The sequence below is a fragment of the Theobroma cacao genome, chromosome 2 (assembly GCF_053813885.1).
Source record: "Theobroma cacao isolate CCN51 chromosome 2, ASM5381388v1, whole genome shotgun sequence".
Taxonomy (NCBI): domain Eukaryota; kingdom Viridiplantae; phylum Streptophyta; class Magnoliopsida; order Malvales; family Malvaceae; genus Theobroma; species Theobroma cacao.
Genome location: NC_142640.1, coordinates 42,789,271 through 42,861,359, shown reverse-complemented (window position 1 = coordinate 42,861,359; position 72,089 = coordinate 42,789,271). Strand labels below are relative to the sequence as shown.

At 33.1% G+C, this 72,089-nt stretch overlaps 3 protein-coding genes across 3 annotated transcripts; all 3 read right to left on the bottom strand.

The window, feature by feature from the left end:
- Window positions 1-27,654: 27,654 nt before the first annotated feature.
- LOC18609567 (non-functional NADPH-dependent codeinone reductase 2-like) lies at window positions 27,655-30,067 on the bottom strand. The gene is made up of 4 exons (XM_007044746.3): window positions 29,619-30,067; window positions 28,620-28,863; window positions 28,331-28,510; window positions 27,655-28,157 (listed from the first exon to the last, which is right to left on the bottom strand). The coding sequence occupies exons 1-4, from the start codon at window positions 29,957-29,959 to the stop codon at window positions 27,933-27,935; spliced, it is 990 nt and encodes a 329-aa protein (XP_007044808.3). The 5' UTR covers window positions 29,960-30,067; the 3' UTR covers window positions 27,655-27,932.
- Window positions 30,068-36,146: 6,079 nt separating this feature from the next.
- LOC18609565 (uncharacterized) lies at window positions 36,147-38,294 on the bottom strand. The gene has a single exon (XM_018114975.2). The coding sequence runs from the start codon at window positions 38,292-38,294 to the stop codon at window positions 36,147-36,149; it is 2,148 nt and encodes a 715-aa protein (XP_017970464.2).
- Window positions 38,295-40,985: 2,691 nt separating this feature from the next.
- Window positions 40,986-43,207, bottom strand: LOC18609564 (flavanone 3-dioxygenase 2-like). The gene is made up of 3 exons (XM_007044743.3): window positions 42,578-43,207; window positions 42,137-42,464; window positions 40,986-41,569 (listed from the first exon to the last, which is right to left on the bottom strand). The coding sequence occupies exons 1-3, from the start codon at window positions 43,030-43,032 to the stop codon at window positions 41,321-41,323; spliced, it is 1,032 nt and encodes a 343-aa protein (XP_007044805.2). The 5' UTR covers window positions 43,033-43,207; the 3' UTR covers window positions 40,986-41,320.
- Window positions 43,208-72,089: the final 28,882 nt, after the last annotated feature.

Below are 72,089 nucleotides of genomic sequence, written 5' to 3'. Positions count from 1 at the left end.
TTTCTCTTATTTTCATTCAATTAACAGTAATATATATTTAATGATCTCCAACAATTATTTTTTTCTTACCTATTTCTTTTATTTCCAAACAACTAACGGTAAGATGTATTTAATAATTTTCAACAGTTATTTTATTTCCTATATATAAAACCAATTATCTTTGTTTTTTCAATTTATAATATTTACTTTTAAATTCTTCTTCACTCATTTGCTCTTTCTTCGTTTAACTTTAATTTTCTTTCAAAATATATGCAGAAAATCTGTTATGCTATTATCTTCATAAATTATGAACTTCATTTATAATTTGCAATAAGCATTTAACAATTAAGTACTATTTTTTTAATCTTTGCAAATTTTTTTCTCTAATTTAGAGTTTATAATATATTGTTATATTATTTTTATTTTATGTGATAAGTAATTTATTTGAATTAAAAATTTTTATTGTTGATTTTATATTAGCTATTTAAAAAATATAAAATAATTATAATGGCTAAATATTTTTGGCACTTCATAATAAATATTTGAAATTTTCAAATAAAAAATATGATATTTTTTAAAAATAAAAATATGAATTTATTATTCAAAACTTAAAAAACTTTCTTAATTTCAATAAAAAGTTTTGATTTGAATATTTTGCTTTAAATCTTTGAGATTATTGAGCCGTTTTTGTCATACACATTTATATTGATTAATGTTGAGATATCAATTTCTTTGATATCATATTAATTTTAAAATATTTAATATGGACTGATTAAATTATAACGTAACAAATAAAAGCATGGACTTGTTCACCAAATAATGAGAACCTGTAGATAAAAAACATTCCGACACAACTTCAAAGATTAAACCCTAACCCTAACCAAAGAAGTCAAGAACAAACTGTGTTCCTCTTTCCCTTCACACACTCCTTTTCGAGATCCGAAAATGCCCAGGCAACGCTATAGGTCTAGCAAAAGCCTAGCCATGTACCACGATACTTAGAAAAACTCAATATATAGGGCATATAACATTGCGAAATCCACTCCTCTGGTCCTCTGGATCATGTGCAACGCGTGGCAATTATCACTGCAAAAATAACCTTTAATTCTCTTATCGCAAAATCTGACAATTAGTATGTAGTGAAAGCGCCCGATCACAGCCAAGCCAAGGGTCTTTTTGAAAACATATCAAAAGCTTTTGATTAAGTGCATTAAATTGCTGCTACGCTCGGCCAGTACCTCCACTTGTCTCTTGCACTGTTTGGCGAGCTAGCAAATCTTTCGATGAGACCAGTATCAAATATGCCTGTCGGGTCCCAGTGCTTTTATTTTTTTTTTCTTTTCTTCTTTCTCCTTTTTGAAACCATAACCAAATTGCCTAGCTATCTAGTGCAGCACACACGCGCACATATACATACCTTATCCCTCTCTCTAACTTTCTCTCTCTCATGGAATTCAGAAAAGAGTATCGAGCTTGGTACCTAGCCCTGTGATTCTGTGGCAATGTGGAAATTCAAAAAAGGGGGATTCTCCTTTTACTTCTTCCTTACATGCTTCGTTCTTTCTTTCACGGTTATTTTGAAACATCTAATCTCTGAAATCCCAACCTTTTCAGAATGTCAAAAACGGGCTAACTCAGATGTGAGTTGTGTCCTTGTCTCTGGCTCTGCGGCTGGGTGTGCATGTGTAGATTTGTGAGTGAGACAGAGAGATGGATAGAGAATGCCATTAGATGGTTGAAGGGTGAGTTCGGATAGAGACTAGAGAGGCATGAGAGGACATGCATGGACAGAAATTGCATTACCACTCACCATCACTGAGACTACTGGAATAATATCGGCTTAGCCTTTAAGGGCTGGTTGTCTTTTTGTTACCATTATATACTACAGTCTACACGTATACTGCTTATCTTATATGTTTTGCTGCGATAACAAGGATCAAAATATCAACTCTTAGTCTCCGAGGAACTCTAGGCCAAAGACCTCAATCATCTTCATGTATCGTACCATAACCAGCTTCATGCCTCTAACTAAAGTTCATCCAACCTAGCTATCCCTACAAGTCATCCCCTCATTTGTACAAGTTTTCCAACGCCATGGTTCTAGTATGACCAACTTTTTCTTTTCTTTTGTCTTCAGTGGCTAAATTCAAAAGGATTAAGAGTGGCAGAGTGAAGAAAATTTTGTGATCTTTTTAAGTAATGATTGTATTACCTAATACTTTTTTTAAAACGATTAGGATTTGATTTAACAATTGTAATTTCTTTTTTAGAGAGTGACAAGAAATGTTCAGTGAAATCTCAATTTTCATATTGTTGAAATTAAGTGAAAACGTGAATTTTGATGAATTATACATTGGTGACGATTATCTGTGAGAATTTCTTATCATTTGATGTAAATCTTTCTATATTATTGTGTTATATTTATGGATGAATGATAGTTGAAGGGATGGTTGAAAAAGGAAGCCAAATGAATAAAAGTTTTGTAAACTTGAATTTGGAGGGTCAACTCTTAATGGTTAAAACTTGACCCTAGTGACTTGGGGCTCAAAAATATTTAACATTTTGACTTAAGGTCTACTATACAAGGCTAATACTCGACCCTATGTAGAAAAATGAAGTTGTAGTTGATATAGCGCAACTTGACTAAAAAATAAAAGGGCAGCTCGAACCTTAGTCCCCACTTTTCATTTTCTTAGCCTTTAACTTGTCCTCAATAGCCACCAAGCCCTCTCCTAACATCTCAAAACCCTATTTACCAAGGATACCTTCCAAATTGAATCTAAGGTAAGATTTGGCATTTTTGGATTTTAATCACAATATTTCAACCTAACTCATGGATTTTGTAAATTTCAGCTCATCAAATTCGAATTTGAGTTAGGGATTTAGGGTTTTTTGTTCTTTAACAAGGTTTTGAAGGTAAGGATGTTTAAGGATTCATTATTTAAACTTCAGGTTTGGAGTTTTGTAAATTATTGGCTTAAAACAAAGAATATGAGTTTACTAATTAGTTTCGAATAAATGGGTTTGTCGAAAAAATAGGGATTTATGTTAAAAATTGTTCTGATAGGTTGTGTTGAGCTTGAATATCATTGACGAGCAAGATTTTGGTGACTTTAAGCTTAGGAAAAGGATGCACTTCTTGTCAATGTGAGTGGGTACACTTTTTTAAGTATATTATACGGTCAAGTTGTGCATGAATTATTGATTTGGATGACTTGCATGTTTTGAATGCCATTATGGTTTTGATAAATCATATTGTACGGGAATAATTGTTTTCAATGAGGTTTTCAATCTACTGTGCAGTAAATACTTGTACTATGTATTAGTTTTTAATAAAGGGGGACAACGCCTTTCAAATGATTTTATTTAAACACTCCTTGATTGGATGTATGTTGCTTGATTAGTGCATGGCTAGGCAATAGCCTACGCGGATGAATAAATACTCACCTAATTATATGTGAATGTGACTGATAGACAAACCACCTTGATCTAAGTGCTAACGTGGGTAAAATGAGATGTTTCAATAAGGAGGTGAATATGGATGGTAAAATACCCATAAATATAAGTTATGAAAGTGAATGAGTAAGTCTCCACCACTTGATTGTTATATGTGGATGTAATAATGCCCAATGATGAAATTGCGTTATGGATGGAAAAGATAGAATGTGGATAAAATAAATTTTAATTGTCAAATGTTATGAAATGATAATGTTTTAAGCATGAATGAAATTGACTCGAGTGCATAAAGGCCAGATGTGGGGTATCATACCACACGTGTATAAAGGCCAAATGTGGGATGTTATACCACATGTGACAAGGGCCAGATGTGGGACGTTACACCATACGAATACTCGAGCCAGATGTGGGGCTTCATACCATACGTGATAAAAGGCTAGATGTGGGGTGTCATATGATACACTTTATCATTGTGATATTGAGGTAAACATGCCAATTTCGTTGTGGTGATATTCATGCGTATATTAAGTTGTTTAAGATACTTAGTTAATACTAACGATGTATTGAGGTGATATGCATTAAAAGGTTAATATAGAACTATCAAGTAGTAAACTCATATAGTGCTTTCTAAATCCCCGAGTGGGAGGTGAACCCAAGGTATGGGTTGTATAAGGATTGATTCCACTAGCAATGGTAAAAGTACCGATATCATTGACATGAATTTTCTCGTTTTTCTCCTTGTAAATCTTTTTGTAAGTAGAGGTACAAATGCTTATTAATTTTTTTATGCATAATGAATTTTAAATGCATTTATGGAAAAACGTTGCAATGACTTATTGATGTTTGAAAGGATTTATATGGATATTTGTGAATATCATGTTGATTTTGCAAAGTATGGTTTACTGCAAAAACCTTTCCCTTAGCTAGTCCCCTTCCTCATATCCACTCATAGAGTCTTTGTAACTCATATACTATTTTCTATTATTTTTGTTTTACAGATCAGTAGTTCGCTTAGCTAAGCACATTATGTAAGAGTAACTTATCTCATACTTGGCAAGTGTGATAGTGCCTTCTTTCCAGCCCTCTAAGGTCACTAAACTCCGTAGTGTGTCAAGTCAAGTATTTTAAATGTTAATACTTGAATGGTACTTGGTTATGTAATAAGTATTGATATACTCTTGTTGTTATTCATTGTCAATATTATGTTGAGCCTCGAAAATGGCCACAAACTAATGTTGATATTATGGTGCATGAACCATAAGAGATATAGGCAAGGAATACATGCCAAACCATAGATGATATGTATAAATGTGAATATTGTTATGATAAGAAATAGAAATCACACATCATGTTGAGAAGTTCCATGGTTCTGTGATGGCATATATGTGATAAATGTATGTATAACGATCCACATATTATGTTGAGAAGTTCCATAATGGTGTGAAGATGTTTATATAATTTTGTTGATGTATGAGTGCGATGGATGACAAGCACACGCATGATATATATAAGGCTTGCTTGGACCTATTGGGCCATACCCACGTAGGTCCATGCGTTAGTCATGTCCCAAAAATGGGTTGTGACATGTTATAAATTTCCATTTTAGACTTCCTTATATGAATTAAAGAACAAAAATTAATTTAGTAGTATAACTATTGCATTAATTGGGTAGAAAGAGGGTGAATGAAAGATTCATTATGTTAACTGGAACAATATTTGCAACTATTTGGAGAATGGTGGTTTAGGCTTTGTTGACATTCACCTAAAAAACAGGATTTTACTTAACAAATGGATCTAGAGATGTGAGAATGAGTGCGATAATTTATGGAGGAAACTGATTATGGAAAAAAGTGGTTTGGAAGGAACAGAGTTGCTCTCGAAAAATAGGGCCACGAAGAGATCTCTTTTTCGTTGTAGGGGTCCAAGGTCTCATTAGTATTAATGCATGTAGATGGATCGATGAAATGGTTCTTGTGTTTTCTTTTGGCAAGTTAATTGTCTACTACCAGAGTCCCTACTAAGTGATATATATCCTTGACCTTTTCTTACTAAGTGGATAAGGATGCGAAGGTGTTTGACTTATGGAATGGAGGTGAGTGGAGTATCCATTTTCGAAGATCCTTGCACTCATGGGAGCTTAATATTGGCTACCATAGTTTGTATTCTGAGTAAAGAAGATAGATTTATCTAAAAGCACAATCCAGGAGGAAAATTTTTGGTTAAATCCCTCACTTCGTTCTTAAGACTTAGTCACAATGAGTAGTAGGTATGTTACTCATCTTTATGGAAACTTTCCATCCCTTCGAAGGTATAATATTTCATTTGGTTGGCTATTATTCATTTTATCTCGATTAGAAAATTCCTAAAATCATGCGGTGTCCATTTATTGATGACCAACTTCTATGCTTTTGGTATGGCATTGAGGTTGAGTCATGCTTGCACATTATATTATCTTGCCACTTTAGTTGACTAGTTTGGGCTATGATTTTCAATTAGTGGGGCATCTTATGGGTGGCTTTCAGTTCCATCTCTTCCCACATTCAGTCTTGGTTGGATTGTTTATATTGTGGTACTTTGAAAAAGCGATGGATGATGGTTTGTGGCTCTACCCTATAGTCACTATAGTTGGCTCGCACTGAATCCATTTTCAATGGTAAGCATTGAGATAATATGGAGGTTTTTCTCCTCATTACTATGCATTCAGTATTTTGGATTCACGCTTGTGACAAAATGGACATAATTAATGAAATAAAATGGTGGAAAGAGCTTTGGAATTCCAATATAAGGTGTGTTCCTCTTTATATTAGACTTAACTCTTCATGGTAGTCGCCTCTTGACAAAGAGCTCAAATTTAAAGTTGATGGTTAAGCCACAGGTAAACCGAAACTTTTCAATCATGAGGGTGTCTCTAGGGACTTGAAAGAATATGTTATTGGAATTTTCTTTAGGCCTTTTGGCATCCAAGAATCTAATTTTGAGGAAATAATGATGATAAAACACACCTTTTAACTTTTTGCATCATCTCTCTTTATTGGTATTAAAATGCTTATAATAGAGTTTAACTCTGCAATAGCAATTTCACGAGTCCATAATGATGGAAAAAGATCTTGGGATAAATGGACAATTTTCAATGAGATTGATGTGTTGATGTTACTATAATAGAGTCTGACTCTACAATAGTAATCAATTAAAGATGTTACTATTACGCATACTCTACGAGAAGGAAATTCTTTTACAGATGCTCTCGCTAAATACGACGTGGACAAGGAGCCCATGTTCTTAGCTTGGTGGTGACTCTATTCGATTTTGTATCACCACTTGTGCAATTCCTATGCTAATATTGTAATGTTTTCCATTTGTTTTGCTATATATGTCTACATTTTTTAGTTTTATTTATTGTAGGTAATAGTATGTAATTTATTTTTTATGTCGGTATGATGTTTACATGCCATAAGATGCTTTAGGCATTGTTTGCTTGTATCAAAACCTTTTAAGGGTCGCTATGTTGCCACCACACTGTTTTATCAATGATATATAAAAGTCCCAATTTTGGTTGAGCAAAAAAATAAAAGGTATTATAAGCCTTATGGTAGCAAATAGCAATTTTCATACCCACATAACAATAGGCATTGGGTTTGGAATTGGTGATGGCAGTAAAATTGCCTTTTAAAGTGAAGTATAGATTGAATGTGTAGTTTTAAAAAAGTTAACCTTTGGAATTTTTATGTTGGCTTTGAATAAGACATGAGGGGGAGTCAATGAATTTGATAATTGGATAAATGATTTTTCTTTTTGCCAAATGACAAGTTTCATTTATTAAATTCAAAGGCACCATTTAAAATTTTTTGAAAGAGTTTGCTGCTCTAATAACCTATTAAAGGCTCATGACAACATAATCACTTTGCCCCAACATCCCGCAACAAGACCTAAGATGCCCAAAGAGAAAACAAGTGCATAAGTATGCTTTACCTAAGAAAACAACTCTAAAACATCCTCAACAACACAACCAAAATGAATCCCATATGCATGAGCCTCCTTTCCAAATAGATCTAGGTCTTCGTAAGCATTATGTCAAGCATAAGTTCCCCAAGAAAACATGACCTTACAAAATTCAGCTAAGAGAAACCATAATGGACAGTTGGCTGAAACCCCATTATAGCACATCAAATTCAACATAAAAAAGACAAACCCACAGGGAACACAAAGGCATTGCAAAAGTGGCAATGTTAGCAATAAACCATAACACTAACTACCTACTCGTTACCTTAGACATTAGCAGTAATGTGGAGCAACTGACACCATTAACATCGATTCAAAATCTTGGAACTCACCATAAAGTAAAGACTTGTCTCACTTCCTTGAGAGCTTAGTCCACCAAGAGCCATTTGTTTGAACACTAAGAACAACAACTATAGAACTTCAAAAAACAAGTTAAATTGCCCACAATCGTATAAAGGTTAGAGCATCAAGGAAAAAAAGTAGACTCACCACTATGACATAAAGAGATCATAGTCACAACTGTCAATAGCATACAAGAAGATTAGAGGCTAAGAATCAATATGTCTCTAGGGAAATTTTTATTATTATTTCTTGTGTTCATTGTTTCCTTTCTTTCTTTTTTCCTTTATTTTTCTTATTCTTTTTTATTTTATTTTGTCTTTTTTTAAATATAAGATAAGTACTACTTAATATACACACCTATATATGTAAATATGTATATTTTTATTAATTTATGTCACTCATTTTCCCTTTTTTTTTTTCTTAACCAATAGATTAAACTCATCCCCCCCCCCCCCCCTTTCCCTCAAATTTTTGTCAATGTTTAACAAAACATTCCCCTCCCTCTTCCTTTTACACTCTTTCTATGGACATTGCCACCCACTACTTTGCCACAACATTTCCTATCTTTTCTACTCCATCCACTATCCCTTTATTCCATTTTCCATTTTATTTTTACTCAATCAAGCGGAAATTTCATAAAGTATCATAAGTTTGAAACAAAACTTGGCAAAGCCAAGGAAAATGGAAGCATAAAACCCAACAAAGGTATGCCTTTTTACATGCGCACTATATTACAAGATAACTATAAGAACCCAAAACAAAAGGCTAAAATGGAACACAACTAATCCAACCTCTAAATTCTATGAATAGCCCATTCAATCACACCAACCCTATATAAGCACCTCATCAGGATCCTAGCATAAAAAGTGAGGCTTAAAGACAAATTTATCCAACGATGGTTACTAGTAATCCATCATTCTAAAAACAACCTTTTGATGTTCATCCTTTTGACGTCTTAGAAACCTCAATATTATACCACATGATCAAATAACTACTAGCAAAAAACCCCCCAAATATAGAGCCTAATAAACTCATTAGAACAATTTATGAAAATCAAAATCGTGCCTACACAACCCAAAATCAAAGCAAAGAGCATGACCTCTTTATCAACTCACAAATTGATTTGTTAGTCATGACAAGTGATGTCATTCAACCTATTTGCTTCCCTTCATGGATATACATGGCTCCTGAAATGTATAAAATCATTTAAAGAAAACAATATTCACAATTAGCATCGATTTTGCTTAGGAGCCTTCTTCTCTCACATCATTACTACTAACATCCCCTTATTCGTAAAACCTATCTTTGTTGAATGACTTGCACTCATTGGCTTCCCGCAATAAATTTCGAACCTTCACTTATCCAAATTATCTCTCTCATCTATTCCAATATCAGAATCATCATTCCACTTCAATGTTCAACCCTTTAATCATGTACCTTTTAACTTGAATATTATTTTACAAAACCATTACCCATCCCATGTGAACAGTAAAAAAGAACCACTGTATTAAGCTCTACTTATATCCCTCCAAAGAATATATTCCACCATTGAGGCACACCTTAACCATATTTCTTATCAGCAATCAACATAAAAACTCATCAAAACATGCAAAAATCTCACAATTATCACATACTAAATATCTCGCATCAAATCCATCCAATAGCTCCTTTGATCCTTAAATATAAGCGCCCTACCTATTTGACCACTTTTTCTTAAACCAGCTAGCAACATCATGATATAACCACCAATAAATTATGAAACCACCAGTAAACTGTACCCATCAATGTTTTTAGGTTATTCTTACATAGGGTACATAACGGTTTAATTAGTTGCAAGTGCTTTGCAGAGAATCAAATTCTCTTGCTTGTTGTTGCATGTTGTACTCATTCTAACGTATTAATCTTTCCACTATTTTTGCATCGTTGCTTGTACTTGCTAGTCCTAAGAGTTTTGCAACTTGCCAGCATGCCTCTACCTTAGTACGAATTACCTCATTTTGTGCTTGACATCGTTATTAGCCAGCGATCCATTCACTGTTCTCCCATCTTCTTTTTCTTTCCTGTTTTTAGCTTTGAATTTCTTTCCCTTTTTCTTTCCCCCTAACCTTACTTCCAACTTATTTATCCACCCTAATTTCCTATTTCTAACCTTCCTTGGCCATTGTGATCCTACCCATCGATTCTCTTCCATTCCATTTTTTTTCCAATCCCTTTTCTCCTGTTTCATTTTCATCTTTCTCCCTCTTCTCTATATTTTTATTTCTGTATCATTTTTCCTTAATTTCTTCTCTTTTTTATTTTTCTTGTGGTCTTCCTCCTTTTCATTTTTCTCATTAATTTCCTTTATTATTTTTAACTTTCTTGCTTTTTCTTTTTGGATTTCATTTGACCCATTAGCCTCTATTTGTTATCTCTCAACCCATTCTTTCTTCGGGTTCTAGCACTTTTCTTTTCCATTGGACTCATTTGGCTCGATTACTTTTTCCTCCTAGTTTCCTACCCATTTTTCTGTTAGGCTCAATTCCGCCCATTGACTTTGGGCCTAACCAAGAGTTGGCCACTAAGACCCTGTGTCGTTTTTCCATTCTTTTCTCTAACTCAACTTGTCTTTCTTTTAACCCACCTATTTTAACTTGATCTAGCTCCATTATTTCTTGTCCATCGTTCACCCATTTTGCCACTATCTCTTTTAGTTCTCCGTTCCCTTTTTTCCTTCTAAAAGATTCCTTTACTTGTGCTACAGTAACCTTTTCCTTTTTACTTGTGTTTTTACCTATTTTGAGTTGACGTTTCCTTGTAATCTCTATCTCATCTTTTCTTGTTTTTCTACCATCCCCATACTTGTGTTGTTTTGCCATTTGAAGCTTTTTGCAGCTGCTCCTAAAATTGAAATTCAAATCTTTATAACTTCCCTTTCTCATTTTGCTTTATTCTTCAATGCCTTTGTTAGCTTGAAAATGAGTATAGTTTTGATTATGTAAAATTATTGAAATTTGCATTTGCTTTACTAGAGTAATCTTTGACAAGTTTTTGAAATGATTAACTTTCATACATTTGTTTTTGCATGGTTACAAGCTTGATTATTTTAGTTGTACGAATTCTTGAAGTTATTAAACTTTCACACACTCACTTCATAAATGTCTGCACGCTTGAATGACTTAGTTGTATGAGTACTATGATTCCTCTAACATTTATCTTTGAGATGTCAAAGTTGCACGATAACTTCACAAGTGATTGAGATTATTTGAAAGCATTCAAAGATTATCAATCTACACAGTAACCAAGGTGTTTCAAGTCAATAAGCAAATTCTCAACTCAACATTTGATTACAAGAAAGATATAGCTGAAGTCAAGTGCCAAAATGATAAGGAATTTTGAGGAAACAAAGCTCTAGTCAATCCTAGAAAAGCTCTAATCGATCTAGTAGCAGAAGCATTGGGAAAACTCATGATGAGAAACCCTAATCGATCCTCCTCGAGTGCCAGTCGACCTTAGCACAATAGATATGTGGAAATTTCAATTTCAAGGAGTCTTAGTCAATCTCCAAGGTTTGGTAGTCGATCCTCAAGCCCAGAATTTCAAAGTTACTCACTCTCAAGAGGTTGATCAAGTAGAGAATATTCATACTCGACTATAGAAGCCGTAATTTGAAAATTTGAAGAACCATAGTCAATCCTCAAGCTTTAACAATGGCTAAATTTATTTCAAACTTGTGTCTAATGGCTAGATTATTGTTTAATTCATCTCTAACGACTTCAAGACTTCTTCAACTATAAAAAAGATCCTTGAGAAGTATTTCAAAGTGAGAAAGAAGAGAGAAAAGGGCCAACTCTTGAGAATCAAAGTCTTGAAATGAAATAAGAGAAATACCAAGTAAACCAAGCATTAACTACACGAGTTGAAATTTTTTTGTGCTTTCATTCCAATCTTTATATCCTATTTTTATATCCATCGTTAGCCATTCTTCCTACCTTGTACTCACTTAGCAAAATTTACCTTTTAAGAGGCATTCTTGTTGTTCTTTGTAAAGGTACTTACGTAGCCTTGAAAAGTTAATATACGGATTGTGCTTGCTCCCGATAAAAGGTATTGTATGGTTTGTACTTGTTTCTGGTAAAAGGTATTGCACGGGTTGTGCTTGCTTTCGGTAAAAGGCATTGTATGGGTTGTGTTTACTCTTAGTAAAAGGCATTATAAGAGTTGTTGCTTGATCTTGTGAAAAGTTGTTATAAGGTGATCGCCTAATCCCATCAAAAAGCTAGTGTAAGAATTATCACTTGATCCCGTGAAATGCCATTGTGAGGGTTTCACTTGATCTTGTTAAAAAACATATTCTTTTAGTGGATTTGAAACTCCTAAGTGACCTAGAAAAGAGGATGTAGGCATTTCAAAAAGCCAAACCTCTGTAAAAATACTTGTGTCCTTGCTTTTCATTGTTACTTTGATTTTCATATTTGCTTGGTGGTTTATTGTTGGAAATTTGTCTGAGAAAATCACTAGCCCTGTTTTTCAACACAAGTAGAAAAATTTATCTTTGAAAAGGATTTAGTTTTCAACTTGAAATGTTTTTTTTTTTTTTTTGAGTTGTTATTGTTTAAGTTATACTTGAAAAATGTTTTAAGAATTTTAAAAGTGATCATTTACTAATGCTTGATTGAGTTAAGTTTCTTAAGACTTACTTATTCATTAAATTCTTATTGGAACCTCTTCTTAAGGTTTGAAAACATGTTTTCTAGTTTAGTATCAACTATAGGATCACTATAGTCAATTATAGCTCTTTGTTATTCAATTTTTAAGATTTTTTTATAGTCCAATTCCCCCTCATCTTGGACATTCTTGCCATTTATTCTTTAGGCTAACATTACTAACAACCCTCTTACACGTCGTTTCTCCCTATGTCACATTTTGCTTCCACATAAGCCATCTTCACATCACCATTCACATCCATATTAGGTTTTGTAACTTCCATAGCATATTTTCTCCCATTTTCCTTTCTGCTACACACCAAGCTTTCTGATGAGTCTTTTTCCCATCATAACTCTTTTGCTTCACTATTTTCATCATCTTCCTCTCAATTTGGTCCCTTCTCTACTCTTTGAAATTCCATCACTCTCAATATGAAACTCTTTCCCTCAATTTTCATCTCTATATTCTCTTCGATATTACCTTTGTCAATTATGGAGATAGCCATTACACATTAACTATAGTCTCTCTCTTCCACTATGTCCTCTTCTACTAATAGTAGTTCATCTTAATGTTTTACAATGCTTTGGAAAGTTTCAAAACACCATGTGTGTGTATGAATTCCGTTTATAACTAACCACTTCTGGTATACTTATGTCTTGAAGTCATCTAACCGTTCGTTTAAAGTCAAAAACCACTACTTTAGCCACCCTATCGTTTCCTTTCAAATCTTCAAACAATTTCCTATCTTCTAATGTGATTAAGTAGTGGTAAGTTGTCAAGTTTCTAACTCTAATTTTCTTTTCCCCTACGCCATAGAGATGTTTTTGCAGTTGGTTTGCTAACATCTAATATTTAGCTTGTGCAATTACATTTTTTTCCCAACACTTCAATGTTTTGTCATTTATCTTCACTTCAGAAGTTTTTAATTTTCTTACAGTTTCTGCTACCATGTAGCTTTGATCCTTTTTTTCAACTTTATGAACTTTGTTTGAGTCTTTATCCTCTTCCATCTGCTTCTTTCTTTGAACCAATATCTCTATATCCATTCTGTTAATTTTTTCATTTCTCTTTCTTGTGATAGCTTTTGTTTTTCTATCCTACTTGAAATTGCCATATTTCGCCTAGTTCACTTCTAACCTAAAATTTAGTAACCATACTCCGCTGAGGTTGTTAATGGCTAAGTGTGACTTCTGATTGAAGATGCTCTAGAGTTTAATGAATCAAGATGAAAACCAGAGAGGAAGAAAATTGTGTATATTCCCTTATCAATGCTCAATTATTACAACAATAATTATACAAGCAGTTGACCAATAGGAAACGAACTAGACTAACTAATTTACCAACAATATTAACCTAGGTAAAATAAACATTGTAAACTACAAAGGAGTAAAAGTAAATCTGTACAATTAATATAAATAAAACACATCATTCTTCTTTTTTTAATCTTTAGTCTTATTCAAACTTAAGCTGCAATCTTCATCAACAATAATAACTTTAACTTATCTTCTTTTCCTTTATGGCTTAATATTCCCCTTCAAGATGAATTGTGAACATCATGCACATTCATCTTGCTGAGAAGATTAAGGAATAAATGAGGTTGCAGAGCCTTGATAAACAAATCTGTAAGCTAAACATTGGTAGGAACATGAATAGGCTCAATTAAACCAGAGTTGAACTTTTCCTTTATGAAATGGTAGTCTATTTCGATAAGTTTGGTCCGTTCACGAAGGAAAGGAGTTTTACAAATGTGTACAACAGACTGACTATCACTAAAAAGTTTAACAAAATCAGTATGATGAATGCCAAAATCAATCATCAAAGATTGTAACCACAAAATCTCATAACAAGTTGAAGCCATAGCAAAACTCCTAGCAACCACAAGTTATTTCTCTGACTTCTAATTAATTAAAGAACCACAAAAAAAAGCAAAAGCCTATTACAAACCTCCTAATGTCAGGGCAACCTGTTCACTATTTGAGTAGGCAAATAGTTTAAGTTTGATTTAGACTACACTAAAATGCCCTAACAAAGTGAACTCTTCAAATATTTCAAAACATAGTAAGTTACCATAAGATGAACATGACCATAAACTGAGCAAGTGTTTGGACAACATAACATATGTTTGGCCTAGTGAAAGTTAGATATAAAAGTTTACCAATAAGCTGTTTGTATGTAGTAACATTAAGAAGTTGTTCTTCATCAGATACTTTGCTAAGCTTATGATTATAATCAATGGGAGTTGTAATTGGTTTGGCACCAACCAAACCATGTTCTTGAAGAAGATCAAGTGTGTACTTTCGTTGACAAATAAAGATACTTTAAGAAGACGGAGCGACTTCAAAGCCTAAAAAATACTTAACAACCCCAAGGTCTTTCAACTTAAAGTGAGAACTTAGATAATTTCCCACATCAATAGCTAATTGATTTGAACTAGCAGAAACTATGATGTCATCTACATAAACAAGCAAAGTAATAAAACCTCCATCTCTCTTGTTGAATGTAAACAAAAGTAATCTAAAGGTGATTATGTAAAACCATATTAAAGTAAAACAACAGTAAATTTGGCATTCCATTGCCTAGAAGCTTGCTTCAAACCATATAAAGATTTATGCAGTTTACAAACAAGCTTTGTATCAGATGAATGCTCCTCCTTAACCTCATAAGTAGGAAGTAAACTCATATAAACTTCCTCATCAAAATCACCATTGAGAGCTACATTATTGATGTCCAGTTGAGACAAACACCAACCTTTTGCTGCTGCCAAGGCTAACAAAACTCTCACTATGGTGTGTTTAGTGACAAGACTAAACGTTTCTTGATAATCAAACCCTTCAACCTGATTATAACCCTTGGCAACTAAACAAGCTTTATATCTCTCAACATTGCCATTAGCTTGCATTTTAACTCTGTATACCCATTTACAACCTATTATATGAGAATTGGATTCCAAATCAATAGCCATTGCCGCTTTCCAACGAGCATATTTCATAGCTTGATGATAGGTATTAGGTTCATAAACATTTGATAAAGAGGTTGTGAAAGTTTTATGTGTCTGGGACAAATGATGAGATAATAAAAATTTGGTAATAGGGTGAAAAGTGATAGAATTGGAATGTGTTGGTAAATCAACTTGATATGCATCTAAATATTTGGGTTAATGTTTAGTTTTGTCACTTTTTCTAGGTGGCATAGAGATATCAACAGGTGTGAGATTTAAAGAATCATTATCAAGAGAAGGTTTAGCTAAAATTGGATGAAGATGTGTCTAAATGTAAATAAGTTATATCATTCGATGATGTATGTGAATGATTTGATGATGTTGGCAAAATATTAGAATCAAAATAGTGATTAACAACATGTGTAATTGTATCAACAGAAGAAGTAATAGGTACATTAGCAAAAAGAACAACAACAAGAACATTAAAATGAGAGTCATGAACAAGAGGAGTTTGACAAAATACAGGTACTTGTGAATTCTGCTACGAGGAGTGAAAGGGAAAGATATTTTCATGAAAGATCACATTTATGGAAAAAAAAACTTTGTTTGCTTCAAAACAAACCCTCTGACTCCATTAAGATATCTTAAGAAAATACATTTATGAGCTCTATAATCAAATTTCTTTTTATGTTGATTTAATGTAGCAGAAAAACATAAACTACTAAAGACTCGAAAATTATCATAAGAAGGCATTTTATTATACAAAAGCTAAAAATGAGTCTTGTTATCAAGAATCTTACTTGGCATTTTGTTGATTATATCAATTGCAATGAGCACTGCATGGCCCTAGAAATGAAGTGGGACTTTGGCTTGGTGTAGCAAAGCTCTAACCATAACAAGAATGTGTTGATGTTTTCTTTCAACAACATCATTCCGTTGTGGTGTCTCCACACAAGAAAGTTGATGTATAATTCATGTCTTAGAGAAAAATTATCAAGATTGAACTCTATCCCATTATCGGACCTGATTACCTAATAAAAGTATTAAATTGAGTCTTAACATAGTTATGAAAACCAGTAAACACATCAGATTTACATTTCATAAGCAAAATCCATGCAAATCGACTCAAATCATCCTCTATTGTCTAGAAACATCTGTGATTAGAAAGTGTAGCCTTATTGGGCCCCTAAATGTCAACATGGACAATTTCAAAGAGAGAAACAGTAGATTGTACATGGACCAGAAAAAGTAACTTTCTCTATTTTGCTATGGGACAAAGTTCACAAAGCAAGTTACTGGTACATTGAACATCTGAACTAGTCCTATATATCACATTCATTCTGTCTAGAGGGGCATGTCCTAACCTAAAGTGCTAGAGATCAAAATTTTGTGGTGCGAAAAAACAACTAAAACTAGTAGACTAATTGACAGACTTATCAAAACCAACAGACTTATTTACAAACTCAACAAATTGATCTAAAATATAATTTGACAGATCTTGTTTATCTTGACTTCCTTGTAGAATATAATCCAAATAAAACTTTAGCTATCTTAATCATTTTCCATGAAGGTAGGTCTTGGAGTACACAAACTTGATCAGTGAACCATAGACATTTTGTTTTGAATTAGTAAATTGACTAACAAAAAACAAATTGAATTTGAAGGTTGGAACATATAAAACGTTTATTAAAGTAAGCAAAAGATTTAGTTTTATAGTTCTTATATGAGTAACTACAACCTTAGCTTTATTTAGTAATTGTACATAGCAATTAGAGACTAGTTTAGTATAAATGAAGTTGTCAAGAGTATAAGATATGTGATCCGTAGCTCCTGTATCTACAATCCAAGGATTGTGATCAATCATAAGGTTTTTCAAATGTCTAAGCTTGTAAGAAGAATGGAAACAACAATGGCTAGATACAATACCTGCAAAAGCAGAATTCACTAAAGAATGTTTGCTGTGCTGACTGGTACTAGGAATGTCTTTACCTTCATCAGTGCCAATTCCATTCTCATTCAAAAGAGTCACCAATTTACTAATTTATTGCTTGATAAGTGAAATTTGAGACATGGTGTTAGGTCCGGTCACTTTTTTTTCATGCACATGTTGCATATCCTCCATAGTAGTAATGTAGTTAACTGATTTTCCTCTCTTATAGGCATTTTTTCCTTTATTGACTTTAAAGTCATTAAGAAAACCTAATAGCCTATAACATTTCTCCTTAAGGTGTCTCTTTTTGTTACAATGAGAACAAACCATAGCCTTTTTAAACTTTTTCTTATCATTAAGTACCGCATTCATAACAGATGCATTCAATTGTGGTTAAGATTGCATTAATAGATTCCTTTGTGTCTCCTCTCTCAATACTAAATTGTAAACTTTATCCAAGGAAAGAATAAGTTCCAACAATATAATTTGTGACCTTATTGCAGAATAAGATTCATTCAAAAATAGAAATACCATATCCTTTTGGTATTGGTTTTGTGTGTTGTACCTTTTAAAGCATTCAGGATTGCACTTACTGCATTCACATTGTGGTAAAGGTCGACAATTCCTCATCTTTTCCCATATTGCCTTTAACTCTATGAAATATGAATCCACTGATTTAGCACCCTAAATGACATTACCTACACAGTTTTGTAAGTTGTAGACTCTTATATCATCAAGCTAAGAAAAATTTTATTTTAAAGCATTCCATATTTCAGCTACAAATTCCATGTAAAAAATAGTATATGCCATCAATGGTGTAACGGATTTCATTACCATGTAACAATCAAATTGTTTCATCTTGTCCACGATTCAAATAGAGAATCTATTGAGGCTAGTTTAGAAATGGTTCCATTGAGGAACCCTATCTTATTTCTGATTGAAATAGCTAGAAGAAATGGACCTGCTCCAAGGTACATAATTTGTTGTACTGAGCTTAGGAGTAATCACTACTGATCTTGGGTGATTAGAGTGATGAAGAAAATAAGGAGGCTTGGGGTTTTCAATAGGTGACAGGGTTGACTCAGTAACTGTTGATTTCATCATTGATGCAACAAATTTCACACAATTACAAAGTAACTTTCTACTACAAACACGTTTAAAAACAACAAGAGACAAAATTTGTAGCAAATTTCAAGATCAGATGGGAGGTTCAATAACACTAACCTGTAGTTGCTTTGATACCATGATCGAAGATGCTCTGGAGTTTAATGAATCTAGAGGAAAAAGAAAAAAGAAGAAACTATTTATATTCCCTTATCAATGCTCAGTTATTACAACAGTATTTAACAAGCAATTGACCAATAAGAAACCAACTAAACTAACTAATTTACCAACAATATTAACCTAGGTAAAATAACCATGGTAAACTACAAAACAGTAAAAGTAAAAATGTACAATTAATATAAATAAAACACGTCATTCTTTTTTCCTTAGTCTTCAGTCTTCTTTAGACTTAAGCTGCAATCTTCATCAATAACAATAGCTTTAACTTATCTTCTACTCCTTTATGGCTTAATACCTCCCTTAAAATATTGTTTCTGATAAAGCCTAACTTATTTCCACTATAGCTCTTTTTTTGTGCCATAAAAACCTCTCTAACTTCTCTAAAGTCTTTAAAGAGTTTCTGTAGCGGCATACTATCAACTCCGTCAAGGATCTTATTGACAAAAACAAAGAACATTTTCATTTTCCTTTGATTCTCATATTGTATTCTTCTTTCATGCCACCACTATACTCCTCTCCGACCACCATGGTTCCATCCTATTCGTTCACACCAACCTCTTCAGTATCCTCTCTCCATCACTATTCCTTTAGTTTATACCTTGAAACAGATTTATCCACTTCCATTTGCTTTGCTCCTAGCATGGTTCACCTCATTCTTCAGATTCTAGGGGTTGAAGAATGTGGATCCTACTATTTCAAAGATAGTTATGTTTCACCATTATTTGCCTTAACTCATCTCTTTGTTGTAGCTGAATTACAGTATTCTTTCTTTAGAGAAGTGAGGGAAAGATAAAATTAAATTTAAAATGATCCAAATTGAAATAATAGAATCCAAATTCATCCATTTGTTACCTTTAATAATAATCACGAGAGTATGATAGAATATATCATAAACAACCTTTCTATCCGTACCTTGTCTTTTAATTGAAAAAAGATAAACCAAGAAAAAATAATTAAAAGAAAAAACAGCAGAGTAAATTAATCAAAACTTAATATGTAATTGTTGGTATAAACTAGACAGCTTTCCAAGAATACATCATTATAATTTAACAAATGCTAGTATAAATAATTTCACAACTTAATAATAACAATAAGTATATATGTTGACTGTAAAAAGAGTATTTTGTTTATAAATTTTTATACATGTGATGAATTGAGTTACATGTCAGAATAATCTTTCTTCCATCTTATAAATTTCAATCCCTCTTCTCAAGAGTCAAATTGAAAGCTAAAAATGAAAACTCAAAACAACAAATTCTCTTTTTTTTTTTTTTTGAAAAGTGACTTTGTATTAATAATGAGAAAAACATGTACAAACTATTTAAAGTAAGAACAGAAAAGCTTCAAATAATAAAAAGCCATTAGCTTCATCAACCCATACTTAACTTGCCATAAAACAGCTATACCAAAACCATTCCAACAAAAAATGATGATAAAACCCTTCTGTACACAATATCTAACCTAACTCCAATGATATCCATAAAAGGTATATACATGTAACTAGCATAACAGACTAGTGGCATTAAGCATAGGGATTTGTACACTTGAAAAACCTACCTCAAGAGCAGCATCCATGGAAAACAGTAGAGTAGAAAAAAGTGTGTATACACAAAACGAATCAATGTTAGCCATCAATGGTTTGATTTCCCTCAGTCTGAGTGTCATTGATTATCCATAGCAAGTCATGAGGATACGACACACCTGCTTTAGCTACAGAATCAACAACACCATTAGCAGATCTTGGGATGTGTTGAATGTTCCATTGCGTGATCCTGCCAAGTAGACTAAGGATTTGTATAATCAATGGTCTAAGTCTCCAAGGCACATCCTTAGGCTTTTTAATCCACTTTGCAACATTACTAGCATCACATTCAATGGGGAGAGTATGGGAGGAGTTCTATCTCGATGCAGCAAAAATAAGGGTAGTTTCTCTCACAGCAAGGAGTTTAGTTCTACTCGAGTCCGATATACCAATAGCTTTTGAAAATAGGGCAAGTGTAAAGCCATGTTCATTCCTTAAATTAACTCTAATTCCTTACATACCTGAATAGCCTTTAGAAGCATCATCAGTATTAAATTTAAGGCTTCCACTATGAGGTTTAATCCAAGCCTTAACTTTCTTGGTCCTTTTGTAGCAGTGGAGGTTGACGTCCTTGTTGGGAAAACGGACAAGTTTCCTAATAGAAAGATTAAGATTAGATCACTTAACATTAGCCATCATGCGACACGAACTTTAATAAGTTCAAAAGTTTGACAACAATCTTAATCCTTAACATTGAAAATCACATCACTTCTAGTAGTCTAAATTTCCTAAATAATGGCACATCAAGCCATTTTCTAAATCAACTCATTTTTCAAAAAGGTAGCAAATTCAAATCAAGTAATGAAACATACCTTGAGGGTGTGATGGGACACTTAATCCAAACTCCACATTGCTCCCCATTGCTGCCATAGAGGCCAAGTTTTTTCACAAGTGAATAAGAGGTGATCAACCGTTTCGATTGCACCTTTACATAATAAGCAGGTGATTGCATTGATGTTGACGATTCCTCGTTTTAGAAGAGTGTTAGCTAGCCTACCTTGAATAAGCTGCCAGCAAAAGATCTCAATTTTATGAGGTGCAAGATCGAACCGAATCCACTTCCAATGTCTTGAAGATGCGGTAGTAGAGGTGAGGACATGCCTACAAAATCAAATTAACAAATTCTAATAAGTAAAATATCCAATTAGGGGAGTAATCAGAGTTATGAAGCATGATTTATTTGGTTTATGAGTAATGTGAGATATAAAAAGGTGTTTGTGTAATAATTTCTGACTAGAGAAAATATAAATAAAAAGTTTTAATTAAGTGTGACATTGTTGCACTCCTTTTGTGAATAGTCATGCATATAGGTAACGTTATCATTGGCTTCCCAATTCCCATATTGCAACCTGATCATGGATCCACTTTGACTTTGAGAGTTCAATTAACAAAGCCACCATAATTTCCGGGTAATAAGAGCATATTCAATGTAGTAGAAGAAAAACCTTTGGCAACAAGGGCAATTGTAGCGCTCCGATTTTTGATAGACATAAATTTACCCGATTAGGATGCAGGGTAGGTAGCTAGACTAAGCTAATTAATTAATTATTAATCAAGTCAAGGGGACCTTTTGCTGCAGCTGAAAGGGTCCCGTCCAGGTCTCTCAGGCACGTCCTGCTAGCTAGCAAGTTGCCGAGTTACTTTACCAACATGCAGTATGTAGCATGATACATATTATTAAAAAGCTAACTAGGTTGTGTTAAGTATATGGAAATTAAGTTGATTAGGGATATGTGAACGACTGATCACAATGTGCGTTGAGTTTAGGTCAACTTTAAACTGAATGAAGGATCAGAATTCAAGTGTTTCGTTACATGCATCCTACGACAAGCTTCAGGCTTTATTTTGGGCATTATTAATTAACCTCTTTTCATTGGCATCAGGTTGGCATATCAGAACTTGCTATTCACCGGGTGCCTTTTCCAGGTACAATATGTAGGATAATATTAAATTCATATATCAAATTTAACTTATATTAATTTAATTTCTTTTCATATAATTATTGCTTTGCAAGTGATTGATAAAAGTATGATAATTCAATAATCTAAGTAAAAGTATAAAACACATAAATCTTTTATTTTTAAGTTTGTATTATTTTTGTTATTTTCTTTAAGACAATCTTTTTTATGCATAATGCTCAACTAAACTTTTAAATTATTCAAAAATATTCAAATAAATTTTTATTCTTTTACTGCATTTAATTAAGTCTCTATATTTTATTTTGGATCAAATAAGTCTTTATAATTAATGATTAATTATCATTAATAAAAATGTCATTTGTCATTTGTCATTTGTATTTAGATGGCATTGACATGAAATTGATATAGAGAGTAAAAAATGTCACATGATTATATTTTCATGTTATATTAGCATGTTATGTCATCGTCATCAATTATGATATGTCAACATATCATATTATCATCAATTATTATATTTTAATATATCATATTAATGTCACGTGATATAAAATAACAAATAACATTTTAATTAAATCAAATTATTAATTAAAAGAACTTATTTGACTCAAAATAAAAATTTAAATATTTATTTAATTTAAAATAAAAATATAAAAAATTAATTAATCATAGTAAAAGTATGAAAATTTATTTAAAATAATTTAAAATTTTTTTCATATATTATACCGCTTTTATTTATTAAAGTATGCTTGTAAAAATTTAATAGCATTACTATTGTCAACTAAAAGGTTCTGAAATATTTATTGTTAATTAAATGGAGAGAGAGAGAGAGAGAGAGAGAGAGAGAGGTGTTTAACGCCCTGTCTTAGCTACCAAGGATTACAAGGTACATGAGGCACTGCTAACTCAGAGTTGTCTCAGACGTCCTGACCAAGCTGTCCCCTGAACTAATCCATGTCCAATCCAATATATGCCCATTTGATATAGTGTCTCCATCCTCCATACCATCTGCAACCCCTCCTTCACCAAAAAGCCTGCTCCTTTAACCCTACCCAGCTTTTTTCTCCTTGTGGCAAAATCCCACCCACACCCCTAACAAAAACCTGATCCAAAGCCCCAACCTCCTAAAATCCTAGACATCTAAACCTGATCGTGCTGCATGCTCACAATATGACCCATCATTCCTCATCTCTGCACCTTGTACGCCTGCACTCCTCTCACCTCCATATGCCTTTACAATATTAATTAATGGGATAATGTCATATATTAACCTCTATGCTTTTAAAAATGTCTATTATATATTGTCTTTATATTTAAAAGAGATCTCTTATGTGGTATTTGAATTTTAATTTCGTGTACTAATCTATCCCAATCCATATCATTTTTTTTAATTACTATATTAGATATTTTCTTAAAATATATAGGTGAAATGTGGCAATATCCTTAAATTAATCCCTCTTCATCTATTGAAGATTCTTATTTGTTTTTTCTGTTTCTTTTTTGCTTATTTACTGAATAATAGAGAGGCTAAAGTTCCTCAAAACCCATAAAAAAGAAGTAATCTTTAAATACTTGGCATGGTGAGGATACCATAATCTCTAATTGAATGATTTGAAAACATATTTGATTTCTCATGACAATTCTTTTATTGGGGGTTTGGGAGTTGGGGAACTGAGAACTTATCATATATAGTTACCTCTCAGGGGTTGGAAATTAAGGACCATATAACTGCTGCACCTCTAATAAATTACCAATTAAATTTGGCCATTAAAGATGGTAGTTCTTTGCTTTCAGCATTAACGGTGCTGCAGTTTCTGCCCCAGATTTTTTTTCTTTTTCAAGCTTACATAACAACAATGCATCATGCTAAATGGCTATCGCAAGCAATACATCGTAAGGGAACTCCCATAACTAGGAAGGAGCTAGATAGACTGCTCCAAAGAATTTAACAAGTATAATAAAAAGGGCCCCAAATCCGAAACAAATGGGTCTCCGACATATTTAAAACTGATGCCTGATTTTATTCTGCATCCCAGCAAACACATTTGTCAGTCTTTTTAATGCAGATTAAATTGAAGAATATATATCACACGCAATGGGCTTCAAAGAAATATATACTTGATTTAAGTAGGCATGCGCAGACAGATGGAGACTAACTTGCACGCATGTGTGATGGAATCAAACTGTGCTTGCTTGGTTTTTCACTTGCACACTGGCAGTGTAGTAGTAGCAGGAACTACTGGTGGTATTGAAGAAGATGTAGAAAGATTCATGGAGCACGTTATGCAGAGACGAGACGATGATAACACATCAAACAAGCATTTGTTTATAGAAAATCCAAAACGACATGAAATAAATCAAAATAACAAGCAGAGATTAACTTGTTGGCAAAAGGAACTTAGAGGGAAACTAGACAACTAATAGCCAAGCGTCTTAACGACAGTTAGAACTCGAATTTATGCCCTGTCGGATTTACCCAGGAAAAGGGTGAGAGACGTCGCTTTCAGGAAGATACATTCTCAGGATACTGCCTCCAATAATCCACCACCAATCATGTGCCACGTGTGTAACGCTATCTTCCACTCTGCGAAATTCCTCTTTTTTGTCATATTCTTACAGAAGCTAACGCAAATTTAATCCTACATGTTTTTAGTGTTTTTAGCCTGTTCCATGAGTATGTAGGCGTAGGGCACTCGTGCCTTCCGTGTTGCGGCTGCCCCTGCTCTCCTTGACTTTGTGCGCATTCATGAGTCTCCAGCTGTTCCAATAATTTGTCAGTCTCATTATCATCCCTTAATAATTAATTTTATTAACAAAATGTCAATCAATTTAAACAAAAAAACATTACAAACCTAAAGAGAGACAACAAAACTCCATATATTTGGTTTGAATGTATCTATATCTATATATAATTGTTGTTTTTCAACTTAAATCGTACTAGTACTCAAAAGATTATTACCCTATTCTTCACGTTATCGAAAGAAATGGACGGTAAGAAATTAATAAGTGGAAGTCGATTTTAGTACTAGCTATAATTCTTCAAATTTATGACGGTTAATTAAATTAAGGTAAGGCCTGACTATACGTTGAATATAGATAGTGAGTAATGGTTAATTAAATGCACAATTTATTTCTTTAAATGAGAAAAAAAAATACATATTTCATCTATATACGGAGCCAATGCTACTTTTTTAGAAGTTCTATGATTACGAGGACGACGGTCTCACCTGGTCCCCTCTCCCCACTTGCAAATTAGGGGTGGCCTCAGTACTTTTGTGTCCATCCAATTTAGAAATTAATTATAACTAGGATGTCAATGAATTTTTGTGTAAATAGTAAAAAAGGAGGATAGTTTAGAATTATTTTAGATTTCAGTTTTCTTAGCATATTTCCTTCAATTTTATATTGATTTGTTGTTTTAATTAATTTATTAATTTTTAAATGTAATATAATTAAGTTGGAGAAAAACTCAAAAAAAAATCAATACTTTATATAGTTCGCACAGTAAAGATGGATTATGTTTGCCATTGCAAGACTTTGAAGGCAAAGATATTTAATTAATTAGTAATATTATCTTCTCGAGATAATCAATTGGAACTCATTAAGTGAAGTAAAATTGAAGACATACATTTATTAAGTGAACAACTACCTCATTGTTGGGCAATATTGGAAAATTAAAAATAATCAATGGTCCAGAAAGTATGAAAAGATGGTTAATTTTTAATTTTACCTATGAAAATTAGTTCATATTGTCTGATGTCCATAACTTATTTTTCTTTTAATTTCCAAAGTATTATTTTCTTTTAGCCACGGTCTCACAATTAAACAACATTTGTATTAATACTTGGAAAGGAAATTTTCTTCCAACGTGCAGTGCTTGTCTTATCTCATCATTTAGTTAGATAAATGAAGTACCTTAATTTCCCTAGGCTTTGTTAGGATTAAGCTTAATTACTAACGTAATGGGACCAAACTGTTTAGTCATGAGATTTGTGGGAAAAAGTCAAATATGGTGAGATTTACCTTAATTACTTATGTTTTTTTCGTGGGTAAAGAAACAAATTTTACTTTAGAAAAGGTCAGGTACATGTGCTACTCCTTTTGGTAAAAAAAGGTACATGTAGGTTTGGTTTTGCATATTTTTAAATACATTTTTAACTCTTTTTAATATTTTTTAATTGTTATATACATACATGTATATATATATATATATATATATATATATATATATATATATGAATTTCACAATTTATTTATTACAATTCTTATAGACGTTCATAATGAGATGTATATATATATATAATGATAAAAAAATAATAAAAAAAGTGTGTAATTTTTTTAAAGTGGTTAAATTATTTATTTATTTAGTTAGTTATTTTAGTTGCATAAAATATAATTTGATATCGAAGAAATATTTAATAAAAAATATTTTTTAAAAAAATATGAAAAAAATCCTACAATGAAACTTTTTCAAAAAAATAAGTGATTTTTTTAATACGGTTGAGGTGAGAAGACTTTAGTTTTTATCAAAATTGTTGTGAAGCTTAGGAAATTTTTTATATTTAAATAATAGATAAAATAATAAAAGAAAAAGAAAAAAATAATTAGGGGATATAAAATGAAATTAAATATGAAGTCCTTTTTGTCAAAAATAATATAAAATAATATAAAAAGATAAATAATTAATATCGCCTTTTGAACGGATATGGTGGGATGTTAATAGCATTTCCACACATAACTGTATTTTAGAAGTTAAATTTCTTTTGTAGATCAAAATTATATTTTTTGAAATGAATCTAAATTAAGTATAAAATCCTATTAGAAAAAAGATTGATCCAATTAATTATTTATCACATTTAAATATAAAAGATCAGTGATAACTCCAGAAATTTTGAACTTGTACATTGTGACATTCATGTACTCGAAATTAATTTAAATGCTATGTTAATTTGTTTAATTAGTTCATTTATTTATTAATTTTTATATAATAGGTGATATGTCTATATATATTTATATATATATGAAATTATTAATGCATGATATATGTTATATAAATATTATTTATAATATAATTTAAAAAATGTTTTTTAATTTTTTAATCTTAGGATCGTTATGAAGTTAGAAAACACATATCTTGCAAAAGTAAACATAGACGAGATACGCCGCCATATCAGATGATATGCTGGACCATAAATAGACGGCTGCGATTTTGGATCGCAGAGATTTGTCTTTTGAAACTGACGGCACCTCCAGCCACCCAATTATTGACACGTGTTTGATCTACGGATTCTCTGGGCCTTCCACCATATTATATGGAGACAGAAAATCAGAGGTGGTCTTTTCAAGTGTTTGGTTCTCAAAGTGGAAAAACGGAGCATCAAAGAGGATGAATCGGACGGCCAGGAAAGTGACATGCTGATTTGAAAGCTTGACTTTCTGTTGGTTGGGATTATTATTATTTTTTGGTATCATTGGTGATATCCCAGAAGTTTTGATTGTTGTCTAGTTTTTTCCCTTTCAAATTTATCTAAAGATTAAAGAATAATCGAAGTGGTCCTAAGGCCCAGTCTCCTATATATTCACTGAGAGGGAAAACTTAATCCTGAACAGGCCATGACCATAAGTCTGGATGGCTTAGAGACAGGCCACCAAACACAAGTATTTGGATGTTGGAAGTCCAACTCCCAATAGACAAAGATCAAACTTAAAGAGGAAGGTTTGGGCTGGCTCAACTGAAGACAAGTATAACAGCAGTGCACTACTACAAATGATAAATTTAGCAGCAAAAATCACTGCAACCATAGCAAGGATAGCTAAAGCTTAAATCTCCCCATCCCACAGTTCTTCCAGGGACTTGAAAGGTCCATGAGGTGAGACCATTTCCAGTTTAGGCATTAATCTGTGCTGCCGAATTTCATTGAGTTTCTTATAATCGTCCTTTGATAATGCCCAGTCAAAGATCTGCAGGTTCTCCTTCATCCTTTCTTTGTTGAAGCTCTTAACCACAAAAGTTACCCCTTGCTCAAATGCCCACCTTAGACAAATCTGCCAAGGTTCCAAATCGTTGTAATGTTTTAGTCCGTTAATATAACTCAGAAGAACAAAGAACACAGAAATATTTACACATACAACTGGTATATGTTTCTTTTTTTGATTCATAAAATTAACGTATCAAAGTAAAGGCATTGCAGAAGCTACTCGAAAACAAGCAGTAGAACCTGAGCAACGGTCTTCTCATGAGCTTTAGCGATCTCCTTCAGTGTTTCATTTTCCATAACTTCAGCAGTGCCCCAGCGGGTCCCTTTTGCTCCCAGAGGAGAGTAAGCAGTTACAATAACATCTTTGGCCTTGCACAACTCTCTGAGCCTCTGCTGTTGCCAGAGAGGGCTAATCTCAACCTGAACAAAACAAATTTATCATCTTCATTACCTAATCATTGCTTGTTTACAGCAATCAAAAGCATGAAAACAAAAAATAAAGTACTAAAAAGGAACGAGAAAGACTCACTTGATTCACTGACGGGGGGATGGTAGCAAAGGAGAGTATGTTTCCAAGCTTCTTGCAGGAGAAGTTACTGAGTCCAATAGATTTTGTGAGGCCAAACCTCTGGCACTCTTCCATGGCTGCCCAGACTGACTTGAAATTCATTGCTAGTTGTTCCTCTTTTGGTACCGGGAATCCAATTTTTCCAGGTTTAGCGCTCAGAGGCCAGTGAATGAGGTAAAGGTCCAGGTATTCCAACTGAAGCATCCTGCATATAGCCTTTCTAATTACCAAAAAATCCTGTTCAACTATTCTCTGAACCGATTAAGTACTCCATAACAGCAAAATGATGTTGACTGCTAAACGATGCAATCTTTTGTACAGTTTTATCAATAAATATGATCCGCCCCAACTCTAGTTTTCTACTAAAAAGGTTCATTTCAGCCATAAACTACATTTCAGAGGCCAGGGACGAGATTCTTAAGGCCACAAAATAAAAGTAATTCGATTAAAAGTTAGAGGATGCATTTGATAGACATTAGCAATATTCATGAACATAAAATATGTAACTGTGAAATTCACATTTACCATCTATATATAGATTTTTCTTTAACACAAACATTGTATCCTCCTAAATGTATGATAATGGGCATAAAAAAGCTTTGATGATTATAATAAACCATTTCAAATAGTAATAGTAACAGGCATTAACATGTTCAAATTTCCATTGTGATCTCTTTCAATTCTCCTTATGCCAGCCTTGGAGTTAGCCTGAAACAGCAGTGGATCTATCCAATTGCAAATTATTGAAGGAATTAACCATGACACCTCATGACTAATGTTGCAGTGTAATAATTCCTGTGCAAGAATCTCGTTCAGTTGCTCTGTTCTCTCTCCTTTTTGGTCTTTTCTTATTTCTAACTTCTATTTTATCTATGAGACACAAAAGCCAAATTCATGGCGGTCAAGCTAGGATCAGATTCTTTAGTCTTTGATTAAGGGACTTAAAGGTAAAGATTTTACCTCAAAGAATTCTTGAGAGCAGGAACAACAAGATCAGCATGAGCATCAGTGCACCACAGCTTGGAAGTGATGAATAGTTCTTCCCGAGATGCGATAAGGCCAAGTTTAAGTGCTTCTGCTAAAGCTTCTCCCAAGGGCTTCTCGGACCTGTACAGCGAGGCAGTGTCAAAGTGCCTGTAACCAACCCTGATAGCCTCCAGGACTGCCTCTTTCAAAGCTGTTTCATCAAAGGGGTCTGCCATCGTGCCCATTCCAATCACGGGCATGTTTCGGTGGCCGGAGGAGGAGCTCAATTTCACCTCCGGGATGTTGAATACGGGCGCTTCTGGAACATCAGCCATTTGCTATGTTACACCTGGAGCTGGAATAATGTCGCTTATTGATTCCATCTCGGGCTGTTAGTTTATATATAACTGAACCCCATCTTTTACAGCCTTTACTTTTCTCCTTGGAGTTGTTTTGTGGGGCTTAATAGTTTCAAGCTGAGGAAATCTAAGGTTCTGATTCAATCATAATCTTATATCTTGCTGGTTGGTAGCGTTGATCATTGTTGGAAGTCAGAAGACTGTTTATACTTTACACTCAAGATTAATAGATCGCTTAATCAAATCATGAAATACTAGTAAGTTAGCATACAATTTAATTAGAATATTTTCTTTGTTGCTACTGAAAAGGGCAGTTGATCTTCCCTGACACGAAAAAGTTTTTCTTTAATCGTTACAAAAATTACGACTTAGATAATTTATACTAGTGGGATTAATGCTAATAGATCCCATTATTTCTAACAAAGAAGCCTGGATGATACCAATGATAGTTTCTGAGGACATGTTCATATAAGAATGAATAGTTTTTGTTAGTTTTTTTTTTTTTTTTTGGAAAGAAGAACAATTTTATAACGGTAATAAGCCTTTCATATATGAAGGTTGTTTACAAGAAGAAAAAACGATGCCTATTATATTAGACTCTATACTTGAAAATATAAAAAATAACACAAAAAAATAATGAAGACTCAATAGTTGACTACAAAAGATATGAAAAAGAGTTTAAATGTGAAAACTAGTTTCGAGGCACTTTATAAAAGGCACTAATTTCAAAGTAGATTTTTGTGGCTACTTCAGTACAAATAGCAATTGATAACGTTCTATTCCTAAGATACAACAAATCACTCAAACATCTTCTAATATTCACTCAAATAGAAAATTCAGTAAATTAAAAAATCTCTCAATTGCTTTTGAAGGAATTTTAGAATGAAGAAAAATAGAGTTTTTGGAAGCATAAAATGCTTAGAATGATTTTCTAAGAAAGAAGGGATTAGGAGAATTTTGAAGTTAGGATACAAAAGATAAAAAGTGCTTTTCGACGATGAGGGGATAAGTATTTATAGATAATAAAACATCAACAATGTGTCTTTTCATTATACAAACACATCTATTCATAAAGTGAACAAACGTATTATTCTAATTATCAAAGAGGCATACCTTTCTACAATTAAGAGTCACATCTCATCATAGATATATTAAATTTTGAATCACCAATTAAAATAAAAAGCCAACATATTATACAACTATTTTTATAATAAAATGTAAAAAGAAATGAATCCATTCACAGTCCCCTATGCTCAACCTAAGGTTTTAGTAGCACTTGGAATTTGCAATCCCAAGGCATAACAAACAACAGATAATAAAAGAAAGAAAAAGAAAAAAACCTCAACACTCGATAAGCATGGTTGATAACTAACAAAAAAAAAATCACGTGACAGGCACAAGCCTTGTCAATTACCAATTAAGCTTGAATTTTTTGCCTCAAATGAAGGAAGCAAACTTCCATCTTCAACACACCTCTTGAATGTTTGATCTGCACATTCCTAGCTTAGCTTTCAAAGTCTCGAACTTCTCTTTACTGAGTCCTTTGGTGCAAATATTTGTTAGCTGATCATCTGTGTTACAGTACTTGACAGATCTCTCTCCATTCTTCACTGCTTCCCTAATTGCGTAATGCTTGATTTATGCTTAGTCCTACCATGATATATTAGATTTTGAGCCATTGCTATGGCAAATTTGTTATCCATCCAAGAGTAGTTGATTTATCACAATTAAACTTTAGATCTTGGAGAATCTTTCTTAGCCATATTGCCTGGTTTATAGCTAATGCAGCTACAACATATTCTACTTTTGCAAATGACTAAGCAATTATTTCTTGTTTTTTTGAGTTCCAAGCAAAGATAGCTTTCCCAAGAGAAAAGTAATAACCACTGGTACTCTTCAAATCATCCACACTTCCACCTTAATCACTGTCATAGTAGCTTTGAAGCTCTTGTTTCTCAACTTTACAGAACTTCAAGCCATAACTCAAGGTCCCTTTAATGTACCTGAGTACTCTTTTAGTAGTAATTAGATGAGTCTTAGAAGGCTTGTGCATAAACCTTGAGACTAAACTAGTGGCATACATAACGTTAGGTCTTGAAGCAGAAAGATATAGAAGACTTCCAATTAACCTTCTATAGTATGTTTCATCTAAATCAGCACTTCTATCATCCTTGCTAAATTTGCTACCACAAGCTAGAGGTGCTACAACTACTTTACAATTCTCCATTCTGAATTTTTTCAACAATTCATAAGCATATTTCTTCTAATGTAACAGAATATGACATGAACTTTGTTGAATTTACAGACCAAGGAAAAAAGACATTTTTCCTAGATCACTCATCTCAAATTCAGTCTGCATCTTAGTTTTAAAGTCATCCACAAATTTGCCATCTAGTCTTGTAATAAGTAAGTCATCAACATAAAGTGATATAATCAACTAAATATTGTTACTTGACACTGGCACTTCTAATCAAGCCTTAGCTCTGCAAGTAACTGCCCATTTTTTCATACCATGTTCTTAGGGCTTGTTTAAGCTTATAAAGGGCTTTGATTAACTTGTAGAATTTGTTCTTTGTGCCTAGTGCAACATAGCCTTCAAGTTGCTCAAAATAGATATCTTCTTTAATGATCCCATTCAAGAATACAGATTTGATATCTAGGTGCCAAATTTGTCAATCTTTTTTAGCTGCAAGTGCCACTAGTAGCCTAATTATATCATGTATAGCTATTGGGGCAAAAGTTTCAAAAAAATCAACTCCATGTACTTGAGAAAACCTTTAACCACCAATCTGGCTTCATGCTTATTTATTGAACCATCAGAGTTAAGCTTTGTCCTGTACACCCACTTAACTCCAATAAACTTCTACTTATCTAGTTTATCTGTAAAGATCCAAGTCTGATTCTTTCTTATCATTGACATTTCAGCTTCCATGGCTTGTCTCCATTTACCATCTGCAACAACTTCAACATAGGAACTAGGTTCTGTAATTGCAACATAGTATCTAGAATAAATGTCTTGCAAAGACCTTGTTTCTCTTACATGAGCCTTATCAACATTCTCATCTAAATCTTCATTTGTTTCTGACCTTGACAAGGAATATGCAAAATTTCTTAACTCTGGGAATTTTCAACAGCATTTGTATCCCAATTCCATTTCATGTTCTCATAAAAAACTACGTCCCTACTAACAAAGAATTTCATTGTTTTAACATCTAGCAACTTGTAACCCTTTGAAACTTCACTATACCCAAGGTGTATAGGAACGAGTGACTTTTCACCCAACTTAGTTCTTGTTGCATCAGGTATTTAGCATAAATGATGTAGCCGAAAGGTTTAGGGCAATTAGAACTCAACAATTAGGGCTAGAATAGGGTTGATTGTGTTGGAACAATAAAAAGATAATTGGGTTTTCAAAGAAACCTCTTGAATAAATATTCAAATAACAAAAGATGATAATGATAATCTTCTACCTAAGATACTTATTTATAATAGTTAAGATAAATCCTAATCAAATAGTAATTCTAATCCTAAATAAAGACTTAAAGTACTAAAATTCTAATAAAGATAGGAAAAAGAATTTCAAACTAAATAAATAAAATAAAATCCTAAACTAACTAAAATACTAAATAAATTTCCATATGCGCCTGCATCAGTCCTTTCGAGTCAGAAAAGACTCGACTCCGATGAGTAGGCCTTGACATACTCCTCATAGATGTCGGGATCCACTCGTTTCAATTCTTCTTCTGCAATCCAAGTGCTTTCATTAGCAGGTTTAACAAGCCATTTCACTAAAAATCGTCTATACGGGTTCCCTCGTCTAGATCGAACCTCTTTTACATCTAGCACATCCTCAATAACTTCAACCTTAGCAATTGGAAGGTGCTGAATTTGAGCATCTATGGTAGATGCAGTTCCATCACATCCATCAAATGGATACAAGTCCAAAACATTGAAAATAGGACTGATTTGTAACTCAGGTGGTAACTCAATTAAATAGGCATTTGAACTGATTTTCTTTAGCACCTTACAAGGTCCAAACTTTCTAGACTTGAGTTTGTGATAAGTACCCTTAGGAAATCTTTCTTACCTCAAGTGCACAAGTACTTGATCACCTTCCTCAAATTCCTGCTTGCGACGATGTTGATTTGCTGTAAAAGAATATTCTGCATTGCTGGCCTTTAAAGCAGCCTTTACCTCTTCATGAAATTTTCGAATATGATTAGCAAATAACTCTCCTTCATTACTCACTCTAGCTTCTTGTGGTAGGGGTACTAAATCTAGCGCATGTTGAGGTTTTAACCCATATGCAGCCTCAAATGGTGTCTTCTTTATGCTTCGATTGACAGAATTGTTGTAAGCAAATTGAGCTTGGGGTATGACTAAATCCCAAGTCTTTGGGTTATTTTGAATAAGACATCTTAACATATTACCCAAACTTCGATTCACAACTTCTGTTTGACCATCTGTTTGTGGATGGCAAGTACTAGAATACTTCAACTCTGTCCCAAATTTCCTCCACAAAGTTCTCCAAAAATGTCCCATAAACTTCACATCTCTATCAGAAACAATGGAAGTTGGAATTCCATGTAATCTTACAATCTCACGAAAGAATAATTCAGCAATATGAGTTGCATCAGAAGTCCTAAAATACAGAATAAAATGTGCCATTTTTGAAAACCGATCCACCACCACAAAGATAGAATCAAATCCTTTTGCTGTCTTTGGAAGTCCCAAAACAAAATCCATACTCAAATGAATCCAAGGTGCATCTGGCTCAGGTAAAGGAACATATAAACCAGTGTTTTGAGCACTGCCTTTACTAAATAAACAAGCTGGACATCTTTTCACCAACCTCTCCACATCTCGGCGCATTTTTGGCCAATAATAACGATAAGCCACCATTGCCAAAGTCTTGTCTCTGCCAAAATGTCCTCCTAAACCATTCCCATGAAGTTCTCTAATGATTTGCTCCCTTAAAGATCCTTCTGGAATGCACAACTGGTTACCTTTGAATAAATAATCTTCGTGCAACCTATAAGGTAAATTTTCGGCTTGTAATGAACCCTGCAAATCAGCTATTATCTTGCTAAAATAAGAATAAGAACTATACTGATTTTTAAGTTCTTCAAATCCTGTGACTTGAGTGCTCATAACTGATAACATTTTACATCGCTTACTCAAAGCATCAGCCACAGTATTAGACTGCCCAAATTTATATTTTAAAGAGAAATTAAATTCATTGAGAAAAGAACTCCACTTAGCATGTTGATTACTAAGCTTTTTCTGCGAATGCAAATACCTTAAAGCTTGATGGTCAGAATAAACAGCAAACTCACGATAAGCCAAGTAGTGCTGCCAATGACGAATGGCCCTTACCAAAGCATAAAACTCTAAGTCATAAGTTGAATAACGTCGTCTAGAGTCTGTCAACTTTTCACTAAAAAACTCTATAGGCCTTCCATCTTGACTAAGAACTGCTCCAATTCCTACATGTGAAGCATCACACTCAACAACAAATAACTTCTCAAAATCTGATAGTGCGAGAACTGGGGCTTCAGTCATCAAAGCTTTCACTCTTTCAAAGGCTTTTTTGTGCAGAATATGACCATTCAAATCCATCTTTCTTCAAAGATTCAGTTATAGGACTCATAATAGAACTAAAATTTCGAATGAATCTCCTATAAAAAGATGCCAAACCATGAAAACTCCTTACTTCTTTGATAGATGTAGGTGCTGGCCACTCTGAAATTGCACGAATCTTCTCTGGATCTGGTTTCAAACCCTCTGCAGACACAATGAAACCAAGAAATACCACTTCTGGTTGCATAAAACTGCACTTTTTCAAGTTTATATAAAACTGCTCCTTTTGAAGAACTTCTAAAACTTGTTGTAAATGTTTTAAGTGCTTTTCCTTAGTGTGGCTATAGATCAAAATATCATCAAAGTAAACCATCACAAATGAATTCAAGAAGGGCTTGAGTACCTCTGCCATGACTCTCATGAATGTGCTTGGTGCATTTGAAAGGCCAAATGGCATCACCAACCATTCAAATAATCCATCCGGAGTTTTGAAAGTTGTTTTCCATTCATCTCCATCCCTCATTCTAATTTGATGGTATCCGCTCTTCAAATCGATCTTTGAAAACACTCTTGAACCAACTAATTAATCAAGCATCTCATCTAATCGAGGAATGGGAAAACGATACTTGATTGTAATTTTATTTATGGCACGACTGTCCACACACATCCTCCATGAACCATCTTTCTTAGGAGCTAACAAAGCTGGGCAAGCACAAGGACTTTTACTTTCACGCACTAGACCTTTCTCCAACAACTCCTCAACCTGTCTTTGTACCTCAGCTCGCTGCATAGGTGGCATTCTATATGCTGGCAGATTTGGTAATGCTACTCCTGGTACCAAATCAATTGCATGTTGGATGCTTCGTAAAGGTGGTAGACTTTTCGGCAAATCCTCATTGAACAATTCTCCAAACTCCTTCAATAACTGCTGAATTTCTGTTGGATATTGAGGAGATTTACTCATCTGATCACTTTTTAAATGCTTAGTTATCAAAGCATACATAATACACATCTCACTACCTTCAGCTTCAAAATTTTCAGCAGATAAATACCCAGTGATCTTGCTGATCTTGTTGTTTGCTGATTTCTTAGTCTCTTCTCTAAGAGGATATAAAGTGTACCTCTTGTTATTCTTGTAGAAAGAATAGGTATTTGGCTTCGTCTTATGAACCATATCGTGATCATACAACCAAGGTCTACCCACAAGAATATGACCAACATCCATTGGCACAACATCACATAGGGCCTCATCATCCAAGTTATCTCCCATAGTAAATTTCACCAAACATTGCGTAGTTACTGGTACTTCGTGTCCCTTCTTTAGCCACCCAATCTTGTAAGGATAAGGATGTTTGTTTGTAGGAAGCTTTAATTTGTTCACTGCCTCTTTTGAAATAATATTTTCCATGTTTCCTCCATCAATGACAAGATCACACACTTTACCTTCACAAACAACTCGTGTGCGAAAAATACTTCGCCTCTTCCAATCTTCTGCTTCCTCATTTACTGTTGTTGTCATTACTCTTCGTACCACTAATGACTCACCTTGTGCAGGATAAACATCGATTTCCTCTACCTCCTCCTCATACTCATCATAAACAGGCTCTAACTCTTCCCCTAATTCTGCTAAGTTCACCATTCGTTGTGGGTAAGCAAAAGAAGTGTGCCCCTTTTCCCCACAAGTAAAACATCGAATATGGGAATTGCTGCCTCCTTTATTTGTAGAAGAACCAAAACTGTTTTGTCCTCCATAAAGCATTATACCCTTGCCTTTATCATTCTTTTCAACATTGGTTGCACCTCTATTAGTTTTATTGATTGTGGCAGCCCCTTGATAATTTTGTTGGGATGTTGGGTAACCTCGTCTTGCTTTAGAATTATTTTGCCAATGGGTGCCATATAAGGGCTTTCTAGCACCATAGCGTAAAACCCGTTTTTCTGCTGATAGAGCATATTGACGAGCATCTTCAATGTTGTATAAACGAACTACTCCCATCTCGTCTCTAATAGAATGATTTAAACCAGCAAGATAACGAGAAGTAATTTGTTTGTTACTCTCAGCTAACCCAACCCGAATTGATAAGTTATTGAATTCCGATGTATACTCCTCAACGGTCATGTTATTTTGCTTCAAACAATGAAATTTTTCATATAATTCCATAGTATAATCAACAGGTAAAAATTGCTTTCGTAATTTGCTTTTCATGTGCTCCCAAGTGCTGATTTTAAGCTTACCTTGTCGTGCACGTTGCTCTTCAACTCTCTTCCACCATTGAAGTGCAGTACCCTTTAATTTCAACTTTACAAATAACACTTTCCGATTTTCTGCCATGGGTTTCCATTCAAAGTAATTTTCCAAACTAACTTCCCAATCCAAATATTCTTCCGCATGAAATTTTTTATGAAAATCAGTTATTTTGATCCTGATTCCTCCACCGTTTAAATCAAGAGCATGTAATAATCGGCCCTCCAATCCAACTCTTTTCGTTTGATTTGCGGGTCCATCTTCATGAAAGGGGTTCTCGTTCTCAAATTCATCATCATCCTCGAGATCGTGAATCTCAAAGGGGTTGTGGTCACCTTCCGGATTCTCCATTCGGGCTTCCACTGGTTCCTGACGCTGCAAGGCTTGCACAGCCCGGGTCAAGTCATCAATCATTCTCCGCATCTCTGCCAACTCAGCTTGTTGGGGTTGATTGCCTCTACCTCGACCTCTAGCTCGACCAACCATAATCTCCTAACTCAAATCTTTATAGGATAGTAAGATCGTTTGCTCTGATACCACTTGATGTAGCCGAAAGGTTTAGGGCAATTAGAACTCAACAATTAGGGCTAGAATAGGGTTGATTGTGTTGGAACAATAAAAAGATAATTGGGTTTTCAAAGAAACCTCTTGAATAAATATTCAAATAACAAAAGATGATAATGATAATCTTCTACCTAAGATACTTATTTATAATAGTTAAGATAAATCCTAATCAAATAGTAATTCTAATCCTAAATAAAGACTTAAAGTACTAAAATTCTAATAAAGATAGGAAAAAGAATTTCAAACTAAATAAATAAAATAAAATCCTAAACTAACTAAAATACTAAATAAATTTTCATATGCGCCTACATCAATAAACTATGCAACCAAAACCTTTCAGATGTTCAATTGAAAGTTTAACACCAAACCATGCTTCATCGGGAGTTTTACTTACCAAAGCTCTAGTTGAAGCTAAGTTGAGTAAATAGAAGCTAAGTTGAGTAAATAGTTTGCAGTGTTAACTACCTTTGCCCACAGTGACCTTGCAAAACTTTTCTCAAGCAGTAGGCACCTTGCCATTTCCATTAAGGTTTTATTCTTTTTCTCAGAAACACCATTTTGTTGGGAGCTATAGGATACTGTCAACTGATGCACAATGCCAAACTTACCCAAGTAGTTTTCAAACTCCTTGGCTGTGTACTCAATACCATTGTGACTTTTCAACATTTTAATAGTCAAGTTCATCTGATTTACAACTAGTGCTTTATACTTAATAAACACATTCAAAGCATCAGATTTGAACTTGAGAAAATATACCCAACTAAACCTTGTAAAATCATCAATGAACATTATATAATACTTGTTTTCATTGAGTGATGGAGTTTTCATAGGACACCCTAGAGCAGTATGCAGTAATTGTAGCCTTTGTGTGGCATTCTATCTTCTAGTCTTAGGGAATGGTGCAAGTTTTTGTTTTCCAAACTGACTTATGTCATAGACTTTTCCATTGTTTGACATCAATGGTAAACCATCAACCAAATTGCTTAAAGCCGTTAGCTTAAGTGAACCATAGTTCACATTACCAAACCTTCTGTGCCATAATTCTGTATCAGGTAAGGTGCAATTGTAAGTAGTAAGCCTGATTTTCATCTAGTTCAAAGGGAAACACTTGTTTCTCATTCCAACTATGAAAAGTTATTTCCTAGTAAGATCCTTGATAGTGCAGGCTTTGTCTTTGAATACTAACTTAAAGTTTTCATCTACAAGTTGACCTACACTCATTTAGAAAACATTTGAAATTGATTTAAGGCCATTAAGTGTTTGAACTCCTATTGTACCTGCTCCATAAATCAGAAGAAAATCACCATTACCTATCTCCATTTTTGTTATGAAACTATCATCAATTATGATAAATTTTTCCTTGCAACTAGTCCAATGATTCGAGCATCCACTATCCAGTAAACAAGTGTCATTTCTTTCATCATTATCTGCCTTTCTTACCATAAACAGAACCTCTTTTTCAGCTTGGTCCTTCTGCTCAACAACAACAGCCTTCTCTTCCACCTTAGCACCTCGATTCTTACAAACCTTCTCTACATGACCTTGCTGGTGACAGGCTCTGCATTTAACATTTGGCCTATACCAATAAAACCTTTCAGCGTGGTTTGTTTTCTTGCAATATGAGCAAGGTTGAAAACCTTTTTTTTTTTATCTCCCTATCTTTTATTATTGTTTTTCTTTTCTTTTTCCTTCCTATCAGTCCTTAATTTCCTTTGGTTTCCACTACCAGGTCTTTTATCTGAGTTCCTTGCCATTAAGGCTCCCTCAACACGAACTTCTTGCCTAAGAGCTCTTCTCTATTCTTGAGCTTGAAGAGCATTTAACAGCTCAATAACAGATATTGACCCTAAGTCTTTCCAATCCTCTAGAGATGAGATTTTATCCTCAAATTTCTCTAGTAAACTGATCAAAGCTTGTTCACAATCCTTTTCTAAGAGACATTTTCACCCAATAGCCTCAAACGGTTCACAACATTAAGAACTTTAATTGCATAACCTTGTACAGATTCATCATCGCCCATTCTCAACATTTCAAACTCTCTTTAGAAGTTTAGATCTTGAATTTGTCAAGTCCTATCCCTGCCATGAAATTCCTCTTTCAACTTATCCTATGCTTCCTTAGGTGATTTACAATTTATAATTTGAGTAAAACTAGAATCTGAAATAACAGAGTGAAGAAGTAAGAGAGCTTTGTACCTTTTGGCTACCTCCTTATTATGTTGCCTCAACTGAGCAATGGTTAGATTAGCAACTCTCAAAATAGGAAGGTACCATCAACTTCCACGATCTCCCACAAATCATAAGCGTTTAGGTAGGCCTATGCTTTGATTGCCCAAATGAAATAATTTTGTCGTGAGAAAACGGGAGGAGTAGTATCACTGAAGCTCGAAGAAGCCATCGGTGAAGCAGCTAAAATCAATGAGACTAAAAACAGAGTAAAATAGTAAAATCACATTAAAAAAAGGTTCTCCTACCGTCCCTCAATATCCTTTAATGCTATGATACCATGTTAGCTTTTGAACAGATTTTTCCCAAAATATAAAAGTTGTAACAACGGAGTAAAAACCAGAGAGAAAATGAATTTGTTTTTTTATGAGAAAGAAGAACAACTCTATAACGGTAATAAGCCCTGTTATATGAAGGCTGTTTACAAGAAGAAACAATGCCAATTATACAACGGCTTGTATAATAAAATGTAAAAAGAAATGTACCTACTCACAATATTCTATGTTTAACAAACCAGAAGTTTTAGTGTCACGCATTTGCAATCCCAAAGCATAACAAACAACAGACTATAAAAGAAAGGAAAAAAAAAAAGAAAAAGCAACCTCATTACGTGATACGCAGGGCTGATGACTAACGAAAAGATCACGTGACAGGCACAAGCCTTGTCACCTAACCAGTTAAGCTTGAAAGCGGACTTCCATCTTCAACACTTTTATTCTTTAATTAATATTTCAACTCAAAAATCTCCTTCACCAACCTCCTGGTTCCTTCTTGCTTGTAGAATTCGTCAAGGAACTCTGAGTAATGATATTTCCTATACACGGCAGGATGTTGCTCATCGATCAAATCCTCAATGGGACCAATAATGGCGTCTCTGCTTGGAGCATAAAACGTTGCTACTGACACTCGTTTTTGGGTTTTATTCGTCACGGCCCTGTGGTGCACACTCTTATACCTTCCATTACTCAGAACCTACATGCATGGAACACATCATAAGTCTTTACTTTTCACATATAAACAGAATCTCACCCACTGGGACTGAAAATGAGAACTAGAGTCCAAAGAACTTGAACCGATCTATATATTTTTCTAATACAAACAAGTGAGAAGAATGCAATATGCACGCAAGTTTTGTTTATTTTATTAGAGTAGCTAATAGATTCTATACCGACTGGAATAGCGGTTTACTAACTTTATGGCGCTTGGAATTATCACAGATGTCGTAGAGATTTGGAGCATGTCAAAATATGGAAAAATTTGGAGTAAATTGCATAATTAATCTATGAATTTTTTTTTTGTAGTATTTCATTTTCATTCGTATATATTTTGTTTTGTGTATACTCATTAAAGTATCAAATCGGTTTGGTACATACTTTATTGCGTGTATTCAAGGACAGATAAATTTGAAATAAATTTAAAAGATTGTGAAAGAAAAAGTAAAAAATTTTAGGTTATTAATGACAATGAAAACAGTAATGATGCAATTTATTAAAACTGTGAAATCAGGTTTGTTAAAATTTAGGGAAACATTCTAGTTACCTGAATCTGATCGCCCAGGTTGATGACAAAAGCATTGGGGATAGATTCAACTGCTACCCATTTGCCATCTCTGATCACTTGCAGTCCAGTTACCCCTTCTGATTGCCTAACAATTGTGAGGGCATTGAGATCGGTATGAACATTTAGCCCCAATGTGAGCTCAGGGTCTGGACATGGTGGATAGTAGTTCCCTTGTGCTCGAAGAATGGGCTTCTCACCAAGCTTCTTGACAAGACAACCCTTTTCTAGCCCAAGTCCTTGAGATATCAAGCTCAATAGCCTTTTCATAAGAACACCAATCTCCTTTGCATATTCAGCAACAACCTCTCTGCAGCCAGTTAAGAATTCAGATCACAATATATAGAGAGAGTAAACTTGAGAAGCTTAATTGAAGCATGAGTGGATGACTATAAAAGTTAGGAGACAAAGCAGAAGACATACCGGTATTGAGGTGGATTTTGTGGTAAAAGATGGATGATATCATCTAAGGGATGCCAAGGGTGAGAGAAGCACTCACTCCACATTGAAACCTTGTTTTGGCTTCCATCTTTAACAAAGTAATTGAAAAGCTTTACTTGCTTGGTGAGATCCGTTGTAAAGAATGGTGCCTTTTCTTCCGGTGGCAATTCAAAGAAGTCGGTGATAACAGCCATCATTTTGTCACATAATTCTACGGGAATTCCATGATTGACGATCTGAAAGAAGCCATACTCCTCACAAGCTTTCGATATTTGCTCAACTACTAATGCAGATGGCTCCTTCAGGTCGATGATTGGAATTGAGGCCAAAATGGTTATCTCGGACAGTTTTGGTCTTTTCTCTTGAGGGAGAATATACTTGGGAGTCAGAGAAAGAGGACCGCTGCCGTTAACCAACCGGAAGATTTTGGTCTCCATGGAAATTTCTGCAATCTGCAAGAATAGTCAACTCTGAGCAGAAAACTGCAGATCAAAACAGTGCTAAAATTTATCAAAACAAGGCAAATGCGAGCCAGAGCCAGAGCCAGAGCCAGAGCCACGTCCCACGTGCTCCTTAATGAGTAAAAAATTGCATGGGAGTCCGTCAGCTGTGCTTTATTGGTTTGGCTGCATCTGGCTTTTCCAGTTGGACTACAGATGGATAGCTTATGGATGAATTATTTTATTTATGTTAAGTTATTATCTTATTTAATACATAACATTTTAAATTTAAATAATGTTAAATTTGTTAAAAATAATAAGAGAAATAAATTTAGTCAATTGATGACATAATTATATATAAAAAGCAAAAAATTATATAATAGATGGTAATATTTGCCTTCATTGATTACAAAATTATATCAATACATCTATTATCTACAATTACAAAGGCTATCATAAGATTATTATTGATTGCAAAAAAAAAAAAAAGGTTTTCTGTTTTGTCTTTCTCATTTCATCTAAAACCGCGTCGTTTGGAAAAAGAAGAAAAAAAATATGGAAAGGGGAGTCCGTTGATTCAAAGTTCTTTTTATTGAGTCACATTATTGATGCAAGCCCCAAGCCCAGATTAAAAAAAGAAGCCGTTGGCTACATATTATCTCTTCTAATTATATTATATAATAATCATGATGATCATATATTTGAAATACATGAATTTCACAAAATTATAAGAGTTTCATTTAAATTTCATATGCTTTGAATATATATAAAATTCCCATAAAAAATATGTTGAACTGAAATGATTTCCATAAAATGTTGTAAAAATTCATTTATTCCGGACAGTTTTACCTCTTGTTTATACTATTTTGAAGGCTTACTCTAAACCATCAAACTATTCTAAATATATTGTCATGGCGTGCCCGATCCAAACTTGAGGGACATGAAAAGTAAATATCCTTGCACTTGATGTAAAAATACTTAGGGTAGAGCAAATGATTATTTCAGTTAGTTCAATTTTGAATATCTTGTAATCAAATTAACCGAATTTATGTTTAAAAATAGCCAAAATCGAAATGAATTTCACAAATAACCAAATTAATCGACACCGAATTAATTCGGTTAATTTGGTTTGGTTTTCGAAAACTGAATATTAAAATATTAAAAATGATGATAAACAATAAAAATAAATAAGATGGATACTCATATAAATAACAAATAATTAAAAACATGGATAAGAACAACAACATATAGTTTATGATTTATTTCCCATATGAAAACTCCATTATACCCTTATTCAAGTTCGATTAGGAAACGAAACCGAATTAACTTTAATAACTGAACTACCTGATGAACGGAACTAACTAAACGGAAAAAACTGAACTCACTTCGACTCGGTCCAGTTTGCATTTGCACACCCCTAAAAGTACTCATCCATAAATAAAATAAAAATTGCAAAAAAAAATGAAGAAGAATAAGAAATAGCTAGAATTTTGATATTCTCAACTTAGCATTAATCCTATTTTCCAAGATGCCAAATAGGTGTTGGAATCTATACTGATAAAGAAAAAGAAAAATACACGAAGAAATAACAAAGACTTAACAATTAAAAAAAAAAGAGTTTTGAATGTAAAAACCGGTTCGGGCATGTTATGGAAAGTGTTAACTTCAGAGTAGATTTCCATCGCTATCTCGATGCAAATTGCAATCGATGACGTCATACTCCCAAGATACAAGAACCATTCAAGGATTTTCTAATATGAACTCAAATAGAAAATTTGACGAACTTGTAAATCTCTCAACTGTTCTTGAAGGAATTTTAGAATGAAGAAGAATAAAGTTTTTGGAAACACGGAATGCTTTGAATGAATTTTTCAAAAACAGGGAATGAGTATTAATAATGTCACGACCCGGAACTCCTCTCGAGCCCGTGACAATCGTCGCGATGTCTCGATCGACACTCATTACTCGAAATGTGAACCGGAACCTTGCAAGGCTTTAATATCAGCTTCTCATTTCCCCTGTGAGTAACCATTGCCAAATATCACGTTCTAAAAGATTTTAAACTATTTCCAACTTAAAACAATAAAAAATAATTTTCGTCTTACAAGGGTATTTTAGTCATTTTTCTCTGAAAATTTTGAAACTAGCTAATAATGTAGTATACGGTGCAAAACACATATTTCATAATCAAAAATAAATTTGGATGTCTAAAACATTTGTTTAAAGTGAAATTATAACTGTTAAAATAAAATAAAAATATTAAACAAAATATTCTATTTTCTTATAAAACAATATTTTTAAAACACTGCGTAAATAATTTTTTTACAGCGTAAAAGCAAAATAAATTCCTACATACAGTAGTACAGATAACTAGAGTATGAAATTTAATTTACAATGACATGTGGACCCCCAAATGACAAAAATGAATGAAAGCTGCAAACCTACAGTTTTTGAGGAAGCAAAGCCAACTGTAGCCTTCGACGATATCAGCTATCTACAGCCTATACTGAGCCTGAAATGGGTGGAAATGAGGGTGGTGAGATTATAAAATCTCAATGAGTAAACAAACATCATCATAAACATCTAAAGTTGAGTACATGGAGATGATAAAGTCAATAATCGTAAACTGGGTCACAATATTAGAACACATTTCATTCAAAAAGCGTAACGAGGCTTATGAATCTCATAAAAACTAGGCTTGTGCCATAAATCCATCCTCGGAGACACCTTGGCCTAGGCATCCTATCGAGATTGCCAAGGCTGTTAAAAATTCACATTTCGCATAAAACACATTTTTCGTTAGACATCACAGCCGTTCCTTGGCGTTGGCTGAGTTCACCATCACGTGGTGGTTCAGCGTGAAGTGAACTCAAATATCACTTCAAGAGCTACCCTACGCGCCTCTACAACCGAGGTGAGCACATATAAACGGGATTACCGTGCCCCTCTCATAGGCTGGTCCACGGAACACGCCTACTACAGTAAGCTAATAATTATCCCACCAATCAATAAAATTCAATAATATGATATGACAATTATTGTAATTCACAGCCTTTTAAGGCAAACAAACAATCCGTATTTCAATACAATTGCTAACCAGCAAATCATACTTGATTTATTATAAGCCAATCAATTTAAACAATCAAATTGCAACAAATAGCAGTCTCCGTATACCTTATTTTTCAAAATCATTATTAATTTTAAAATAATTTATAAATTAATTTCATTGAAACACATTTATTCATAAAACATGAAAATTTACCTTTTTAAATCCAATTTTCCATAGAGTTCATGAAATCATCTAAAAGCCACCTTAGATAATTAAAATGACAGTAAGTTTACTCACAATGTCTAGAGTGCGGATTTTCGAAGTACTCTGACTACTGGTTCTCGGATGCAATTTTCTTGCCTTTATCGGAGGACTCACCACCTTGACATAGTACAAAATCGAGAAAGTTACTACATTTGTACTAAATTGAAATTAAACTAATTTAGACTACTAATGCATGATATGGAATGCAAAATGCACGGGTAACCGTCTAAACCCGGTATTGGCCTAATTCGTCTTATCACTCGATTAATTAGCCAACGTGTCCAATTTAGCTCCAAATTGCTCCATTTCTTTTCCAATACCTTAATTCACCAAACGCAAGTCAAATAACCTAAAGTTTGGCAAAACCATCTTCACTTTTCTTAGAATTTTTGGTCAATAATGGTGCATTAACACCGTGATTTTTCCTACTACTTTTCCACACCATAATTCATCATTTTCTAACCAATTCTCTTAAAATAAAAAATCAAATTCATCCTCACTCAATACAAGGTAGGTTCGACCATTGATGAGTGATGGGGAAAATGAATTCTTTTCTTATTGTTTTGCTTCTAGACATAGTAAACTAACTAAAAACACTAACATAACTTGAAATCAAATCAATCCAACATCATGCTCTCTCCATACCCATTCGGCTAGCCATGAATTCACTATGAAAACATAAAATTTAACCATGGAAAATAAGGAGAAATGCTTAAGGAAAATAGATTTCAAGTTCAAATTGAGAAATCCTACCTTTTTCACTTGTTTTCCTTGATTTTCCACACTTTTTTAATTAAAATTCTCCACCTAGGGTTTGTTATTTCTTTGTTTCCCTCTTTTCCTTGCTTGGCCAAATATTTGGAGAGAAGTGAGAGGTTTATAGGCTGATTTTTAAAAGAAATAATAAAATATTCTAAGCTTGACAAGTGTCATTTTATTATTGGTCTATTTTTAAAACTTTAAAAATTTAAACTTTTTATCTCCATCACATATATTTTCTCACTTATCCATAACATAAAAAGTCAATGGATGAATTCTATAAGCATGACAAGTGTTGGTGGTGTAAAATTACAATATTGCCACTTGGGTGGTAAAATTATCATTTTACCCATATGCTCCGAAAAATACCGGGATTACAATTTTTCACTTCTCAACCTCAAATCATACTCCAATAAGTCAAATGTGATCAGAATCTTTCAAAAAAAATTCTCATTTTGTCATCGAGTGGCAAAATTATCATTTTACCTCTAGATAGTGAAATTTTCGGTTTGACTCCAAATTGATCCTCGAACTCCAAATCACCATTTTAAATCATTCGTGGACTGTAAAATTTTCAATTTCACCCTAAAATCTCTATTTGATCTAATTCGACGCTTAAATCAACTTTATTGTACCTCTAGGTGCAATACCTAGTTTTGTAAATTTTTCGAGACTCTCCTAGCATGCAAACATGTTATCCATCACATGTATGTCATGACAAGTATTTTATAAGGTCAGGCTTTACAAATAAATAATGAAACATCACCAACGTGCCTCTTCATTCAGACACACCTATTCATAAGTGAACAAATGTGTCTTTCTAAAGGTACATGCTTTTCCACAATCAAAGGTCATACCTTTCTCAATAGACACATTAAATTTTGAATCATCAAAAATAAAATAAGAATTAAAAAGCCAGCAATTACCTATATGATTTGAAATTTAAGGTATACAAAAATAGTCTTTTACAATGTATTTAGTGAAGGTGTCTTGTGGAGTTAAACCTAACTTAGTATGAGAAAATCCATTCAAAAGAACCGTAGTGAACTTGCATCTTAAACTAAGATCTTCTAACTTAAGCTTCAATTCATCATACACATCATATGAGATTTTTATTGAGTTCCAAATGAGGTCATGCTTTAACGAACTTGTGCTTGTATCTTGCTTTTTGAGTGTTCTAAAGAAAAGCCCAATCTCATAGGCTGCGACCTCATAACCACACTCAAATAGGTGAGTTCTTAAAAGACATGTGTAACAAAAGCATATCTTGCACAATTTGCTACGAACTCATTCAAAGCATGTATTCTTCCAAACCGCTACATTGAGTGCCATAAAATCACGGTGGGACTATAAAACTCTTAAAAGATGGTACTTTTTCAATCACTAAACAACTTGTTTTTATCACATTGAGCCTTTGTCTTGGGATCTCTAGTCAGAAAGGTTAGGTTATCATTGCCAGTAATTTTTAATTAATGGGCTCTAGTCCCATCTCTCTTTAATATTCAATGACTTGCTTTTTAGCTAATCTTTTCGTTAACAAATTTGCAATATTTCTTGAAAAATGAATGTAATCTAACATGATTACTCCATTTTAATTAAATTCATGATTGTTTTCTACCTCAAACGCAAGTGTCTCTTTTGCTCATTTAAGTTTTTTCGTTCATATTTCACAATAGCCGCTTGATTATCACAATAAAGGTATGTCACGAGAATGGTTTTTCAAAATTTGGAATATCCATTAATAAATGTTTAAGCCATTTCACTTGTTTTGCTGTCGCATCTAAAGCTATCATTTTGGATTCCATGAAGGATCGAGAAATACATGTTTGCTTAGAGGAATTCCATGCAATAACTCCATCTAATGTGGAACATATCCTGTGGTAGCTTTAGTTTCATCTGAATCAAAGATCTAGTTTGCATCATTGTAGCATTCAAGCACAGTGGGATAACCTGATAGTGTATATCCAATGATATGGTACGTTTTAGAAATCTTAGTATCCTTTTCAATGCTGTCCAATTATTTATATCAGGAATACTGGTATATCTACTTAACCTTTCTACTACCTGTGCTATATCAAGTCTCGTAGCATTTGAGAGATATATGAGTGTACTAATAATTTGAAAGTACAACAATTGAGAAAATGCTCTCCAACATTTTTCCTAAATCTCATATTCGGATCATAAGGCGTATTTACGGGTTTACAATAATATTTATTGAATTTCTTCAATATTTTCTCAATATAATGTGATTGCGTAATTGTAATACCTGTAGAACTTCGTAGTATCTAACTCCCAAAAGAACATTTTCCTCTCTTAAATCATTCATATCAAAGTTATTCGACAAGAAATACTTAGTCTCCTTAATAATACTCATATTGCTACCGAAGAGGAGAATATCATCGACATACAACACATAATATGACACATCCAAGGTTAATAACTTCAATATAAACACATTTATCATAATCAATTATCGAAAATCCATTTGATAAGATGACTTGATCAAATTTCTCATGCCATTGCTTTGGGGCTTGATTTAATGCATATAAGAATTTCATTTGTTTACAAACTTTATGCTCTTGACCCGGTATGACAAATCCCTCTAGTTGTTCCATATATATTTTTTCTTTTAATTCGCCATCTAGAAAGGTAGTTTTACTATCCATTTAATGGATCTCCAACTTATATGGGCGCCAAAGCTACAAGCACTTGGATTGTCGTCATTTTTGCTATTGAAAAATAAGTGTTTAAATAATCAAACCCTTCTTTTTAGGAATAACCTTTTACAATTAATCTTGTCTTGAATTCCTATGGACCCATCTGGCCGAAGTTTCTTTTTAAATATCCACTTACAGCCAACAAGTTTACACCTTTAAGGTAATTTGGTTAAAACCCAAGTTTTATTATTTATTAAAGAGTCCATTTTAACATTTATGGCATCTTCCAAGTTCGAAGATCATCTTCCATTATATAGGTATAAAAATCGTTTCCAATTTTTTTTTCTTTACTGTTGCTCTTTTGCTTCTTCTATGACCTTCCATATTGATCATATCTTATTCCTTTTGCTTCACCGAAATTGGACTGCATTCAAAAGATATTAATTTATTCACCTCAATTATCAAGTGTAAAATATCTTGGGAATAACCCACAAGAACTCCATTAATAGTTTTAAGTCCCAATTTGTTCCATTTAATTTCTAGAATTTTCACTTTTGCCAAGCACCAACACATTCTTAAATAGTTTAAATTGGGTTTCCTTACTTTCCATAATTCATACAGAGTTTTGTCTAATTTCCTTTAAAGAACTTTATTTAGAGTGTGACATGCAGATAAGAGTGCTTCATTCCATAAGTTTTTTGGGAGTCCGGAACTTGAGAGTGTACAATTTACCTTATCTAATAAAGTTCGATTTTTCCTCTCTGCCACACCATTTGATTAGGGTGTGTAAGGGAAGATACTTCATGGATAATTCCATTCTCATTACAAAAGTTTAAAAACTCTATAGAATCATATTCTCCTCCTTTATTTTAACGAAGAATTCTAATTCTTTTTTCTTTTTGATTTTCAACTTCATTTTTATATGCAGTAAATATAGCTAAAGCCTTATATTTTCTTCGAATTGGAAAGACATAACAATATTTAGAAAAATCATTTATGAAAGTAATAAAGTATCTTTTACCATTCCTAGAGTAAACTTGAATGTCACAAATATTGTTATGTATTATCTTTAAGATTGCAGATTCTCTAATTATATATTTAAAAGACTTTCTAGGTAATTTTGACTGCACACATATTTCACATTGTTCATGCTTGTTTATGTCAGATTTAGGAGTAAGATCAAAATTCATCATTCTTTTAATGGATGTATTATTAATATGCCCTAAATGACCATGCCAAATATTAGAAGAAAAAAGAAAATTATAAAGAGAAAAACTATTATTGCTTTTGTTACCATGACAAACAACATTCGATACATTTAACTTGAAAAGACCCTCGGATACATATCCTTTATCAACAAAACACTCATTTATACTAATTGCAACTTTATTAGACTCAAACAATAATTTATAGCCATCTCAAATAAGAAAGGTGCTGCTAATCAAATTTTTTCTAATGTCAAGCACATGTTGCACTTTATGAAGAGACAAGGTCTTCGCAAAAGTCAGTAACAAATCTATCTTTCATTATTCTTTCACTTGTGCAACCGTAGAATTTCCCATGTTCTCATATTTTTCGTCAATGACTTGATATTTAAAAAATATGGATCAATCAACATAAATATAGATATTAGCATTGATATCAATTCACTAATCGATAACTCACACACTGAAGTGACCACAAGAATGTTTGAAACAAACCTTTTGTCATCTTCACTAGTCACAACATTGACTTGTGAGACCGACATCTCAAACGTTTTCTGGCCTTTGTGAAGTCGACAAACTCTTACGAGATGCCTTGGTTTTCCATAAACAAAACAACATCTTTTTTTTTTCTTGTTAACAGTAGATGATTGTTTACTAAAATTATCTTTTGATAACTTCCTTTTTTTCGAGTTTGAATTTTTCCCTTCTACTATGTTTATTTTGTCCTCAAACTCATTAGACAATTTATCCTTGTCTCTCTATATTTCTTCAATTTAAAGAGAAATAATTAAATTATCCATAGTCAAAATCTCATGTTTGTGTTTTAGGAAACAAGCAAAAGATTTCCATTTTGGAGGAAGTTTTTTAAGCAAAGCACCCACATGAAATTTTTTACACATTTCAATTTTCCTTTGTTTCAACTTATGAATAAGAACTTGAAAATGGTGTGTTTGTTCCATAATAAATTTATTATCAATCATTTTGAAATCCATATATTTTCCTATAATGTAGTTATCAAAAGCTTCATCCTCCTTATCATATTTCTTTTCTAATGCTTTTCATAATTCACATGTAGTTTTTGTTGTGCAAAAGATATCGTAAAGATTACTTGACAAAGAAGACATAATATGACCATGACAAATATAATCCTTATCTAATTGTGTTTGTGTGCTTGTATTCTCAGTTAAGTTAGAAACAGACTTTTGCTTTGAAGGACCAACAAGATCAGGATTTTCATTTGCCGAAATAATAGGATTGGAGATAACTGGAAAAAGTCATAAGGTTGTTAACCAACAACGCATTTGATTCTACCATATATGAAAGTTTGGCTTGGAGAATTTCTCCGGCTTTGCAAAAATTTGTTCTCCAATAAAAACCTTAAAAAAAAAACAAATTTACTTTGAAATTGTTGGAATTTATGCTCGAAAAGAGAAAAAAGAACACACGAACAAATAACAGGGACTTAACAGTAAACAAAAAAATGAGAAAAAGTTTTGAATGTGAAAATCAAGGCATGCCATGGAAGGCACTAACTTCATAGTAGATTTCTGTCACTACCTCAATGCAACTAGCAATCAATGACATCCTACTCCTAAGATACAAAGAACCACTCAAGGATGTTCTAATGTGCACTCAATTAGAAAATCTAGTGAACTCATAAATCTTTTGACTTTCTTGAAGGAATTTTAAAATAAAGAATAATAGAGTTTTCAGAAACATGGAATGCTAAAAATGAATTTTTCAGAAAGAGAGAATGGGTATTTATAGATTTTGAAACATCACTAACATGCCTTTTCATTCAAACATACGTATTCAAAAGTGAACAAATATGTCCTTCTAAAGGTACATGCCTTTCTACAATCAATGATCATAACTCTCCTAATAGACACATTAAAATTTTAAGCACTAAAAATAAAATAAGAATTAAAAAGCCAACAATAGGAATAATAGGATTCAAGCATCAAGTTCAATCACATAGATTGACATGAAAGAAATAGCTAATTTTAAAAAGTCAAAGAACCTTTTGGCATTACTACAACTAAATCACAATTATAATGAAATTAACACATTTTCTTGGGAAATGCACACTATTAGAATCGACAAGAAATTGAGAGAACTAATTACCAAGGAAAGAACTTAGTTCATACAAAGAAAAAAAGCTCACATATTTGTTAATGGTGCCTAATAGTTCTGAAATATAAGAAAAAAAGAAAATTACCACTTAATACATGAAGAAACGAAAAAAAAACTACAAAGAGCATTAGCCAACATGGCCATAAAGAAAATTAATTATTGGTTCATGGATACATGGTTACAAACTACTAATGATAACATGTCCATGAACTCAACTTACATGAAGGAAAAATAATGGCCTAGAACAAACTGCCAAAGTTTGCAACTCTCCAAGCTTGACCTCACCATCAACACATCTCTTTAAGGTTGAGCTTGGTTCTTTGTTTTGATAAAAGTCAAGGTCCTTGAGCATTTTTTTTAGCCAAATGACGTGATTAATAGCTGATGCTGTAGGAATATATTCAACTTCTGTCTTGAATTGAGCAACAACATCTTGTTTCTTCCTCTCTCTAACCTCATTTTGCTAGGGTGAATATGGCATCTTTTTGTGCTTAATACCGCAGCGTGTCAAGAATCTTTCAAATTCATTGGAGCAATATTCTCTATCATTGTTTGTTCTCTATATCTTCATGGACATGTCAGACTTATTCTCCACTATAGTTTTATACTTGATAAACTTGTCATACACTTCAAATTTCTACTATAAAAAATAGACCGAATAAAATTTGATGAAGTCATCAATGAATATCAAATAATATAAATTGTCATTGAATGAGAGAGTACTCATGTGTGCTCCTACATAACAGTGAATGAGTTGGAGCTTTGCTTTTGCTCTCCAATCGTTGTTTTTAGGAGATAAATTCCTACTTCATTTTCCATATCGGCAAATTTCACACACTTGATCGATAGAGATAATTTTTTATAGTCTCTTAACCATATTAGCAGACACCATCATTTTTAAAGAACTGTAGTTCACATGCCCCAACTGTTTGTGCCAAAGCTTTGTATTATTAGAGAGACATTAATATACAATAAGGATATTCTTCATAAAATTAAGTGGAAAAAATTTATTTTTCATGCCAATAGTGATTAATTCTTTACCAACAGGATCAAATATTATGCAAGATTTTTCTTTAAACAATAGTGAATAATTCTCTTCTAGAATTGTCCTACACTTTGTTGGGATGAGCCCTACAGCCAATTGGGATTGGTTAAGGCTTGATTCCAATCATGTAACAATATCATTGATGTTGAATGGTTAGAGGTTTTCTTTCATCAATAAGACATCAATTATAATTAGTTATAAGTCTAATTGGATGAAGTTCATAAGATTAATATGCCTTGCAAGGGAACTGTAATGGGATATAGTTATGAAATCTCTATGTATCAAAGCATAATCTTAAAATGTTCATAGTCAATGTATCATTGAGACTAGACATCAATAATGCTTAGAGACTAGTATATTCTATGTTCTTTACTTTGGAAGTAAGCAATCGATATCATAGATTGAAATATAGAGATACTTAGAACTAGAATATAGGTACTTGCCTAGGAGAGCAAGTTCACTGAACATGACCTGCCATGAGAAATGTATTTGGTAATACACTTTAGTGTCTATACAACACTTCTTATGTGTTAGCTGTGTAAATACTCCCTAGACTTGAGACACCAAGTTGTCTTATATGTGAAGTGCTATGCTTTGATTTTATTCCTATGAATGCATAACCAAGGATGCCAAAACAAGATCCTTTTGGGTATAATATGAAGCATGTGAAGGCAAATGAGTGGTCAAGATATGAATAATCACCTCAAGTGTTTTAGAGGACATATCCTATCAGTTCTTAGTTAATATTAGCTTATTGAAGTCTTTGACCAAGGCAACATGGAGATTTTGAAAAGATTTAATAAGTCTCTATAAAGCTAATGCTATAACTACATGAACAAATATGGAGGTCAATAAAAGTAAGCATTGTATCAAGCTTTTATCATCTTGTAGACACTCAAATAAAATAAAAAAATTAAATTAAATAAATAAATATAATTATAAATTAAATAAAATAAATAAATAAATAAAAAAAATAAAAAAAAAATCGGGATGGCTGGGCGTACGCCCAGCCATCCCTTCGCCGTCCCATCCCCCACCCACTACGCGGGATGGGGGGGGGGTTCTGGCCACCAACTCCAGGGGTGCCAGAACCCCCCTCGCCGGGTTGTCCAATTTTTTGGACAACCCGGCTCTTTAAAAACCCTGCAAAAAAGAGAAACAGACAGCAGTTAGCCACAAAAAGGGGAGAGAAACAACACAAAGAAAAACAGGGAGAAAAGGGTGAGATCCGGGAGAAAACTCAGGCCCGTTTGGGTCGCCGCCGACCGAAGAAAGGGGGTGCCCGATTTGTCGTTCGGAAGAGAGAAAAGAGAGATCTGCCGGCAAGTAGGGAGAGAGAGAGAGAGGTCGGCGAGAAGAGAGGGGAAGACGCCGGCGCCGGAAGAGAGAAGAGATTTTTAGAGAGAAGGGAGAGGGCGCCGCTGCTAGAGAGAGAAAGTGAGGAATGAGAGTGAAGAGAGAAAGAGAGAAAAGGGGATTAAATACCTAGGGTTCGTGGTCAAAACGGCGTCGTTTCGAAGAGGCAAGCAGAAGCTGGAAGGACCAGGCAAAACGACGTCGTTTTGAGCGGCTTCGCAGGCACCAAAACGGTGCGTTTTGGGTCTTACCTTGTGGGCTTCCAGAAACAGGCCGAGGATTAGACTTGGGCTCCCACGGACCGCCGGGTTGGGCCGATTGCAGCCCAACAAGGTATAACTTCTTTTTTTACTTGGGTCTAGCCCATTTTAATTTAAATGCATTTATCATTTTTTAGGAACAAATATTTATATTTAATATTAAAAAATAAAAATAAAATAAATAATAATAATAATAATTCAATATACATATATATATTATATTATATTTTTAGATAAAAAAAATGAAAAAATAAAAAAATAAAAAAATATATAAAATAAAATAAAAAAATAATGATGATAATAAAATGAAAAATAAATAAATAAATGTAATAAATAATATAATAAATATTTGAGTATTACCACCAAAAAGGGGCAAAGAGTTGCCTATTTCGGGTGGATGTTTTTCGGGTACGAAGTTCGAGGCGGATTTTCACCGAAGCGTCGAGATAAATCCGAACTCTAAACTCCAAAACCCATTAAGTCAAATAGTCATTATTAGAAAATATTATATGTAGAAAGATTTCGTTAATTTAAATAAATATTACTAAATAAAGTTAATCCAATCGTTTAAAAATTAATTAATTATCTATTAGATAAGCTTTGTAATCAAGTAAAAAAAATTGACCAACAACAAACATGGATTTTAAATAACCAAAAAATAAAGTATATATAAAAATAATAAATAATAAATAATAAATAATAAATAAATAACCAAATTTTTTAAACAATCAATAAACGCGTGCATATAGATACCATCATTTTATACTGTCATCGCACGCCACCCTTATTTTGCAAATGGCGCGAGAATCCCGATGATGGGATTTCCCCGAGGAGCTCGTAGAGATGAGTTCTTCCGGGGATATCTCTAGGTGAGGAGAATTTCGAGACTTCACCAAAGCGTTGGGATAGTCTTCGAATAATTTTCCAATAAAAGATTACCGACTCCATCATTTAAAATAAACAAGTCACGACATCATTCTCCGCTTGCATCATATGCATACGTAAGACCAAGTGAAAAACTCAGTCTGACAATTCAATAAAAATTTAATTAATAAAATAGGGATTAAACTAAGAAAAGGCTATATTAAGATAACTTAAGATTAAATGGTACCGTTCGTAGAACGGGCGTCACGGAGGTGCTAACCCTTCTTCGTGCGTAATCGCACTCCCGAACCCATCTCTAAAAAACGTGGACCAGTTCTTGTTCTTTCGACGGACCTAAAATTAATTTAGGGCTTCGTCGATTAAGAATCGAGTTAATAGGTGACCAATCACACCTAGATAAAAAAGATTGGTGGCGACTTCCACACCTTGCGATTTTAATTTTCGCCCCGCGTCTGGCGGACGGGTTCCCGGACCCGCACGTCACGACACATCTCTGGGATATATGATGAGAAAATGAATTACACTAATAGACTGTACACTGAAAGGTTGTCAGAGAACCCTTTGACTCTCTTAAAAATTGGGTGGCTATGATGCATTGCTAGATGCCAATTTTGGTCTATGGAATTGATTATAAATTAATTGTTTGAAATTTATATTAATCAATTCCATTGTCAACATGTTAGGAACCTGATAGGTCACACACAACGATTGCATTTGAACTAAATTGGGAGAGTGATGATTTAAGTTAGACTTATATCACATGCTAGGTAATCAACTTCTATAAACTTAATTAAAAGAGTTTAATTAAGTTTTAGGCATAATTATAAATAGTTATAATTATAAGTCCTTGATTGCAAAATATAAAAGAAATTAATTTTGATTTTAATTTTCAAGGACTTAATTAAAAGAGTTTAATTAAGTAATGGGCCTAATATTATAATGTGTTATAATATTAAGGGCTTAATTGTAAAATTGAAGTTATTTTAACTTAACTATATAAGTCACCTTTTAACTATTTTTCATATGAGAGTTTTTCATAATTGAAAAAAACTTAATTTTTGTTAGAAAAAGAAAAGCATTTTCTTTTATTGCCACCACTCTCTTTGCGTGAAAGAGAAAATTGCTTATAAAGCAATTTTCAAGAGAGGTTCGGCTAAGCTTGTGAAAAAGAAAGAAAAGGACAATTATTGTCTTCTTTACTAGTACAAAGTATAGTTAAAAACTTTCTCCTTTATTAAAGGTTTGTGTGCAATCGTGTGTACTACCGTTGGAGGCCAAGCACTTGATTGGCTAAGGTTTTTGCTCCTTATGGTGTTCGCGAGATTGCTTCAGGAAGTGCCATTGTGATTGCGAAATTACTTGGCAAGATAACTTACTGAATAGTAATTAATTTTGTGCTTTTATGTGTTAAATATCACCAAGGTGATCCATGGGTGGAGGCATGTTTTTGTTGTTTAGTTATAAAGTTTTAATTTTCTTTCCGCTGCATATTTTGAGCATGCTGTCCATAGCCAAACCCATCACACTCAATAAATTTTCGCTAACTAAGAGAGTATAAGACACTGAAAATTATTTTCATACTTGATGAAGTTCGAACACTCACTGTTCCTTTCTTAGTACTATTTATGAAGTTACCATTCCCAATTTCTGCTTGAGCCTTAAAACCTCGATCGAGTATTGTGAAAGTTCCTTCATTACCCCGTAATATGGTTTGAATAGATGTTGTCCATTAGCCACACAAAATCCTTATAGGTTTATTTTTCAACAATTTTAATCATGAACAAAGCCTCATTACAGTCTTCTTTCTCTTCATTGACTATAGCCTTTTCTTCATTACATGTGCCTTTATTTTTGCAAACCTTATCAACGTGTCCCATTTGATTACAATATCAACATTTCACATTCGAATGGAACTAGAAAAATTTTTCTGTATGGTTTCCTTTTTTGCAATACAAGATGGTTCAAACTTAGCCTTAGCTTTCTCTTGTTTTCCATCATTGTTTTTTCTATCATTCTCCTTGTTTTGGTCATTCCTCCTTTGACTATTGCCCACTTCTTTATCTCGGTTTCTTAGCTCCTAACCATCAAGGCACCCTGTACGTGTTCATCATTTTGAATGGCTTGTCTTTGTTCTTAAACTTGGAGGCTATTCATAAGCTCAATAATCGTGAGTTTACCAATGTTTTTGGAATTCTCGATAATCTTTTTCACAATCATGCATTTAGTTAAATCTTCTCCAATCAATCTAAATTGATTGACCAGTTTCATAATCTTATCAGAGTATTCTTTAATACTTTTTTCATCATTCATCCTCAGAATCTCGAACTCTCTATAGAGATTCAAGGCTTGCATTTGACAGGTCCTTTCACTAGCATGAAACTTCTCTTTCAAGTGAACTCTCTATAGAGATTTAAGTCTTGCATTTGACAGAGCCTTGTATTGCTTCGAGACTTCCTCACTATGCTACTTGAGTTATGCTACAGAGGGATTAGCATGTTTCATCTCAGGAAGATCACCTCTCATCTCCACAATCTCTTAGAGATTGAAGGTTTTCAAGTATGCTTTCATTTTCACAACCCAAATTGCATAATTTTCCCTTGTAAACACAAGCAGAACAACGACATTAAAACTTGAGTAAGCCATGGTTATGGTGTTCTGTTTTAAGAAGTTTAAGAATGAAAATTTTCAGAAAAAAAATTGTTGGTGATGTTTTTGCTTTCTCGATCCCTTAAAATCCTTCAGGGTGCTTTGATACCATGTTAGAATCGACAAAAAGTTGAGAGAACTAATTGCCCTAGAAAGAAATTAGTATGTACAGAAGAGAGAAAGCTCGCACATTAATTAATGGTGCCTAATTACCTTAAAATATAAGAAAAAAGACAGTTGTCACTTAATAAATGAAGAAAAGGAAAAAAACTACCAAAGAGTTGTCGATATGTCTGACATTGGAAATTTGAGGAGTCACCACTAATCTTTTTTTTATCTAGGTGTGATTGGCTACCTATTAAATTAGTTATATTTGACAAGATTCTAAATTAATTTTAGGTCTGTCTAATAAACAATAATCAAGTCTACGAGTTTTAGAGTTGAGTTCGGGAGTACAGTTACTCATGGGGAAAGATTAGCATCCTTGTGATGCCCATTTCACGAACAGTACTATTTAATCATATTTTATCCTATTTAAACTTTAATTTTTAATTTTATTCTTTGTTTCCTTAATCATTGCTTATTTATTTTATTTATTATTTTATTAACAACATAAAAGCATTTTATTAGGTTTCACGAGTGTGATGTGCACATGATGCAATTATGAAATGCATGGTATAAATCTTGATAACAAGCTGGTGTACATTAGGATGCTAGTGAGGAGTTGTTGCACCCTAAATTTCCAATTGATCTTAATCTCATCCTCAGACAATCTCAAACTTCTACTGGGGGTAGTTCTTCTTTTACACATCATTCTCCAGTCCCTCGACCAAAACATCAACAATTGTCAATGACCCAAAGAATTGAGAACCTTGAGCACCTAGTTGAGAACCTTGAGCAACAATTTGAGCAACACATGACTTATCAAACCCAATGTAATCAACATATGGACCACATGTTTCAAGCTTATGGTGCTTTTATGGGAAAGGATATGTCTACTCTTCCACTGGCACCTAATCCTCCTAGGGGTGCCAATGAGGCAATGGACAATGAGGACAATGATGCAGAGGATGATGGCGACGAGGATGAGGATTAGAGTTGCTCCAGATTCATCCAACCATTAGGGGAGTATTCTTTACCTTTCTTTTATTTTTTCTAACATTGAGGACAATATTTAGTTTAAGTTTGGGGGGGGTGAATTCTTCTTTCTAGTGATGAATATTCTGAGGAAGTTTTAGATTTAATTTTATTCGCATGCGTATTTATTTTTATCAATAATTTAGGATTATTTGGTAAATGAATTTATTACTTGTTTGGATTTTAGGAATTTAATGTAGAGTTGTGTCAATTTTTTTTATGATTTCTCTATCCAATGATGATAACTAGTTGTCTTGAATTCTTAGCTTCTGGTTAATAAAGTTTCTGTGTGGATTCATCCTAAATGCTTTTGTTAGGTATCATTGTTAGAATGTGATTTTCACAATTTTAAGCACTATATCTTTTGTTTTGAATTATGGTGAAAATCTAGAGAAGGTTTATATTGATGTGAATTTTAGATTATGTCATAAATTCTAGAATTTGCTTGATTCTCTATCAAGGCGAAATTCTAGGTAATACTTAGCTAGAGAGATGATTTAAGCCATCTTTGGACCGTTTGAGCCTAAAAAGCTTACCTTGTTAAATTTTTATCCCTAGTATACCCTTTTTAAGCCTAATTTTTCTTTTCTTTGTTTAACTACATAATAATTAAATATAGCCTTAAAATTAATTTTTCAATTTTACAACCCTCACAATTTAAATTGAGCTAAATGTTGAAAAAGGTGGAAAAGTGATGTTGATAAGAAAAAAAAAAGGTTCAAAATGTTAAAAATCACCCCACTACCTACAATACAAAGAAAATAAGTTTGGGATGTGAAATTGTGAAATTGTGAGAAAAAAAAAATGTTGAACAAAAGAAAAGTTCAAATGTGGAAGAAAAGGTGTACTTAGAGAAGAAAAATAGAGTTCTATATATAGGTCCAAGAATAATTATGTGTTTAGGGTGATTTGAGTCACATTACTATCCTTTATCCTACCTTGACCATAGCCATACATTGCAAGCTTCTTAAAGTCTTATTGATCCCTAGCTTTGTATTAGTCTACATTTGTTGAAAGAGAGATGAAAAGTAAACCTATGGAATTTAGTACTAATTTGAAATTTGTGTTGGCATAAATTCATCCGGATGTCATGATATTCTTGGTAAAAGATTTCACACACACACAGAAATCCATATGAGAATGTGCTTGCATTATAATTGAAACATGAATTTAATTGATGCTTATATTTTTCCTTAGGTTAATGATTGATAGACATACTTTTGAGGAAATTATAGGAAATCATTAAGTCGGCGCACTTTATCTCTAATAATAGTAGTAGTTGTAACTATATTTATTTTAGTTTTCATTAACTGAATTTGATTTTCGTAAGTTAGTTTCTTTTCTATGTTTTCTTGAGGACTAGCAAAATATTAAGTTTGGGGGTGTGATAACTCTATGATATAGAGTTATTTGGGCTTAATTTTAATAGTAATTTAACTTTGTTCTTGTGATAATGCATAAAAATTAGTAGTTTTTTTTAAAAATAATTTTACATTAGTAATTAAGGTGAGTCAATCTAATCTTAGTTTATTTTATGCTTAATTTGGTGTTAATGTGGTTAAGAGAGGTTGTTATTGATTTATTTATGCTTTTGTAGGTGTTTAAAGAAGGAAGAACTTTAATAGAAGAAGGAGAGCAATTTTGAGGTATAGACCTGAACTACACATGTTTTGGTTTTTTTGCCATAACTCTATTTACAGATCTCCTAGTGAAGTGATTTTTGGACCATTTGAAATCTAAAAGAAAACGCTCCAAATGGTCAAAACTTATGTTGAAGTTGAAGAACTGCATCAGTGCCAAAGTAATTACGATTTTTATTAATTAATTGGTCAAGGTCGCGGCCCACGTAGTTTGATGAGGAAATCCTAATTGGAATTGACTTCTTTTTTCACCCAACTTGATCTAACTTCAAAGCCCTATAAAAATAACTTTTTGGAGGACTTTTAGGAGAGAAGAAAACGAAACACCAAATTGAAAGCTAAGAATCAAGCCGCAAAGTCATTGAAACTGAGAAGAATTCGAAGGATTCAAGGACATTTGGAGATCAAGATTACAATTCTTGAGTTTTTCTATCTTTTTTATTCTCTTATTTTTTTGGTTTTATTTTTAATGTTTAAACTTTATTTGATGATGATGTGTGACCTGATGGGGAACTAATTCATTTATCTAAGATTATGATTGAACTTAATACGTAGTCTGATTTATTTATCTCTCTTTTGCTTATGTTTTATGGATTTAAGTTTGTTTATTTTATCTTGTTCTTAATGCTTTTAATTACCTGATCACCAATTAAATTGAATTGGACACTTAGGTTAAACCTTAACGAAGGAGATTTAGGTAGACCTTGAATAGAATAACATATGATCAAATATACTTAGTTGATTAGGTGATTTGATTTGCATATAGGGTAGACATACACCTATAAGCCATATGTAGCCAAGATTAAAGCATGAACTTAATAAATCTTTCTTCAATTTAATTTGCATAGACATATAGTAAATTAATTGAGAAAGATACTTTTATAAAAAACTCGATAAAGGCTTGTAAATAATTTAGGACTCTAGGTTAACAACTTAATTCATTAAACTAAGTTAAGAGAGAGAGAGACAATATTCAAATGAAGTATTGAGGGATATCATAATCTTAGGTTTAGTAGTCACTCGAATTTAATAAAATAATTTTGCTGATAGATTTTACAATAGTTTTAGTTATTAGTTTCAATTTTTCTTTTTAATAATTAGGTTGTTTGGATAAGATTAGGGTGTTAAAATTTAGTAGTTAGCAATTAGAAATGAACTCAATTCTCCGTGGGAACAAATTTTACTTACTATTATATTACTTATTAATGATACATGCACTTGCGTTAGAAATTAACAACTGAGGCTTGTAATTAATTCAGTTTTTTCGAAGGTTTTATATTGGTAGAGGATGTTGTTTTTGGCACCCTTCAACCATTGGAACCTTACCTTGGTTGTCCATATTTAGCCAGGTGGCCTTTGCCAGGGTATGAAAACTGCTCCTAGTAGAAGGCACAATTTTTCTTGTACTTTTTTGTTTATAGCCAACTAGCCTTTGTCCTTCAAAAAGTTCATGGGTTAATTCTTGTTTAATTTAGCTTAATTGTATTTATTCAATCTGTTTGAATCCCAATTACCCTTGCTAATGTTGTTTATGAGCTATGTTATGATGAATGGGCTCAAATCATTTTAAGAGAGACTTAAGAAGCCCAAATAAGGTTTGGGACCTTTAAAAGCCCATTGGATACTCAATTGATTTTGGACAAATAACAGTTACATTTAAAAATAAAAATAAAATCAAAATCTAGATTAAAATAGAGGCAGAAATACAAAAATGAAAATAGTCAATTTGTTCAAAAAAAATGGTGTCTACAAGAGTACTAGTCAACATGGCCACAAATCAAATTAACTAATGGTTCATGGGTACATGGTTATAAACCACTAATGATAACATGTTCATGAACTGAACTTACATGAAGGAAAAATAACTTCCTACAACAAATCGCCAAAGTCTACAACTCTCCAAGCTTGACCTTAACTTCAACTCACACCTTGAGTTCAAGAGCAACTTGATTATTGAATCGATAACCTCCGGTCCATGCAAGTTTTGTGCCACAAGGTCAAGGAGTTGTTCCAACATTGTGGATTTTTCATATCTTGATACGAGGAAAATTTGGGGCCACAACAATATCACGCATATTACTGACATCTTTAACAAGAAGGCTGTCAAACATCAATTGATATGGCTTTGTTTCACTTGCTTGCAGTCGTACTTGTACATTGCGAAATGTAGAGATGAGATTCAAATGAAATTGTTGCGACCATTAAAAAAAATAACAAAATCAGTATAAAAGTATGTATACACATTTGTTGTGCTTAAAGATGTGCATCGTTCATATCTATTTCTATATAGAGTTGGATTTTTTCTTCAACAAATGAGAGGATTGATGTGAGACAAGATGCTTTATTGTAATGTATGCAACCATAGTACCCATGTCTGAAATGCAAATGTTGCATAGGTCATAAATTCTCTCTACATTAAAAAAAGTTTGAACTTGTCAGTTATAAGGCAAAGAGCAAAAATAATAATAATAATAATAATAATATGATCTCATTGAGGAAAAATTCATTTTGTTTGCACTTTGGACTTGAAACAAGGCCAAATTATAGGATGCATTCTACAACCATCACACCTAATTCCTTGAGAAATACTATATAAATAGTATTGCCAGAGCAATTGTTATTCTTAGATGCAGAGTCATCGAGCATAGAAGCAATTTGCGATGAAGATGCATGAGTGTTTGCATTAAAAACTATCTTGGTGCCATCACCAATCAAAGTAAAAGAATTTGGACCTTGAGTGATAAGCGACTTTGAAGATTGAATGGCTGCAAAAAAATTAGCAAGATAAACAGAACTGTTAATATTAGAAAAATTCCCACTATGATGAGCACATTCTTCTAGTTCTAATTACACACTGAGTCAGACAAAGAAATCAAAGGATTTCTATTCAATTATAGCATTTTCATGAAGCAGAGTCTTCTTGAAGATTGATACTAACAACTTTTCCAAGAGTATCTTGTAGAGCAGAATTTCCCATGGCAATATTCACGTTCTTTTTTGAAAGTTTTTTAGCATTGACTCTTCAATTTCTCTTATTGAAAAACCTCTTAGACATACAGAAGTGAATTGCTCTTCATCATCTATAGCATCATGAAATTCTGAAATCGAACTTAGGTGGGAATGGGATGATTCTAATCTTGATACATACTCCACAAATTTTATTAATACTAGAGAGGTAACCTTTGGAATTAATTTGACCGAAATCTAATATAAGCTTAAGTACAAACTTCAAAGCTCTTTCAAAATTACCAGAATCAGTCAAAGACATTAAATGTTTTACGTGACATGATCCTTTGGGACTAATACTTATCTTTAACCTAAACCTGGATCTTTTGGCTCTTGTATTGTTCGAAACACATTTATCCTAAAGGGATTCAAATTTTGGTTTACGGCTTCAAACAAATCCTGATCATCAACAAGTGTTATCATATCACCATCTTCATGAATATATATCAAAGTCAGGTTGGTCATGAGGAAAGTTAAAGAAACTATGGAATCTTTTGTTTTAGCAAGCACATGTATATTGACAATTATGAGATTGATATAAAGCTAGTAAACACATTTTCCTAAAGTTTTGTTTCACGTTTTCCTATGACATGGTCTTTATAGTTAAGTTTGTTTAGCTAATTTCTAACTTATTTACTTATTTTAAGTTATGTCAGTTGTCATGTAAAGCCTATTTAAAGGTTGTACTATCTAGAGTTTTTTAGTGGAATATGTTGATTCTCTAACTCTAATTGTTGTCATAATTCACCAACAATTTTAGTATCAAAGCCAATTTCTAAACCAAGTGAGAAAGTGTGCAAGTGTCACCCACCAAAGTGAGAGTGAGATTAAAAAAGAGAGAAAGAAATGAATGTTTCACGCAAAGCAAAGAGAGTTATGGCTATCAATGGCATTACAATGTCTTTTCAACCTTTGATTCAAATTTTCAAAGGTGACAGCTATAAGTTCAAAAGTATGAAAATGAAAACCTTGTTCTTATCACGAGAGATGTGGGACTTGGTTGACAATGGGTATGATACAAAGGATGAAGATAACGAGAAAAGGATACAGGAAAATAGAAAAAAAAAAACACAAGGGTATTGCTCTTCCTTCAACAATCTATCATTAAAGTAATTTTCTATAGAATTTCTACAACAACTATTTCAAAGCAAGCATGGGAAATTCTAGAAATAGAGTTTCAAGGCTTATTAATGGTAATTGTTGTGAAACTTCAATCACTTCGTGAACAGTTTGAAATGCTCTTGATGACTTATAGTAAAAGTGCACAAGATTATCTATTTAAAGCATATGCACTTGTATCACAAATGAGGTCATATGGTAAGAAAATTTATGATAATACTATAGTTATAGAAATTTTAAGGAGTTTTACTTTTAAGTTTGACCATGTGGTTGCTGCGTTGAAGAGTTTAAGGATTCATCAGTTTACTTTTTTGATGAATTAATGAGTTCTTTGCAAGTTCATAAGGATAGGATGAACCACTCACAAAAAAAAATGAGGACCGAGCATTTCAAATGAAAGAAGAGTCTTCTTAGAAGAATAAGGGTGAAAATCCAACTAAAAGAAAGCAAGATAGAATTGGATTCCGTGGCAATAATAGAGGATTTCGTGGTCGAGGTCAGGGCAGAAGACGTTATGGTGAACAAAAGCAATCTAACAAACAAAAGGAGTTCAAAAGTTCCATTCAGTGTTGTTATTACAAGAACTATGGCCACAAAGAAGTAGAATGTTGGACTAAGCAAAGGAATGAGAACAAACAAGCAAACTTTGTATAAGAAGAGAGTAAGTTATTCATGGCCCATTTTTATGACAAAGATGTTTCTAATGATGTATGGTTTTTAGCTAGTGGCTGCTCGAATCATATGACTGGCTCCAAATTGCTATTCTATAAGACGTAGAAATTTGACTTCAAACTTAGTGATGATAAGCAGCTCCAAGTTGAGTACCCTTGCCTTTCATAATGTTTTGTTTGTTTCTAGTTTGGCCCATAATTTGTTAAGTATTGGGCAATTGATGGCTAGTGGGTATTTAATCATATTTGATAATGGATCATGCACAATTCAACATAAATCATTAGGCCATACAATTGTCAATGCTCATATGGTACAGAATAAAATGTTTCCTTTTGAAGTTTTAGAAGATGAACATGTTGGTCCTAATAGAGTGCTAGAGGTGGGTGAATAGCACTTAAAATTTTTCTTAAAAGAAACTCCTAAGTTTGAAAACCTATTGAATAAATTTGAAGAGGAGAGTTGAAACCTTGTTAAGGTTCAAAAGCACCAAGTAAAGAGAAGTGGATAAAACACAAATATTTATTGTGGTTTGATTCCCCTGACTTACATCCACTACATTGATTTCTCAATCAAATATTTCAACCCAACTTCACTAAATCAGTTGAATTAATAGCTTCCACAAGCTTGTACAAGCTGAGCTTCTAACCAAAGCTTTAACCCCATACAAGAATCCTTATGTCACGACCCGGAACCATCCTTGAGTCCGTGACAACCGCCGCGATGTCCTGTTAGGCACTCATCCCCCGAATACCATATCGAGACCTCGCAAGGCTTTCGTATCAGTTTCTTATCTCCCTTGTGGTTAATCGTTGCCAAATGTCGTATTTTATAGGCTTTTAAGCCTTTTTTTGATTTAAAACAGTGGAAAAATAAATTTCACTTCACAGGGACATTTTGGTCATTTTTCGTCAAAAATTTCAAATTCGACCAAAATGTAGTACTTAAGCGAGAAATGCATATTTCGAAATTGAAATTAAATTTGAATGTCTAAAATGTGATTTAAAATGGAATTATAACCATTTAAATAAAATAAAAATATTTGACAAAATATTTTATTTTCTTACAAATTAATATTTATAGAGTATTCTGAAAATGATTTTTAGTAGCGTAAAAGTTAAATATATTTATACAAACTATAATACGAAAAACCAAAGTATGAAATTTAATTTACAGTGCTACGTGGGCCCACAAATGAACAAAAGTAGTAAAGACAGTAAACCTACAGTTTTTGAAGTAGTATGGCCAACTATAGTTCTCGACGATGTCTGCTATCTACAGGCTAACCTGGCCTGAAATGATGGGATAAAAAAAAAGAGTGAGATTATAAAATCTCAGTGAGTAAACAAACACCATCTAAAATAATCTAAAGGCGAGTAAAGGGAGACAATTAAAAATAATTCATTTCAGCAAATTTTTCACAACAAAAATATTCATTTCAACCAAATAATCAATATGGCTCGTGAATTTCTCAAAACTTGGCTCATGCCAAATCCTGTACTCGAGGACACTTGGACCAGGGGTATTCAACCAAGTCCGCCAAGGCTGTGAAAAATTTTATATAATCATAAAACTTGTTTTTATTTTTTAAAAAAAAACAGTCGTTCCTTGGCGTTGACTGAGTCTCACTTCACGTGGTGGTTAACGTGAAGTGCACTCAAAAAGCCCACCTCAGGAGATACCCTACACACCTCTACGACCGAGGTGAGAATATAAAGAAGTTTACCGTGCCCCTCTAATAGGCTAGTCCACGGAACCCCGCCACTACAGTAGCTAATCTTTAATCCACCAATTGATCAAATCTCAATGGCATAGCATGGCAATTAAATTACTAACCAATTTATCAAGACAAAACAGACAGTTCATATCTTTCAACACAAGTATAAATTGAGCCAATCATGCCAATTTATCACAAGCCATTTAATTCAAATCATAATTTACAATAAATCACATGGTCTCCAATTGCTCAAATTTTCAAATCCAACATTCTATTTTCAAATCAATTTATAAAAAATTCAATTTATTTTATAATTCCATTTATTTTATAATTTCATATTTTTCTCATGAAACAAGAAATTCATCATTTAAAATAATTTTCACAAATCACAAAATTGAATAAAAACTACTCTAGATAATTCAGACAATAATAGGTTTACTCACAGTTTTCAAAAACTAAATTCAGGTACTCCAATTATTACTCATCGGGTGCGATTTCTTTGCCCTTGCTAGAGGATTCGTCACCTTGAAAATTGCACAATTAAGAGGTTTACTACTTTGGTACTAAACCAAAATAAACTAATTTATACTACTAATGCATGATATGAAGTGCAAAATGTCTAAATTTTACCTAAACGCGGTGTTAGCCTATTTCGATCTTTTACCCGATAAATCGATATACGCGTCCGTTTAAACTCCAAATTAATTTTTTTCAGTTTCTATACCTCAATTGCACCCAAATTGACTTAATGTCCCTCAGCTTGGTGCAAATTATCAGTCTCGATAGCAAATTACAAAAATACCCCTAGTGGGTAAAAATTAGTATTTTTGCTCCGAAAATTCTCATTATTTTTCGAGGCTCATAATTCATCATTATTCATTATAATTCCTCAAATAAACATCAAGATTAGCATCCAATATTCCCCTAAAAAATTTGGCATAATGGGTTTCAATGGGAGAAAACTATTTCTCTAGCTTATTTTTGCTATATTTCAATATAACCTAACTAAAATCACTTAATTCAATTAAAATCAACCAAAACTCAAGCTCAAAACTCATCCACGGAGGTTTGGCCAGCATGGGTGTCCATACCCACTTTCTAATTTTGCATGGAAATGAGAAAAAATGCATGGGTAGTGAAAATCACAAGGAAAATCAATGAAATTTACCTTTTTAATGCTTGATTTCTTGATTTCTCTTGATTTTCCCAAAATTTTTCAACTAGGGTTCTTATTTCTTTTACCCCTTTTCTCTCCTGGTTTGGATGGCTTGAAGAAGATGAGAATTCTGGAAATTTTGACCTTTTTAAAGGCTAAAATAATATAATATTATTTTATTCATTTTTTTTGTTTTATTAATTTCTTAAATTCTAGCCATCCTTTTGTTTCCAAATTTTCACCATACACTTGTCCCACATATCCATAGCTTAGATAAAATTCTCAGACTTATCCAAAGTCTTGGTGGAGTAATTTTTGAAATTTACACTTTTGCCCCTATAAAAGTCAAAAATTACATTTTTACCCCAAAAATTGAAAAATTGCCCATAGGCATATTTTTCATCCCTTATACTCATACTATTCTCCAATTTGTCAAATTTGATCTAAATTCTCTCAAAATCTCAAATTTTATCCGCGAGTGGTAAAATTACGATTTTACCCCTACACTCTAGAAATCATCGGAATTAAACTTTTTCACTGCCAAACCCTCAAATTATACTCCAATAAGTCTAATATAATCAATCTTAATCAAACGGGATAAAAAAAATCTTTTTTTAAAAAAAATTCCATATTCGTCCTCAAGTGGCAAATTACCATTTTGCCCTTGAAATACTTAAAGTCCGGATTAACTCCAAATCGGACCTCAAACTCTGAATCCTCATTTTAAATCAATCCATGGGTTTTAGTTTTCTCAAATTCATCCTCGATTCTCTATTTAAATGAGTTCAAGACTTATTTAACTAAACTGTACCATTAGGGGCAATATAGTCATTTAACTTATTTTCTAGGGCAATTCAATATACAAACATGCTATCCAATGCATGTGAATGATATATCACAGATAATTTAGGGTCGGGTGTTACACCTTAAGCCTTCCAAGTTTAGTCTACCCCTTAAAGTATCTCGCACACTCTAAGTAAATAAGAAATGGAGAGAAGAAGAAATACAATTGATTACGTAACTGATCTAAGATATACAAAATTCAGTTAAAACACTTTTACAAAGAATAAGAGTGAAATACACTTCAGAAGTGAATTTTCTAACACTTCCAAGCTCAATCTTGCTCTTGGATGGTTCTCTCATGCGTTATGACCAGTTGAACCCCTATTTATACTTGATGGTGAAATCTGATTATTGGAGACAGTTTGGGAAGAATCTGGCCATTATTTTATCTTTTAGTGGTTTGAATTCAAATCTGTTTGGCCTTTTGATCGATTAATATGAATTTTAACCCATTGAAATCTTTCTGTGTATCTTCTTATGCTTTAAGTTAATCAATTAAAGTTTTCTTTGGGGTTTAGGGTTTAGGTTAAACTTAAGTTAATTGGTTAAACTTGTCTGTCCCCATTGCTTTAGGTTAATTGGTTAAACTTGTCTTCAACCTATTAAAGCTCTTTATTTCCTCTTTAATTGATTAATCTAATTTTTGATATATTAAAATTATACTTGGATTCAAATTTCTTCACTTGGCGCCTTTCAATAGTCAATTTAAATTTGAATCTTCACTTTTTAGTGCTAAAGTACCTTCTTTTTTTAATTTTAATCGATTAAACCCTATGGTTAATCGATTAAAATTGTTGTAGCATGTTCTAGTACCATTTTAATCGAGTAAACCTTGTATTAATCAATTAAAACTCTCTGTTTGTCTCAGTGTGCATTCCAATATTGTTTTAATCGATTAAAATCCTGAGTTAATCGATTAAAACCTTTCTGTTTGTCTTAAAGTCTCTCCCAATGGTATTTTAATTGATTAAACCATAGGTTAAATGATTAAAATTTTTCTATCAAGTTCTAGGTCCTTTTGTTTGACTTGTTTGATTGATTAAACTGAAATGTTGATCGATTAACCTTCATAAAGTGCCCTCTATCTTGCTTGAATAACTTTTTTTGACCTTGAGACTTATCATGGGGAATTTGGGAATGAAATAAACATTAAAACACCAATTTGATCGCTACACACTCAAGTAACATAGTTAGAATTTAAGGAACAAGGAATATTTTGTTATCATAAAAAACACATGGAGTCAACGATCTCTCCCTTGTTTGATGAGGATAAAACACCGCTTGATTTAAAAGTGTAATGTCTTCACTATGTTAGGTATGAACAATTTAAGCTCTCTTTATGCAAAATGGGAATTGCTCCCCCATCTAATTTTGGAAAAATTTTGTAAGAGTTTCTCTTTATCATTTAGGCTATCCCATTTAAAGAAAATTAACAAGTATAATGCAATTAAATTTTACAAGCGCAAGTACCGTAAGCATTTCAAGAAAATTATAAGTTGTATTCCAAG

Bases quoted from the DNA above. Each gene is read 5' to 3' on its own strand.
- LOC18609567 (XM_007044746.3), bottom strand. From the start codon at position 29,959: ATGGCTGATGTTCCAGAAGCGCCCGTATTCAACATCCCGGAGGTGAAA. The intron at 28,864-29,618 runs GTAAAATCTTTA...GGCTATATGCAG, and splicing joins GCTCTCAAGAATTCTTTGAG to GATGCTTCAGTTGGAATACC. The intron at 28,511-28,619 runs GTGAGTCTTTCT...TGTTTTGTTCAG, and splicing joins TCCCCCCGTCAGTGAATCAA to GTTGAGATTAGCCCTCTCTG.
- LOC18609565 (XM_018114975.2), bottom strand. From the start codon at position 38,294: ATGGTTGGTCGAGCTAGAGGTCGAGGTAGAGGCAATCAACCCCAACAA.
- LOC18609564 (XM_007044743.3), bottom strand. From the start codon at position 43,032: ATGGAGACCAAAATCTTCCGGTTGGTTAACGGCAGCGGTCCTCTTTCT. The intron at 42,465-42,577 runs GTATGTCTTCTG...AACTGGCTGCAG, and splicing joins CAAAATCCACCTCAATACCG to AGAGGTTGTTGCTGAATATG. The intron at 41,570-42,136 runs GTAACTAGAATG...CCATGCATGTAG, and splicing joins ACCTGGGCGATCAGATTCAG to GTTCTGAGTAATGGAAGGTA.